At 47.3% G+C, this 53,494-nt stretch overlaps 3 protein-coding genes across 5 annotated transcripts; 1 reads left to right on the plus strand and 2 right to left on the minus strand.

The window, feature by feature from the left end:
* Positions 1-946: 946 nt before the first annotated feature.
* On the minus strand, positions 947-24,699 carry TNFAIP1 (TNF alpha induced protein 1). Of its 2 annotated transcripts, none has more exons than XM_061604879.1 (7): positions 24,466-24,699; positions 15,452-15,810; positions 14,130-14,299; positions 13,119-13,208; positions 11,664-11,716; positions 5,582-5,777; positions 947-4,821 (listed from the first exon to the last, which is right to left on the minus strand). In XM_061604879.1, exons 2-7 carry the CDS (start codon positions 15,663-15,665, stop codon positions 4,600-4,602), a joined length of 945 nt encoding a protein of 314 aa, XP_061460863.1. In that variant the 5' UTR covers positions 15,666-15,810; positions 24,466-24,699; the 3' UTR covers positions 947-4,599. The 2 variants fall into 2 exon arrangements, with proteins under 2 accessions (XP_061460863.1, XP_061460861.1); XM_061604877.1 differs by having other exon boundaries at positions 24,461-24,699.
* An 848-nt stretch (positions 24,700-25,547) lies between these two features.
* On the plus strand, positions 25,548-33,365 carry IFT20 (intraflagellar transport 20). Of its 2 annotated transcripts, none has more exons than XM_061604882.1 (5): positions 25,548-25,637; positions 27,631-27,777; positions 29,085-29,170; positions 30,482-30,585; positions 32,894-33,365. In XM_061604882.1, the coding sequence occupies exons 2-5, from the start codon at positions 27,651-27,653 to the stop codon at positions 32,973-32,975; spliced, it is 399 nt and encodes a 132-aa protein (XP_061460866.1). In that variant the 5' UTR covers positions 25,548-25,637; positions 27,631-27,650; the 3' UTR covers positions 32,976-33,365. The 2 variants fall into 2 exon arrangements, with proteins under 2 accessions (XP_061460866.1, XP_061460865.1); XM_061604881.1 differs by lacking the exon at positions 25,548-25,637 and adding an exon at positions 25,674-25,780.
* A 1,907-nt stretch (positions 33,366-35,272) lies between these two features.
* On the minus strand, positions 35,273-39,505 carry TMEM97 (transmembrane protein 97). Its single transcript, XM_061604880.1, has 3 exons — positions 39,200-39,505; positions 35,892-36,036; positions 35,273-35,613 (listed from the first exon to the last, which is right to left on the minus strand). Exons 1-3 carry the CDS (start codon positions 39,317-39,319, stop codon positions 35,363-35,365), a joined length of 516 nt encoding a protein of 171 aa, XP_061460864.1. The 5' UTR covers positions 39,320-39,505; the 3' UTR covers positions 35,273-35,362.
* Positions 39,506-53,494: the final 13,989 nt, after the last annotated feature.

Genomic DNA, 53,494 nt, shown 5'->3' on the forward strand with positions numbered 1-53,494 from the left:
TTTAAGAAAAAAATTAAGCCACAAGAGAATATATTTCTGTCCTGGTCAGCAGAATTTCACACTCTTCGACAAAGGATATTTTCCCAACCTCTCAAAGTCTGTTGCGAATATACAGGCCAACCTGCAGGAGGCAGGCAGGTCTTTGCCTGGTCTTCCGTTTAAAGGAACTGCTCACACGCCCCAAAAGCACAAAGCAAAGCAATTTCTACTTAAGTCCCACATTATCTTAGTGGGGAGGAAATTTGTGTGAAAGGGCTGCATTCCCTCCTCCCAGGAAATTCTTTTGAAAATAGCTCAAAAATGGGCTGGGGGGAGGGTGGGTAAGGAGAGAAGAGGAGTGGTTGATTGATGAGTAAGCGGAGATTACATTCAGCTAGGACACATTTCAAAGCTCCACTCTGGCACTGGATGTTCTCAAATGATATGACGATGACAACGAAGGGGAGCAACACACACAACAGATGTTGAATTTACCGGAAGCCAACTAATTTTATATGATTCTAAAAAGACGACAAGTGCCTCTTGGAATTTTTTTTTTTTTTAAAATCAAGGCTGAGTTGTATCCAATGATTTGCGTGAGTGCAAGATTTGGTATTCGACACAGCACCATAATAATCCCCACCTTTCTTTTTTAAAAAAGAAAAGCACATTACTAGCCCTTATTGCTGTGAGGTCTCAGGCTCTTCCAAGTAGGGGTGTGTAAATATTTAAAAACTTTTTTACACCAACAGGGTCGCTACACAAGCAGAGAATCTAGCACAAGCTGCAAAATCAACCCTCAGTTTTAAAACAACAGCCCCAGACTCACGTTTCCGGCCCTCTTGGATATGAAAAAAACTTAGACCATCTCCATGGCTACCAGGCAGGGCCTCCAGCTGTAAGGCAATGAAATTTTTGTGCCCCTCTCACCAACTCGTTCCTTCCCACAAAATGTAAAAAAAGATAATTTGCATGATTGTATAATTTATACAGGTTACAGAAAAGTAGTACTGTGTGACACAGAATGCCATTTGATTTGTTCTGCACCAGGTAACAAATCAAGACATCACAACCTTGAGTTACCACAGATATAGAATCTGCTGCACTTTAAACCAAGCATGGATTGTCACAGGCAGCTACTTATTCCGGGCGAAACCTAACAGACCTCTAACCAATGAACGCTGCTGCCGGTAACTCCATAAACACTGGTGCAGTTTGTACTTTGGGGCCAAGAGTCCTCATGTAATGGAGGACCACAATCACCATCATCCTTGCTCCTTGACCATTCTCGCTGAGGGCTGATGGGAACTGTAGTCCAAAACAACTAGACTGACTGCTGCATGGACCAGGGCTTACACCAGGAGCCGGGAACCTTTGGCCCTTCAGATGTTGATGAACGAACTACAACTCCCATCAGCCCCAGCAAGCAAGGCCCATGACAGGTGGTGATGGGAGTTATAGTTCTTCAACACCTAGAGGGCCAAAAGGTTCCCCACAGCTGGCTTGCGCTCTCCCCAGTCTTAATTCTTTTGTCCATCTCTTCCCCAAGGCCAGAGTATGGTAAAAAAACAGATGGTCATTTCAGTCTTACTGCAAGAGCAATTGGACTATCTCAAGAGTCTGCTAGGCAGGGAGGAAAAGGTATGGATGGATGGATGGGGTGGCCCCACCCACTTTGGGGGATGGCACCTCCCCTTACATGTGGCCCCCGACAGATTAGCTCAGAGTGAATGCAGCCCTTGAAAGAAAAACAGGTTTCTCACCCCAAATCCAACTACAACGCCAATTGTCCAACAGCAGGGACAACCAAAGGGCGGCCCTCCAGCTGTTGTGGGCTACAAATCCAATCACCCCTTACCATTGGCTGTGCTGACTGGGGCTGATGGGAGCTGGAGTTCAAAACATCTGGAGGGCATCAGGCTGGCTACCCCAGCCAATAAAAGGGAGAGCATATGGGTTGCAACAGTGGTCCTTGGAAGTCTGTTCCAACCTGATGATTCTGTCTCCGTAAATGGGACTCGCTTGGACCGACGGACACGGATGCGGAAGCAGCAGGCTTTTTTGACCGCCACCCCCTTCTAGTCACCCATTGGTTTCGTTGCAGCTGGTGTGCAGCATGATGGGCTCTCATTGCACCCCTTTAAAAAAAATGGGAGCATTTCATGGAATGCAATTCCATACGGAGGACTGTTTACTCTCCACCACCCCCACAAGAGATTCTTTATGTATCTGCAGCGCTGGGGAGGACTATTTGACTTAGGTCTTCTTCAGGCCTTTCCTAACTTTGGGGTCCCCAGATGTTGCTGAACTACAGTTCCCATAATTCATTGGCCATGCTGGCTGGGGCTGAAGGGAGTTGGGAGACCAGCAACATCTGCGGACCCAAAGGTTTGGAAAGGCCAGTCTAGTTCTCACGGAAGGCAGTCAACCTGGGCCTGGACTATACCACCTCAAACTGCTGAGCGAAGGCACATCTGAATGCTTCTCCACTCACACACACACACAAAAGTCTTGCCCCCACAGAAAGCCAGCATGTCAGTGAGAAGAGGATTTGGAGCACACACTTCTCCCTGAGATGCTGGCTTTCTACTCACTAAGTTTCGGGTGGGGTGGGGGTGGCAGCGGTGTTTGTTTGGAGAAGCATTCAAAATCACAACAGCCCTCCCCACCAACCTCAAATGGCCCAGGCCAGCCACACCACAGAGACTTGTGTCCATGGAGCCACAGAAGAGGGCTGAGGAACCTGTGGCTCTCCAAGGCATGTGCCTGAGATGAAGACATGCCATGGGGAGCAAATCCATCAACTCCTTGCATGCAAAGCTCTCCTCCGTGAGAAAACCATGATTCTGAAGGATTCGTCACGCACCAGACTAAACCTTACCCAGCCCCCCCAATAACCAGAGCTTGGAAAAGTTACTTTTTTGAACTACTACTCCCATCAGCCCCAGCCAGCATGGCCACTGGATTGGGCTGATGGGAGTTGTAGTTCAAAAAAAGTAACTTTTCCAAGCTCTGCCAATAACCCACCACCCTATTAAGAGCACACCCAGCCTCTCCTGGTCACAGGCTCAGAGGATTTCAACCATGCGCCTTTAACCCTTTGCTTCTGGGGCAGACAGCGCAGTGCCGTCCGGATGCAGCCAGACTCCCCAACTCTCATCATCCCCAGTCGGCCCTGCCAGGCCAGGCCAGGCATGATGGGGTTTATAGCCCAACGGCATCTGGAGGCCTCCACAGGGGCTGTACTTGCTCTCCACCCCCCTCCCCACCTTACCCGAATGTGGGGAACAGGAACAGTCTGCAAAGCACTTGAACACAAGCCAGCTTGTCTGATTGGCACCCACACACAACGTGGAAAGGGCCAAGCCCTCAATTGTTTGTGCACCCCAAAAAGGTGCAATTCTGCCCAGGCTCCCTCTCCCCTCTGCCTGAATTCTCAATCCCGCTTTGCTTGACGCATCAATCAGTTCCGGATTAGGATCGTTAGTGGGCTAGTTTTCCCTGGAACAGGGGTAGGGAACCTTTGGCCCCCCAGAGGTTGCTGAACTGCAACTCTCAGAGCCCCTGGCCCCTGGCTGTGCTTGGTGGGGAGTTATAGTTCAGCAAACGTTCTCCACGCCTGTGATGGAGGAGGATCCACCTCAAAAGCTCTTTCACAGGAGAGACACAGAGGCAGCCAGCGTGGAGCCCTCCAGCTGTTCTGAGCCACAACTGCTATCATCTTTGTCCTTTAGCCCCAGCGAGAATGGCCACAGGAAGTTGGAGTCCAAAACATCTGGACTTAGCAGCATACAAACCACGCTTCTGCCAGGCGCGGGGATGCTCTGCCCTCCCCCAGGTGTTGCTGAACTACAACTCCCATCATCCCTGGCCATGCTTTCTGCGGCGAATGGGAGCAGCACTTCAGCAACACCAGAAGACCCACAGGTTCCCCACACCTGCCTTACAAACCAGCCTCGGCTTGATTTCCAGTTGCTTCCCAGCATTATGCAACAAATAATTAGCCAATGGGGGGGGCGGCATGTGAAGTTCTTGCCGCTCTGGGTTAGAGAAACACATTCTGCTTTCGGGGGTGGGGGGGTGCGGTGGGGACAAAAATCAGCAAACGGCATTCTGTAACGGAAGAGGTCACTTGTCTACCAAGCTGTAGTGTTTACTCTACATAAAAAACTGGCGTTCCTCAGGAACAGGATTTTAAAAACGTTGTCTTAAAAAAAGAAGAGGGTTCTCCAAGCAGAGTCTGAGGCAGTCGACTCCAAGACAGTTTCCTCGCTAGAACTACCCTCAAAGTTGAAAAAAGGGAGGGAAGGACATCCGCTCCTTCTTCTCGAGCTCGAAAGTTGTCCGATGCCTCCTGGAAGAGACACTTCAAGCTAACAAGGTCTCAGATGCCGGCACTCTGGATTTCGGGCCTTCGAAGAGTCACCGTTTTGACAAAATCAAACGCTAAGGTGAACTCTGGCCACATGAAGAAACGCCAGTTTGGACACAGGGCAGGAGCCGTTCTGAGTACAGTATCATTTGCAGGGGACGGTGTCAGGCAGTCCACCCGCTTCAAAGCCAGCCAAACTCTTACTGAAAGGATGTCCCTTGTGAGCTGCTCCACGTGGGGGGGGGGGGCTAGTGGCCCATCTGCCGGTCGTCGTAAGTGCTGTAGCGCTTGACGTGGATGCGCCGGACGCGGTCCCGCAGCTCAAAGCTGCCATCATCATCTTCGCTCTGACAGGCCTGGCTCCGGGTCCGGCTCGTTGCCTCAAGGAGGGAGTTGTCGGGCACCCGGGGGGTCTCGTAGAGCAAGACGTTCAGGGTTTCCTCATAGATGCGGGCCTCAGGGAATTCGACCTGGAGAAGAGACAGGAGAGGTGGGAAAAGCAAAAGGTCCCTAGAATAGCCCTTGTTTGTTGGCACAGAAGCCCGAGGGTATCATTCTTCTCAGCCAGTCCCCCTGCTGCTTCCGCCGCTGAAGCGCAAGAGGAATTATTTGGCACATTCTCCAAAGAGGACTGTTTAGAAAACCTTTCTCAAGGATCAAGGACTAATTGGGACTTATTTGAAAAAGACTTCATGGTCAAAATGCATCTACAACCGGTCATTCCGTAGCACTATCGTTCTTTGTCTTTTTTTTTAATATGTTCATTCATTGGAGTATGGTCATGTATTCAGTATAGTGGGCCCAAGCCTGCGGAACGGAGATTAGAAGGGAGCATGTCTAAGACTTTGGCCCCATCTGCGCTATACATTTAAAGCAGTAGTATACTACTTTAATTAGTCATGGCTTCCCCCTCCCAAAGAATCCTGGGAACTGTAGTTTGTTAAGGATGATGAGAATTGTTAGGAAAGCCCCTATTCCTCTCACAGAACTACAGTTCCCAGAGTTTCTTGGGAAGAGGGGTTGACTGTTAATCCACACAGAGAACTGTAGCCGTGTGAAGGGAATAGGGGTCTCCTAATAACTCTCAGCACCCTTAACAAACTAAAGTCCCCAGGATTCTTTGGGGGAAGCAATGACTGCTTAAAGTGGTATGAAACTGCTTTAAATGTATAGTGCGGATGTCACCCTGATTTCTCCCCACCAGAACCCAAAAAGTCAGAGTCCCAATACCTTGGTTTGCTTCTTTTCTGTAGCATAAACTATGGACGTGCAACAGACTTCAGCCAGTTTCCGTCCCTGCCCATAAAAGGACCAGCAGCAAATCTCATCCCCAATCACATCTTTGATGAAAAGGACTCTTCCGTTGAAGCGGAGGGACAGCTTATCAAACAATTCTATGTTCTTCAACAAATTGTCATCGGAGTTGCTGAAACATGGTTGGAAAAAAAGAATGAGGAAGGGAATATGTATGTGCGTGTCTGCGTGTTTGGATTGTTTTCATTTTTCTTGTCTGGATCTTGCCCTCTGTGCAAAAGAAAAGTTCAAGGGTTTCTCCACCACTATCTCATTTTAACCTGGTGAGGACCTTCCAAGGTAGGGTTGGCTGAGAAGATGGTGACTAGCACAAGGCTGTCCAGCGAGATTCAGAGCTGAGCAAATACCTGAACCTGGAACCTCCTAGGCTAACACTTCAGTTTATGTCCAGAGGTGGGAAATCTCTGGCCCACAGGCCAATTTTGGCCTGCAAGGTCATGTTCCGCAAACTATGCCCACCTGTCCATCAGCTGATGTCACTTGTGATGTCTGCCGACGGGCAGGGGGTTGGGGTTAAATTCTGCGTTGGCTACACATGCCTGTTCCTACCAGGGATTTACCAGCAGGATTCAATCCTTGCTCATCAGCTGTTGAGCGGGGGTTAAATCCTGCTCAGTTCAGCAGGACTCCATGCAAAATCAGGAAGCGGGTTGCATGGAAGGCCCCTGCTACGAGGAAGGTTTTTCCTTTCATTTTAGCAGGAGATTCCAATACAAACCCCCTTTCTGATTAAGGGAGGGAGGGTTGCATCTGAATCTTGCTAAAAGGAAGGGTTTTCAAACAGCCCAGTGCTGTACTTTAACGTCCCAACAGTTGGGGCTTCAAAGAGCAGCATCACCTGACATCACAGCGCTGTCAGGTGATTGACAGATGGGCAGGCCCAACCAACTGTTAAGCTTGTCTCGCCACTGGCCAGAAAAGGTTCCTCACCCCTTCTTTAGTCCATTATACCATGCTAGTCCTCACATGTGTACCAGCCCAACCACAACAGCCCTGTCCTCATTTTCTGTACCTGAAGGCGAGCAAAGGAGGAGTCTGCTGCTGATCCCACCTGCCCCAGGTGCTCAACAAGACAGAACAGGCTCTCATGCTGGCCCAAGTAGAGTCTGTACATATTTAGCAATCTCCTTCTTAGCAATGTCCAAGCTCAGTGTTAAGAGGCAGAAGATCCCAGGTTCAATCCTTGGCATTTCCAGTTTGCAAAAGGATCAGCAAACAGTAATAGGAAAGACCTATTTCTGCCCCAGACCCTGGATAGCTGCTGCTAGTAAGAGCAGGCAGTACTAGGAGAGCTAGACGAAGAGCCTGATCTGCTATAAACAGCTTCCTATTAACTCAAAAGAACTTTAAACAGTAGAGACCTTATCCCAGTCTGTGTTGGAATTGCTTTTGAAGATGTTTTTAAAGCTTTTTTAAAAATATGTTTTGCTTTAATATGTTTTTAAAGAGAATTAATATCTGTTTTTAAGATGTTCTAGAGTTTTTTGCATTTTTGCTTGCTGCCTGGGCTCCTACTGGGAGGAAGGGTAGGATATAACTTTATATTTATTTATTACATTTATATACTGCCCCACAGCCGAAGCTCTCTGGGCGGTTTACATCATTATCATCATAATATTAATAATCTGTTGTAACCTGCCCTGTGATGATGAGGATAAATAATATTAAATTGGTAGAGCTGTAGCATTTAAGAGAGTGATTAAATCAAACGATCTGAGATATTAAAAGAAAGAGGCCCTCTCCAATGACAACAAACATGGGACAAAACAAGGTGAAGGCCAGGTTCATTATCCTTCACACTGACAATGCAAAACAATAAATTTCACACTGGAGAGCGTGCCCAGCATTTCCACAGCTGGAGCACATACGAACTGGAACTATTTGGCACGACAGTAAGTTATCGGACCAACACGGTCAAGACAGGATGCAGGGTAGGCACAGGAGGAGGATGCTAACTATCAACAAATAAGGAATTTTTAAATAAGCAGAAGGGGCTATTCCTACATACTAACAAAATTAAGAGGAGGTGAGTTGGGTGAATCTGTCAGTTTTGGTTTCTCTCACTTTCTCATTTTTCCAGCCTTAAATTTCCACATCAGTCTGTGATTTTTTAAAAATCCTTATAAAAATTCAATTGTGTTTTAGTGCAACTGTCTCCTAATCCACACGTTTATACATAATTTGCTTGATATACCCATATTATATAACATATTTTGCAAAGCAGTGTTTGTTAATATAATGCATCCTTGCATGTTATTTTCACTTATATGCTGATTTAGGTCTCCGTACGTGCATTTCTGTACATTACTCATTTAGAGAACGGCACTGCAAAATTAGAAGTGTGACTTTCAAAGGGTGGCTGCGCTTCACAAAAAAAAGTTTCGGAAAGTGTGAAGTAGATAGATTCACCCTCAAAATGCAAACTGAATCAAATTTCTTCCCCCTTCCTGATCACCAAGCCAGGAGTCTCAAAGGGCTCTTTGCAAAGTTTTAAACATTATTATATAACGAGAAGCACAAACTGGCCTATCTGGTTGTATTGTCTACCCAAGTTTTCACCAACCTAGCGCCCTCCAAATGTTTTGCACTATAACTCGCATCAGCCCCAGCCAGCCAACATGCCAGGCTGGCCTACTCCAATCGGCCTTGCCTTTCCAAGGCTCTGCAACCCACAAGTTCCTCTTTATTTCTTGAAACTGGAGATCCCACCCTCTGTGTGCAAAGCAGGCACAAGCTGAGACTTTTACTATTACTGCAATGCGCTCTACGTGGGGATGCCTTTGAAGACAGTTCTGAAGCTGCAGCTTGTGGAAAATGCAGGGGCCAGATTGGTAACAGGGACCAGACAGTTCGAACATATAGAACCAATTCTGGCCCGCTTGCATTGGCTGCCTTTGTGTTTCCGAGCTCGATTCAAGGTGCTGGTTTTAACCTATAAAGCCTTACACGGCTTGGGACCACAATACCTGATGGACTGCCTCTCCCCACACGAACCCACCCGTACACTACGGTCAACATCCAAGAATAGCCAAATGATACAACATCTGGGTGCCTCCTCTGAGGGAAGCTGGAGGCTGGCAACAAGGGAGAGGGCTTCTCAGTGGTGGCCCCCAAATTATGGAATTATATTTTTGACAAGGTGCGCCTGGTGCCAACACTGTTGTCTTTTTGGCGCCAGGTCAAGACTCTTCTCTTCTTTTACGTCAAGAGAGATATCTGAAGCTATAAACAAAATTAAATTAGGAAAGGCACCAGGACCAGATGGGTTATCTGCAATGTATTATAAATGTTTGGAGGAAGAACTCTTACTACCTTTACAGTCTACAATGAATCTTATTCTGCAAGAGGGAAAGATACCGGATAGTTGGAAAAATGCTAATATAACATTAATACCTAAAGAGGAGCAAGATTTAACTAAAACAAAAAATTATCGACCAATATCTCTATTGAATAATGACTATAAAATTTTTACAATGATCTTGGCAGAAAGATTGAAAATAATATTGCAACAATTTATTCAGGAAGATCAATCAGGGTTTTTACCTAAAAGACAATTACGTGACAACGTCAGGAATGTCTTGAATGTCTTGGAATATTTAGAACAACGAAATGATAAACAAGCAGCTTTGATTTTTTTAGATGCTGAAAAAGCATTTGATAATTTGAATTGGAAATTTATGTTTCAGGTTTTGGAGCAAATGGATTTTGGAGACAATTTTATAAAATGGATTAGATCGATTTATACATCTCAGAAGGCTCAGATAATTGTTAACGGAGATTTAACGGATTCATGTGAAATACAAAAGGGTACAAGACAGGGATGTCCTTTATCTCCCCTTTTATTTATTCTGGTCTTAGAAGTGCTGCTTAGAGATATAAGGCAAGATAAAAGAATTTCGGGATTAAAGATAAAAAAAGAAGAATATAAATTGAGAGCATTTGCTGATGATTTGATAATTGTACTAGAAAATCCTTTGGAAGGAATTAATGTATTGATGGACAAATTAAAAGAATTTGGACCGTTAGCAGGATTTAAGATTAACAATCAAAAAACAAAGATGTTGGTGAAAAATTTAACTTTAAGGGAACAGAAAGTGTTAATGGACAAGACAGATTTTACAATAGAGAAAAAGTTGAAATATTTAGGTATCATTATGACAAATAAAAATTCAAAGTTGTTTCATAATAATTATGAAAAATTATGGACAGAGATTAAGAAAGACTTGCTAAAATGGGATAAATTACAACTGTCATTAATGGGTAGAATATCTGTGATAAAAATGAATGTATTACCGAGAATGATGTTTTTGTTTCAAACAATACCTGTAATATCCTCTGATTTACCTTTTAAACAATGGCAAAAAGATATCTCTAAATTTGTATGGCAAGGAAAAAAACCAAGAGTTAAATTTAAACTACTACAAGATGCCAAAGAAAGAGGAGGACTGGGATTACCAAATCTGAGACTTTATTTTGCTGCCTGCTGTCTAGTCTGGATAAAGGAATGGATCTTATTGAGGAATAAAAGACTATTGGATTTGGAGGGTCATAATTTGAAGTGGGGATGGCATGGATATCTATGGTATGACAAAGTAAAAGTAAATGTAGACTTTAACAATCATTTTATAAGACGTCCTCTGTTGAAAATATGGAATAGATATAAACCAAGGTTTTATTCGAAAATACCATTATGTGTCTCAAGCTAAGAAGCGTTTTATAGAAGAGAAATGGCTGGAAAAGAGAAATGGTTAACTTATCAAGAACTATTAGAAAATGTACATGGAGAATATATAATGAAATAGAGAGAACAACTGACAAAGGAAGGATATAGTTTTCAATGGTTCGCCTATTTACAATTGTTAGAAAGATATAAAATGGACAAGAAAATGTATGGGTTTGAAATAAGTAAATCTGATTTTGAAATAGGATTGTGTACAAATGATGAAAATATAATTGCGAAAATGTATAAACTCTTATTGAAAATGGATATGGAGGAAGAACAAGTAAAAGAGTGTATGGTAAAGTGGGCAAAAAATTTTGGTTATAACATACAAATGGATCAATGGGAAAATATGTGGAAAAAAGGTTTGAAATTTACACTATGTTATAATCTTAAAGAAAATTTTTATAAAATGATGTACCGTTGGTACATGACTCCAGAAAAGTTGTCAAAAATGTATAGTAATGTTTCTAATGTTTGTTGGAAATGTAAACAACAAGAAGGATCATTTTATCATATGTGGTGGTTGTGTAAAAAGGCAAAATCATTTTGGGCACAGATAGGTAGGAAGATGCAAAAAATTCTAAAGATAAATATTCAGTCAAAACCAGAATTTTTTTTATTGGGTTTTATGGATAAACAAATAGAAAAGAAATATGGAAGAATAATATTGTATATGATTACGGCAGCAAGATTATTATATGCACAAAAGTGGAAAATGGAATCAACACCAACAATGGAAGAATGGCTATTGAAATTAATGGACTTAGTAGAAATGGATAAATTGACATGTTTACTTAGAGAAAAATCGACAGATACATTTCTTAAGGAATGGAAGCCTCTCTTAGACTTTTTGTTGAAAGATCAAAATAAAATGATGATACTGGGATTTGACGATTAATTAAGACAGCCTATGGAGAAAAGGGATTCTGTATGTATACATTAAGGGACAGGTTTGATGTATATTATATACTTATAGCTGATCTGCGACAAATCGGAAGTCAACTATTTTATTTTTATTTTTTGTTGTTGTATTGTTATGTCTTTTTGACTTTGTTTTGTTTGTTTTTGGAAAAATTTGAATAAAAATTATTTAAAAAAAAACAAAACTCTTCTCCCAGGCATTTTAGCATGTGTTTTTAAATTGCTTTTTAAAAATGAGTTTTTAAATGTGTATATTTGTTTTAAATGTTTTTGATTGTTGTAAACCACCTAGAGAGCTTCAGCTAAGGGGCAGTATATAAATGCAATAAATAATAAGAAATAATAATAATTTACCTTGTGTAGGAGTATTTGTTGTTGCTCCGGTTATAAAGCAGCTTCACCACCGGCTGGAAGGAGGAAAGAGGAGGAAAAAGAGGAAGGGTCAATTCAGAGGAAGGGGAATGGCGTGTTAAGCCACTAAATCAGGGCCGGCTTGAGAAGGCCCCGGGCAAGGTGCCCTGCGGGGGTCTCCCTCGAGCTTGCGAACAGCAGCAGGGGCAGCTAGGAGGAACCGCTGGGTACCAAGGTTGGGTGTCTCCAGGGCAGAGGTGGGGAACCTTTTCTAGCCGGAGGGCCACATTCCCTTCTGGGCAACCTTCCAGGGGCCACATGCCAGTGGCGGGCAGAGCCAGAGGCACAAGCGGGCAGAGAAACTAACGTAGTTGTTACCTTTGTATGGTGCACCAGTGTCTGCACACACCCCCCTCTCTATCCAGCCAAGCAAGAGGCAGTTCTGCAGTTCAAGGCAACCAGGGAAAAACACTTGGGGTGCGGCTGCTGAGGGGTGTGCAGCCCAGGGAGGGTTCTGAAGGCCCGAAAGAGAGGCCTGGGGGGCCGCACTTGGCCCCCGTGCCTGAGGTTCCCCCACCCCTGCACCAGGGCATTGTGGGAAATTTAAACGGCTGTTTGCAGACCAGCTGGCCGGCATTGGAGAAGAGAGAGAAAGAAGATGCGGACAAGGGTCAACACTGGTGGGCTCTGCCACTATTCCACGTGCCGACGTCAGGCCTGCCTCCAATTCAGAAGCAATATGCTTCCGACTGCCAAATGCCACCCTGGCCTCCTTCTGCCCTTTGTAGCTGCATCTCGCTGGCCACTGTACAGTCGAAGGATGGGAGACTTGTGGCCCTCCAGATGTTGTTGGACTGCTGCTCCCGTCAGCCTCAGCCAGCATAGCCAACGGTCAGGGACGATGGGAGCTGTAGTCCAGCAACATCTGGAGGGCGTCATGCTGGCTATCCCTGTTTTGCAGGGCCGGCAGTGGACACAGGCAAGGAGGTTCTCTCGGCGGGGCCAAAAGTCCCATGCTGTAGAATGACAGCAGGCTTAGCACGGAGCAGCTTGAAAGAAGCATTACTATAAGATTTGACGGTGTCCCTGGAAAGCGGAATTGCCCTCTTTGATGCAGCCAGGTTGCCTAACCACCCTCACCTATGACATGAGCCTAACAACACAGAGAAAGGCCAGCTCTTAAAGCAGACGTGGGGAACCTTTGGCCCTTTAGATGTTGCCGAACTACAACTCCTGTCATCCCTGGCCACCAGTCACGCTTGCTGGGGCTGATGGGAGTTGTGGTTCAGCAACATCGGGAGGGCCAAAGGTTCTCCACACCTTTCTTAAAGGGAGCGGTGCCCCCTACCTCCCCTTTCACGCCCTTCAGAGGGGCACCCCAGTCCACGAATCCCCAGTCACTGAGAAGACAATGAAAGTGGAAATTCACAAGCAAGATTCTGAGGGAAAAGCACCCACTTTCATTGCGGATTCTATGAGCCTCTCCTCCTCTCTGGGTGATGTGATGACCGGGATGTTGCAGACGGGCTTGTAGGAATCTTTCTTGTCCTATGGAAGAGAAGCACATGCAAACATGGAAAGATGAACATAAAGTCTCCCTTCGTTTGACAGCTCGAGATGCCTCCACAAGCCAGAGAAGCCAAGATCCAGTCTGGAAACCATGCTAGCCTCCTTGTTGAACTTCAGGTGCACAGCAAAGACTTTCTTAGTCCAGCAGGCATGATTAAGCTATATATAAATGCCTTAAATAAATCGATACACTTATGGGAGGATCAAGGGTCAAAGGTTGGGACTCTTCACCACCCAGTTTAGGAGGTCGATTTAATGATGACTTTCGAGGGCTGTTCTTTTGCTCGCCATGCAGTTCCTGAATGCCTAAAGCAGGTGTGAGCAACCGGTGGAACTCCAGATGTTGATGAACTATAATTCCCATCATCCCTAGCCATTGCCTAAGTTGGCTGGGGCCGAGGGGGGTTGCTGTCGAGCAACATCTGGAGGGCCAAGGGTTCCCTACACCTGGCGTAAAGGGAAGGGGGAGTGGGATTGCACCCACAGGTCTCGTGCAGTGTCACCAGCAGTCAGAATTCGGGCGAAAAGAGAAGCTTCCTGGTGGCAAGAGATGTTCAACAGACTGCTTCAAGGAGATACTTCAGATATTTGCTGGAGGTTTTTAGGAACATAGAAAGCTACCTGATGCTGAGTCGACCACTGGTACATCTAAGATTATCTGCACTGACCGGCAGCGGCTCTCCAGGATTTCCCACAGGAAGCCTTTTCCAGCCCTACCTGGAGGTGCCAGGGACTGAAACTTGGACCTTCTACATGCAAAGGAGATGCTCTGCCGCTGAGCTATGCCCCTTCCTCATGACGGAGGGTGGACATCCATCTGTCAGGGCTGCCAGATTCCTGCACTGACTAGATCCCCTCCAAGAGTCATTGTAATGCCAGCCATCTGCTTCCAGCTCTTACCTGCAAGGCAGCCTGGCAGAGGTCTACTAAGCCCTGGATGAGGTAATATTTGGCTTCCGCCATCAGCTCTTTGATCTCCTGCCGGCTCTTCGGCAGGGCAACCATGTTGTCTCGGAGGTAATTCAAAATGGTCCCAAAATGCTTTCCGCAGCGATCGATGAGGATCCAGCCTGGCAGAGCAGGAGAAAGCAGAGAGAGACTCAGTGTGGGTCGGTGTCACGTCAGCGTTATCGTATGTTAGATTGTTGTGACCCGCCCTGGGGAATTCTGGTGAATGGCAGCCAATAAATCTAACAATATTCAATCCTTCTCCGTTGGCCATGCTGGCTGGGACGGATGGGATCTGGAAGGCCAGAGATGTTTTCCCTCCCCGCTCCAAGCGGCGTTCTGCCCTCTCTCATGGGGGAAGCCCTCTTCTAAAACAGAGGCACCTTCCATCTCTCACATGCAGGAGGGAACGTTGTGCGTGAGCATTTCCACCCTCCCGCTACGGATTCCAAGGATCCCCAGAGCCCAGCAGTTCTTTTCCTTTCAGAAAATAAAGAAATTCCCAGTGAGCACTCAGATGAGTTTAGAGCCCTTCTCGCCCTCGGAGCCTTTTTGGGAGCTGTTTATGGAAGTAGTCTGGTTTCACCACTAAATCCCTCGATCACCATGTGTGCAAGCAGCCTCTCCCTTTTGTCAGCTAAGCCTTCTCCTCCTTGACTCGCCGCTGGGTTGGCTGGCCCCAGAACGGGCATCTCCCCCACACCCATGCTGGCTCCTCTCTGCTGTGGCCCCACCGCTTAGCTCTTTCTGCGACGTCTTCCTTGTCCTTGCTCCTTCCCTGCATGGAACCCCCTCTAAAAGTGCCACCTGCCATGCCTTTTATCCTGCTGCGGGCCGAGCTTCTCTCCTTCTCCGGAGGGGGCCGTCTCGCCTGGCCTCTCGGGGTCTGTTTGTCTCACCTCCGCAGCTGACCACTGCAGTGATGGCATGAGCAGCGAACTGCTGCACCAGCCACTCTTAAACAGTACTTCTTAGGCCAGGGCGGGGGATCCTCTGGCCCTCCGGGTGTCGCTGAACTACAACTCCCATCAGCCCCATCAGGCATAGCCAGTGGCCAGCATCTCTCTCAAGCCATAGAGTGTTGTGAACTTTAGGCTGGGAATGAAGAAGCTGCAGCCCTCCAGACGTTGGTGGAAGACGACTCTCACTGCCCTGACCATTGGCCGTGCTGGCTGGGGCTGATGGGAGTTGGGAGTCCTACCCTATCTGAAGGGCCGAGGTTCCCCATCCCCGCCATAAGCGTTTGCCATGGGCACCCGCAGCCCTGGAGTTACCTTCCTTGTCCGACAGCACCTCCATCCTGCCGCTGAACATGGCCTTCAGCATGGTGTCGTGCCGTGTCAGCACCTGCACCGTGGTGTAGTACAGGGAGCCGCCGACGTTGAGCCGCACATACTTGTTGCCGAGGGTGCCGGCTTTGAAACCGCAGCCCTTGGGCTTGACGCCCGGGGTAGGGCAGAGAGTGGTCAGGCAGGTGTCCCCAGACATCTCCTTCTGCAAGTAGATGATGACTCGGCAGAGGGTGGGCTTGACCGACTCCGCCGTGGTTGGGGGGGGTGAAGTCACACAGTTGCCGGCCAGACAAGGGTAATGATGGGATTCTTGGGAGGTGCAGACCCCTGAAGGCAAGACACTACAAACAAACAGAGCCACAGTCAACAGAAGAACTGTGAATTCTTTTTTGCACTGGCAATGCAAGGAGGACCTTAATAATTCAGATATGAGCCCACTCAGGAGCTGAGGTCTAGCCAGGAGGTCTTGCTTTGGGTCCCACCTTCAGGGCAGGAAACTAACCTCTAGAAGCAAGACCTTCACAGCTGCGGCCTCAGAAACCAACCAGCAGCCCACCCACATTCCACACAGCACTTGCAAAAAGCAAGTGACTGACCCTTATCGACTGCAAAAAAAGATTAGGCTTGAAAGACTGTGACCAAGAGTTTTTCAAAGGCAAAGTGGGAGTAGCAAGGGCATCAGTCTCTAACATTAACCAAGAGCCATCTGTGGCATTTCTTCAAGCAGAGTCCCACCCGGAGCTTGCAAAACCAAGTTGCTAGCCCTTATGATCACAAACAGCTCAACAAGCACCCTAGCCAGAGTAAGAGAGAGTCATGTGGTAACAGGCACGAGAGATTGCTGGGGAAGCACAATGTCAGAGTGCTACTTTATTTATTTATTATTTTATTTATACCCCTTCCTTTCTTCCAGCAGGAGTCCAGGGCGGCAAACAGAAACACTAAAAACACTTTAAAACATCTTAAAAAATACATTAAAACAAAACAATGTTAAAAACATTAAAAAAAAACTTTAAAAACATCTTTTAAAAAAGGGTTAAAGATATTAAAAGACATATTAAAAGCAATTCTAACACAGATGCAGACTGGGATAGGTCTCAACTTAAAAGGCTTGTTGAAAGAGGAAGGTCATCAATAGATGCTGAAAAGATAGCAGAGACAGTGTCTGCCTAATATTTAAGGGGAGGGAGTTCCACAGGGTAGGTGCCGCCACACTAAAGGTCCATTTCCTATATTGTAGAGAACGAACATCCTGATAAGATGGTATCTGCAGGAGGCCCTCACCTGCAGAGCGCAGTGGTTGGCTGGGTATATAAGGGGTAAGACGGTCTTTCGGGTATCCTGGTGCCAAGCTATATAGGGCTTTGTATACCAAAACTAGAACCTTGAACTTGGCCCGGTAGCAAATGGGCAGCCAGTGTAGTTTTTTCAGCAGCGGGGTGACATGGTGAATAACTATGTTGTAACTAACAGTTTATTAAAGTTTGAGGGAAAACAACTGGATCCTGCCCTACAAGGTAGGAACAATTGCGTGTTTATTGCGCTAACTTTTAAAAAGCCTTACGATCCAAGAATAGAACAGAGTGCACTCCCCTCACAGAGCTACAGTTCCCAGAGTGGTTTCACAATCAATCCTCCTTCCCAGAAATTATGGGAATTGTAGTTCTGGGGGGGATATGGGCCTCCTCTCAGCACCCTTAACAAACTACACTTTCCAGGATTCTTTGGGGAAAACCATGACTGTTCAAAGTGGTAAAAGAGTGTTTTAAATGTACGATGCAGACGGGGCCTAAAACACCACAGCCCTAATATTAGGGATGCCTCCAGTCAATATTTTGTAGGAGGGATTTGACTGCATACCAGAACTTTAAGTTTGCACAATTAAAGTGGATATGGAAAATGGCAGCCTATGTCCTACTAGGCCATGTTTTACACTCTTGAGTTGAGATACAGACCCTGAAACAACTTGGGTCCAGGATCAGAGAACAGCAATGAGGATGATCAGGGGACTGGAAACAAAGCCCTATGAAGAGAGACTGAAAGAACTGGGCATGTTTAGCCTGGAGAAGAGAAGACTGAGGGGAGATATGATAGCATTACCTCGAGAGATAGTGGGCTCTCCGGCACTGGAGGCATTCAAGAGGCAGCTGGACAAATGCTTTGATTTGGATTCCTGCATTGAACAGGGGGTTGGACTTGATGGCCTTATAGGCCCCTTCCAACTCTACTATTCTATGAGAGACTGAAATAACGGGGCATGTTTAGCCTTGAGAAGAGAAGACTGAGGGCAAATATGATAGCACTCTTCAAGTACATAAAAGGTTGCCACACGGAGGAGGGCCGGGATCTCTTCTCGATCATCCCAGAGTGCAGGACACGGAATACTGGGCTCAAGTTGCAGGAAGCCAGATATCAGATGAACATCTGGAAATACTTCCTAGCTGTTAAGAGCGGTGCAACAATGGAACCAATGACCTAGGGAGGTGCTGGGCTCTCCAACACTGGAGGCCTTCAAGAGGCAGCTGGACAGCCACCTGTCGGGGATGCTTTAACTTGGATTCCTGCATTGAGCAGGGGGGTTGGACTCAATGCCTTAGAGGCCCCTTCCAACTCTACGATTCTATGATTCTATGACTCTACCTTAAGGGCCACCTGAACCCTTATGTCCCTGCCGCATCAATGAGATCATGCAGAGGAGTGCTGCTAGTTGTCTCCGTGTTCCAGAGGCTCAGTCAGGAGTTGGGCATTTAGTATTGCCAGTCCTATTCTGTGGAACACTCTTCCATCAGATATTCGGCAGGCACGCTTGCTTTGACTTGAATCTCTTGAAGTGGTGTTTTTTTAATGCTGACAGGCCTATGCGGTTGCTTAAAGTGCCTCTTGAGTAGCCAGTCATTTCTAATTATTGCTTTGTATTGCTTTTAAAGGTTTTCATGTCACTGCACATAGCCCCAATGTTTTGCGAGAGGGCGGTGTATGCATTAATTAATTAATTGGTTCATTAACGCACTCTGTCGCCCTAGTACAACAAATCCACTTAAAAAAAAATGAATCCGACTTTTTGCAGTTTGGAAAGCGACAGGGAAATGCATTGAAAAGTGTGGGATGAATGAATGGCTAACAGGGAGACGTGTAAACCCCTTGCCAGCAAATCAGGATGAATGCCCGTAGCTAGATAACTGCTCCGTAAACCAATCAAACCGAATGCTCAATATAGAACGGACATTGTCTAACCTCCATGTAAGCTTCGTGCAAGCAAAGTTGGATGAATGGGGAATAACCAGGTTGTCTGGAGGAACCTAGAGGCCAACCGAGGAAGGAAAGAGATACCTGCCCTTTTCCAAGTTTCATTTCTGCAGAACTCCAATTGTCAGACAGGAACAAAGTTTACAACTCAATCATCGCATCTCCAAGCCACAGCAGGAACTTGCAGGCCCCTTCCTAGCCCTCTAGGATGACGTGAAGAGCCTGACACAGACTGTCCCACACAATAGAAGCATTTCCTACGCTTCCCCTGGAGCTGCAGTCAGGTTTTGGATTTCCTATATATATATATATATATATATATATATATATACACACACACACACACTGGAAATACCCAAAGGCTTAACGAGCGTCTATTTCCAACAGCGCCACTTTGATACCCTAAGCTGGCATGCAGATGGCATGCGTGTGATCAGCTGGCCACACCAAGAACAGCCACGGAAATATCCGACTGCATGGGAATGCAGAGATAAGTGACCTTCGGGGAGGCAGGACAGCTGGTGCTGTCTTCAGGAAATCCAGCCAGTGGTGGCTTATAGCCAAAGCTAGTCCGACTCAGAGTAGACCCATCAAAGTCAACAGGCACGACTAACTTCCTGGGAGGAGGCATGGCTGGAACTCCAGACTCCACACGGCAACCCTTTGGTCCCACTTACTCTGCCCAAGAGACTGACAATTTGAAGGTGTTTCACTGCACTGACTGCTGCCTAGTCATCCTGCCAAGCAGCAGAAAAAAGGGGACTATGTACATCATGAAGAAGGATGCATCATTCTCCTTATCTACTATAGATAATGGGGGGGAACAGATTCACATTGTTCACATTCTCCCCCCCCCCATTTCCTCACTGTCTATTTTTTATTGTAAGCTCCAAGGTTGCGTATACCCCATACATTAAAAGCATACGGCCTCCCCCAAAGAATCCTAGAAACTGTGGCTTGTTAAGGGTGACGGGAATTGTCACTCAAAGAATCATAGAGTTGGAAGGGGCCTTGTAGGCCATCGAGTCCAACCCCCTGCTCACAGCAGGAAATCCACAGCTAGAGCATCTCCCGCAGATAGCTGTCCAGCCTCTGCTTGAAGACATCCAGCGAAGGGGATCCCACCACCTCCCTAGGCAGTCGGTTCCATTGCTGAACTGCCCTTACTGTCAAGAAGTTCCTTCTAATGTCCAATCTGAATCTACGCTCCTGCAACTTAAAACCATTAGACCTAGTCCTACCCTCTGGGGCAGCAGAGAACAAATCTGTACCCTCCTCTATGTGACAGCCCTTCAGGTACTTAAAGAGTGCAATCATGTCACCCCTCAGCCTTCTCTTCACCAGACTGAACATGCCAAGTTCCTTCAACCTTTCCTCATAAGACTTGTTCTCCATACCGGCTATCATCCTTGTCGCCCTCTTCTGGACCCGCTCTAACTTGTCTATATCTTTCTTAAAATGAGGCGCCCAAAACTGAACGCAGTATTCCAGATGAGGCCTGACTAATGCAGAATATAGTGGGACTATTACTTCCCTCGAACTGGAAACTATAGCTCTGTTTATGCGGCCCAAAACCGCGTTTGCCTTTTTTGCCGCAGCATCACACTGCAGGGTCATGTTCAACTTGCGATCCACTACAATTCCAAGGTCCTTCTCACACGCACTACTGCTAAGCCGGGTATTTCCCATCCTGTACCCATGCATTTTGTTTTTGTGGCCTAAATGCAGAATCCTGCATTTGTCTTTATTGAATATCATTTTATTAATTTCAGCCCAATTTTCTAGTCTATCCAGGTCCCTTTGGATTTTATTCCTGTCTTCCATTGTGTTAGCTATCCCTCCCAGTTTCGTATCATCTGCAAACTTCATAAGGCTTCCCTCCACCCCATCATCTAAGTCATTGATAAATCATTGATAAGTCATTGCCCACTCTGCGATGGGCAAACTACAGTTCCCAGGATTCTTTGCTGGAACTCATGTGCCTTAAATATGCTTTGTGTACGCAGACACAGTTGCCTAAATAGGCAACAGCTACAAAATAACAGCCTGTCAATTAGCAGTGTGGTGTAGCGGTTAGCATGTGGGACTAGTTCAAATCCCCACTCAGCCATGAAGCTCACTGGGTGCCCTTGGGGCACAGTTATAATCTCTCAGGTGACCCGACTTCACAAGGTAGCAGTGAGGATGAAACAGGGAGGGGGAGAATTAAGCACACTGGCTTGAGTCCCTGGAGGCAAGGTGGGATATAAATGGGATATAAAGAAGAAATACGAGTAGGAGGAACCTAGAACAGCTTGCCTGAGGCGCATGGAGGCATCTCCACAACAGGAGGGCAAATTAGACATGCCCTGAAGTGGATTATGACAACAGAAGATTTGTGTAACTTTAAAGTTGACAATGAGGACATAGAACTTGTCAAGGATTATCAATACCTTGGCACAGTCATTAACCAAAAGGGAGACAATAGTCAAGAAATCAGAAGAAGGCTAGGACTGGGGAGAGCAGCTATGAGAGAACTAGAAAAGGTCCTCAAATGCAAAGATGTATCACTGAACACTAAAGTCAGGATCATTCAGACCATGGTATTCCCGATCTCTATGTATGGATGTGAAAGTTGGACAGTGAAAAAGGCGGATAAGAGAAAAATCAACTCATACCATGGACTGTGAAAAAGACAAATAACTGGGTGTTAGAACAAATTAAACCAGAACTGTCACTAGAAGCTAAAATGATGAAACTGAGGTTATCATACTTTGGACACATCATGAGATGCTGGGGAAAACAGAAGGGAGTAGAAAAAGAGGAAGGCCAAACAAGAGATGGGTTGATTCCATAAAGGAAGCCACAGAGCTGAACTTACAAGATCTGAACAGGGTGGTTCATGACAGATGCTACCGGAGGTCGCTGATTCATAGGGTCGCCATAAGGCATAATAGACTTGAAGGCACATAACAACAATGAAGTGGATTAAGAGAGAGCAACCCTGGGTCTACTTAACCCAGTCTGCATTGCACAGTTTGTCACATGACAAGTGCCTTTGACATGGGCTCAGTGCTACATTTTGAGCTCAACACATCAGCTTGATCCCTGGAACACAGAAAGCTGCCTTATACTGAGGCACACCATTGGTCCATGCAGCTCAGTACTGTCTACCCAGGTTGGCAGTGGCTCTCCATGATTTCAGGCAGGATTCTCTCCCAACCCTACCCGGAGATGCCGGAGTTTGATCTCGGGACCTTCTGCATACAAAAGCAGGTGCTCTGCTGCTGATCTATGGCCTTTCCCCAGTTCCCTTGCACCCGTTTCAAAACAGGGAGGAGGAACATGCAAAAATGCAACACAGAGAGCAGCCTTGAAGCCAAAGGGATCAGCGAGAAAGCTGCACATTTCAATTACGAACCCCAGCTTGACCCCACGCCCATTTTGAAAAGGGTAACTGGAACCTTTCAAACTTCCCTTCCAGTCACTGGACTTTGTAATTCTTTACTGTTACCTATTTACTTGACTAACTATCATTCACCTATGCATTCACACAATGTAATATATGACTGAAGAGGCGGGCAGACACAAGGCTAATGCCAGTGGGTTGGAGAGCAAGAACAACTAGGGGGGGCGATTGCAGGGGGATTGTTATATAAAATAGATAAAAAGAACCTGTGAAAACTTTAAAAAAACTGCTAGTTACAACATGGGGTGGAAAACCTTTCAACTTGAGGGCTGCATTCCCTTCAGGGCAACCACTTGAGGGCCACACGCCCATGTGAAATGAGAGAAGTGGAAACTGTGGGTCATGTTTTCTTGCACTGTTGTTTTCATGGGGACTTTCGTTACTTTATTCCAATTTTACAGTGCCTTCTGGGTTAATCCGATGATTTTTTACTTAGTGCGTTTATTGGCCGATATGAATCCACAGGTGACAGCCAAAGTAGCTAGTTTCTATGCTGCTGCCATTGTATGCCGGAAATCGATGACAAAGGATATTATATTGGAATCCTGTACACTGCTTATAATCTCCTATTCAGTCTTGATTTTATGTATTTTATGTGGGTTTGATATATTTATGATGTGCGGCCGAAATAAAATTTTACTCACGTACCAGGGAGGCCAGGGGCAAAGAATGCAAATATAACTTTTTGTACAGAAGGATCGTTTCTGCACGCACTCGCCTCTCTCTTTCCACTATCCAGGAGAGCAACGGGCACAATCAGAACTCAAGGGTGCATTCCAGCCTGGCCCAAACACTCAAGGACGGTTCAAAGCAGGGCCAGCAAGGGGTGTGGCCCAGGGAGAGGGGGTGTGGCCCCAAAGGCCAAATAGAGCGGCCTGGAGGTGCCCATACGGCCTCTGGTCCAGAGGTTCCTCAACCCTGAATTATTATTTTTTTGTATTTATCACTTTTTTTTTAGAGGTTTACTAAGTTTCAAAGATGCCTTTAATGTTTTGTCGTTTGTTTGCCGCCCTGGGCTCCTTCTGGGAGAAAGGGCGGGATATACATCTAAATAATCATAGTCATAATGGAAGTTAGGGAGTGAAAAACGGATTGCAAAAGACCTCTTCATCATTATGATTTACTATATTTAATATATTTTTGCCAGTACAGGGGACAAGGGTGTAAGGGCTGTTTGACTGGCCACCTGAAAGTACCAAAATGTTTGGGTGCACCAGTTTCAGGATATTGACAAAGTGAATGTGACAAAGACGGTGAGGTCACATCCACACTGTACATTCAAAAGCGCTTGGCTTCCCCTCAAAGAGTCCTGGGTACTGTAGTTTGTTAAGGGCACTGGGAAGTGTCACTCCATGAGGGGTAAACTACAGCTCCCAGGATTCTTTGGGGGCAGCCATGTGCTTGAAATGCACCATGTGGATGTGATCCAAGCCGCAGGTGGAAAGGGTACGCTGCTCAGTCTGGACAAGAGGCAATTACGAGGCGGTAAGAGAAGCTAGCCAGCCACGAATATCTATAGTTACAGGGCTGTCCGTAGCACAGATGGAGCAAACTTATTTTCTGGTGCTCTGGCCAGGGTAGGCCCTGAACCATGGACCCCATGTTCAAATGACATGCAACAGAATTTAAGCGAAACGTGCGGAAGAATTTCCCGATGGCATAAACTGTTCGGGGACGGAACAAGAATTCCAGTCAAAAGGGAAGAAGGACTAGCAAGTCTTCTTCGCCTCTCCCCCCCCATTTTACCTGGCCCTCTTACAGGTTTTAACAGCCAGACATTCAACAGGTGGAGCTTCCCCCAATCATACTACTCAAGCTTTCACCTGTGGGATTTCAATCTACCACGGCCCTATAGTCATCTTGTCCTAGTACTGGCTTTAAGAGTTTAGCAGGGATTAAATCGGCACAGCCTTTCCCTATTATCGCACCACCTGTGGAACTTCCTGTTCCACCTGCGGGACTTCAACTGATCACTGCTGCTGTAAAAAAGAGCAACTTCGCAGGAAGAAGGGGAAGGGAGCGGCACCAGCACCTCCGCCCCCCCAATATTTACGGACTCCCCCTTTCCTCCATTGCTGACCCACTTCTGACCCCCCCGCTTTCAACAGCCCATCAGCTCTCAGCCAGCTGTTCCCCCTCCACAGCTCAGCCAGATTTCCTCCCACCCACCACGTTTCCCCTCCCCGAGTCTCGCCCCCGAAACAGGGAACCCCGAACCCCCTTTTTTTCAAGCGGGCCCGCCCGCCTCTTAATTTGTCGCCCGCAATTGCCCGCCCACCCCTCGGCCCTTTAGTTACCCAACTCCGAGTCAATCGGCGCTGCTGCACCTCCTGCCTGGGCCTCCACCTCGTACCGGGCGACGGCAGGCTGACAAGGCCAAGCTGAACCGAACCGGCTCCGAGCGGGCGAGTCGGCACGCCCCAAGCTTCCTAAACCCAGCCGAAAGGCGGCGCTCAAGACTGAGCACCAGCAACGCACCGCCCTTTCCAGTCAGGTGCTTCATGCCTACAAATCCCAGCAGGCAGCGCGCACCAGCGGCCACCCCATATTTGCGACCGTTATGAGCGGGACTACATTTCCCGGCATGCAACGCCAATTTTACCCCCTCCCGTCTCCTCGCCTCTCTCACGCCAGGCCAAAATGTTGAGGCTAGAGCTGTCGAGCTCTTTTTAAGAATGGGCGCGTCACCTGTTGTATCTGATGGTTTGGCCCGGTTGTGAGGAATCTTTGGCCCGCCAGATGCTGCTGAACTGCAACTCCCATCAGTCTCAGCAAGCATAGCCAATGGCCAGGGTTGGTGGGAGCTGTATTTCATCAACATCGGGCGAGCCAAAGATTCCCCACACCTGAAGTGGACTGACGAACTTATGCCAGGGGCAGGGACTCTGTGGCTCATAGCATCATAGAATTGGAAGGGGCCTGTAATGTCATCAAGTCCAACCCCTTGATGGATGCAGGAATCCAACTTAAAGCTCCAACACCCATCAGCCCCAGCTGGCATGCTCGGCGTCCAGGGACGTTGGGAGTTGCAATCCAAAAACCTCTGGAGGGCTGCAGATGTTTCCCATCCTTGATTAATAATAATAATAATAATAATAATCACTACTTTGTTGTTATTATATGTCTTCAAGTCGATTAAGGCGACCCTATGAATTTTTTTAATATATTCATAGGGTTTTCTTGGTAAGAGGTATTCAGAGTTGGTATTATTAGAGGTATTATTAGTAATAATTATTAATACTACTAATACCACAGCAATCACCCGTCTGGGGTTGATGGGAGCTGGAGTCTATCAACATCTGGAGGGCCACACGTCCCCCACCCCTGCAAAATAAATTTTGTGCCGTCCTTCTAAGTGATTTGCTGCTCTTGGCTCTGCAGACGCCTCCCACCCGTCTTTGGATTCTTCCCAGATGAACCACAATTCCCATGATGCAACGAGAAGCCTTCCTTTCTCTCCTTCCCCAGTGAATGGTACATTCCTTGTGGGCCGGGCCGGGCCGGGCGGGAGGAGGAGGAGGAGGAGGAGGCGGCTGAGGTTGCTGTCGCCGTGGCAGCGGAAGGCCGCTCTGGAGGCGGGAGGGGTAGTTTGGAGCGACCCGTCAGCAGCGGGGCAGGTAACCCGGGCAAAGGCTTATATAGGCTCATGGGATGGAACTGAGGGAGCCATTAGCCATTGCCTGCCGCTGGGGAAGACCATCAAGGGAGGGCTACTGCCTCTGTGGGCTACCCAGAGGCATCTGGTTGGCCACTGTGGCAAGCGGGATGAAGGCTGGAGGGATCTTGGTTCTGAGTCCACGGGGCTCCTCTTGTGAGCTACAGTAGCTGAAAGGAGCCTCCTGTTCAGAGGCAGTCTACCTCGCAGTAGCAGACTGCTTTGGGGACGTGCAACTGCAAGGGCGGCTTGTGGGCTTTCCAAGTGATCCGCCACTGTTGGGAACAGGATGCTGGACCAGATGAAGCGCCAGCATCAGGTGTCCCAGCAAGCATGGCCTGGGGCCAGGGATGATGGGAGCTGTAGTTCAGCAGCATTGGCAGGGCTAGAGGTCATATCGACAGGTGTCATGACTGTTTAGAATAGAACCTCCATATTCAGGGACAGTTGACCCCTAAATATGATGTTAGGCATCAATCAACCCATCATCAGGGACACCCGGTGCAATTGCATTAGATCCAGGACAGAGCTGAGCTATCTGTTTGCAGCTGGTGGTGTTTTTTCAAGAGTTGTTTGGATTTGATTCTACCTATTCTTATGATGGTTTTGCATGTTACAGACTGTAACCTTGAAATATGCCCTAAAAACACTTTAATAAAATCAAGACACCCGCTCTCCCATTCTTCTTCACATGTGTAACGTTTGGAACTCAATGGCCGCAAGACCAATTTCTGTTTATTTACTGTACGTATCTATATCCTGCTTTTTAAGGCAGACCTCTGCAAAGTGGCTTACCGTAACTTAACTCAAATGCCATCTAAAGCATCAACCATCACTAAACAACAGTTCTGTCAAAGCAGGGGTTCCCCAACTTTGGTCTGTGGCCCACTGGCTTCATTCAGGCGGTCTATGGCATGTCCACACTAAATATTTGCATTGATATTAACCATACCGTATTGCTTCTATAATTTCTTATAGTGTATTCTATTTCAATTAGAATAAATATGGAATGCAAATTGTAATTCAGTATAAGAAATAAAAGGCCAGTCCAGAACGTAAGGTAGCCTGACCCCAATTTCTTAAGGGCTTTATATGACAATGGCAAGATCTAAACGTGTCCCGGTAGCATACTGGCAGCCAGTGCAGCTCTTTCAACAGAGTGGTGATTTATTGTCTGCGGGTTTCAATCTGAGAGTAAATACTCTAAATATTAAATATTATTATTATTAATAATAATAATAGTAATATAAAATATCTGCAGGTCACATATACTGTGGCAAGATTTGGTGCATCAGCTGTTACCTGTCAGAGAGTGATGATGGAATAATAATAATAACAATAATAATAACAACAACAACAATAATAATAGCTAACCTTTGGGGGGCTTTTTGCCTACTTGGATATTTATTCAACACAGTTAGAGTCATATTATGTTGCAGCTGTTTGTTTCTTTCTCTGTATAATGTCGATATGTTTCTATAGTTTTAATATTTTATAGTGCTGGTCTTTGACCATGATAAATGATTGATTGATTGATTGATTGACTGATGTTGTCTGTAGGGCACACCCTTCTCAACACCTGAGCTGCTACATTCTGTGCTAGCTGCAGTTTCTGGACTGGTCTTAAGGGAAGTTTCACACATAGTGCATAAGGAACCCAGTGGCACACCTATTAGGGACCCAAGCACCAAGCCTATCAGGAAGCACCCCAATACACAGGGATCTGATCTCTCTTTTCTCCCTTCCCTCCCTCTTTTGAATTAGGGTGGGTTTGTTTTTTTAATGTGTCTTGTGCCTGATTATTTTGCACAGGAGGCTGAAAAGAATCCGTAATGGCCAAAGACATCCTAGGCGAAGCAGGCCTTCACTTCGATGAGCTGAACAAACTGAGGGTTTTGGACCCGGAGGTGTCTCAGCAAACAGTTGAGCTGAAAGAGGAGTGCAAAGTATTTGTAGACAGTAAGTTACAGTAAGTTCGCTCTGTCATGAACAGGCCTGCCTCTCTCATCCCTTCAGCAACGTGAATGCCAGGTCAAAGGGCTGGTTTGCACACGGACAGACGTCAGCTGACTGTCCACCACTTGAACTGACTCCACTTCCTGGCAAATCCTCGCTGAGAATTGTAATTGGTGGCAACACCATTTTCCTAGCTTTGCTCTGCTCGTTTAATAACTGGACAGAGGACATGGGCCTTCACTGAGCCCAAATGAGCGTGATCAAACTTACTGAGCCCCAAAGCGCTGATCTGTTCCAGAGGTTAATAGTATTTTATTGCATCGCCATTTGAATTATTACAAAATACAGATTGTAATACAATTAATGAAGCAATCAAGTACAATTAAAAATCATGCAGCATCTAGCACAGTGCATTACAAAATGACAGCAGGCAGAAAAAATAATTAAATCCAAGGACATTAGCAATTTTCAAGTGGACTATGGGGGGGGAGTTTGAGAACGACTGATCTGTTTGATATGACCTGGTGGTTTGATTGATTGATTACTGCATTTATATTCCATTTTTTCCTCCAAGGAGCTCAAAGTGGCATACATGGTTTTCTCCCTCCTAATTTAATCCCCACAACAACCCTGTGAGGTAGGTTAGGCTAAGAGGCAGTGACTGGCCCAAAGTTACCCAGTCTGCTTCATGGCTAAATGGAGATTTGAACCCTGGTCTCCCAGGTCCTAGTCCAGTACTCTAACCACTACATCACCCTCGCAGGAAGATGGTAGCTTGGATGCTCAGGTTTAGGCTCACTACACCCCTCTGTAGGGCTTTTGGACCTGTTAGAATGCCCCACCTCTGGATGTCGATGGAATCTAATGCAGGGTAAGAGTTGGAAGAAGGCGGATTGGGATCTACTGGAATATCTGGGTGATTTGCAATAGATCAACAAGGTCTTCTGACTCCATTGTTTCACAATAGCAACAATTTTAACAAAAACTTTCCCTCTCTTGATAAGGTTACCCAAACAGAATCAGGAGTGGGGAGTTTTGTGCGAAAGTGCTTTTGAGCGTTGTTCTGGTACCGTTCACCGGTTCCAGGGCCAAGCATGTGGTCCAAGGCACTTTATTCCGTAATTTTTAGCCTTATGTGTGCCTTCTGCATACGGCTCTTTTGTTTGATGGTTCTAATTAAAAAACCAAGTAGATTCAACAAGCCCTGACCTAATGGATTCCCACATCACCCCCCTCAAGAGATGTCTGTTTCCTCATTGTGTTGGGCATATACACATTTTTTTTGCTTGCTTTTTGTTTCTCTTTTACAGAAATTGCAGAATTTAAAAAAATAGTGGGGAACCTCATTGAGCTTGTCGATCAACTTGGAAAAACAACTGAAAATGAGAAGATTAAGGTAACCTGACGTGACACAATAACACCCCCATTTCAAATGGTCCCCCCCCCCGCAGTCTTCAAAATACGCTCCCAGTCCTCCCTTTTATTAATTCCCCTTTTCTCCCAGGTTTTTCTCCCCCAAAAGACGCTCAGCATTTGTTGGCCACTCAGCATGCTCAGTCCTAACTGGGCTGTTTTTTGGGTTACCCCCAGATGAAACGTGACCCTCTAGGCCTCTCTGTGCAGCCCCTGGGATTCTCTCGGGCCACGCCCCCTTGGGAGCTGCCAATCAGAGCTCCTAAGCGGATCCGACGTCTACCAAAAGCAGCAAGCCTCACTTTTGGCACAAAGAAGCCTGGGGCTAGATCGGTTTGTTGTCGTGTGACTTCAGGTGATTGACAAGTAGGTAGCCCAGCCCACCTGCCAAATGTGGGCCTTGGAGGCTTGATCATAACTGGATCCAGCCAGTTGACTGAAAAGGTTCTCCACCTTGAGTTAGACCCACTCAAAAAGGTACCCTCCCCTTGATCCATTGGTCAATACATTATTTTTAATACCAGTGCTTATAAAAACGGCAGATGGTAAGTGCCATCTTAGAAGACCAGGAATGCCTCTTCTGAGGTGATATCACATAATGCCTCTTTGTAATGTGTTGTGGGGAAGAGCCAGAGCTCAGTGGTTAGAGCGTCTGCTTTGCATGCAGAAGGTCCCAGCTTCAATCCCCAGCATCTCCAGGAAGGGTGGGGGAAGGACTGTTTGCCTGAAACCTTGGAGCACCACTGCCGGCCTGTGTAGACAATACTAGCTTCCCATGTTCCTAGCCCTATGCCTGCTAGGAAACATGAATCCATCACAAAAGAAGAGGCTTTCCCTCATGACCGAGTGAGGATAGGAACACCTCTTCTATGACACTGCCCTGTGGGATACGTGTACTGTCTAAAAGAATTTATTTCAAGCGTTATTTTTTCCCCGCATATGCACATTTGTGCAAATTTGATTGATGAACTGATAAACTTGCACTTACGCAAATACAGTTTCTTGAAATTGGGTGATGGACATTATTTTCAAGGGCAATACTTAGGAGTCCCGTGGCTCCGAAAGGGTGCTTGGCTGCGATCCGTCGGACAGAAAGCAAGAAAAGCAAGGACACTTTTTTAAATAGAATGACTTTTTTCTCCTTCTGCAATATCTCTGCAGATTGTTTGCTTGTTTAATCCATTCAAACTCCATTAATTGTCCATAGGATTTCTTTTGTTCCGTATCGGCCCTAATAATCAATCGCTGGTAACACGTGGCAAAACTGCTGGAAACAAAACTCTTCTTTTCGCAGGCGATAGGTGCCCGCAACTTGCTGAAGTCAATAGCAAAGCAAAGGGAAGCTCAACAGCAGCAGCTTCAGGCGCTGATAGCCGAGAAAACGACCCAGCTTGAAAGGTGAGGGAATGCATTTTTCTAAGATTGTCTTCCAAGATAAGGTCTTTGCTTGAAAGACGCCTGTGCGTGTGGGGAGATCGGCACAGGACAATCAACGCACAATCTTGACAGAAAAAGGCTTTGATCCAATGGCAGGCATACCATGACGACTGGAAGTCTTTTATCGATTGTGTGGCTGGCAAAAAAAAAAAGTCCTGTGGTACACCTTCGGGACTCAGGTGCAATCTGTGCGATAAATTTAGACCAGTATTATGCCACTTTAAACAGGCATGGCTCCCCTCCCCAAGAATACTGGGAGCTGTAGTTTGTTAAAGGCAGTGAGAGTTGTTAGGAGACGTTTATTTCCCCTCATAGAGCTAAATTCTCAGAGTGGTTTAACAATCCACCCCTCTTCCCAGGGAACATTGGGAACTGTACCTCCCTGAAGGGAATAGGGGGTCTCCTCTCAGAACCTTTAACAAACTACAGTTCCCAGGACTTTTTGGGAGAAGCCATGACTGTTTAAAGTGGCATAACACTGCTTTAAATGTATAGTGCAGATAGGGCCTGAGATGCCCCTTGTAGGAACCTCAGCACAATCTGCATAACAAGTAAGAGACACAAATGTATACAAGTAGAATCAGTAGTATATGGATACAAAAAATCAACATGAACATTGCCAAACAGCAAGGACTACTTATCAGCCACCTGCTGCAGATCACTGTCAAAAAGTCTCTTTTGACAGATGGGTTTTTTCTCATGTTCTTGCAGCTGATTCCAATTTCTTAGGATTTTTTTTTTCAGACTAGCTGGAATTCACTAATAGGCAAAAAACCTTGCTGTTTAAGAACGTACCTATGGCCAACAGATATTTCTACCAAACTTTAAAAAGCAGGGAAATTGGGCCGCTATAGTGAATGCACCAGGGGAGCAGGAGACCTGACCTCCTCTCTGAGATATTGTACTGCCCTACAAATTGGTCAAAATGCAACCACAATTTGAGTTGGTCTTTCACAGTCCAATCCATTTACTGTGGAGCTTGGAAGAATTTGGTAACGTGCCTCTGGGAGTTGTTAGGAGACCGTTATTCCCCTCACAGAGCTCTAATTCCCAGAATTCTCTGGGAAGAGGGGCTGATTGTTAAACCCCTCTGGGAATTTCAACTCAAACGTCCATGTTGTTGATATTTTGTATTCATTATCAGATAGATTCTGTTGACAAATATATATTTGAGTCTTTTATTTATTGTACACCTTCAGGGATGGGCTGTAGCTCAGTAGCGGAGCATATGATTTGCCTGCAGAAGGCCCCGGGTGCAGTTCTTAGCATCTCCAGGTACAGCTGGCAGAGACTCCCAGTCTGAACCCCTGGGGAGCAGCTGCTGGTCAGTGTAGTTAATACTGAGATGCCCCTATACTCAGTAGAAGGTAATTTCCTATGTTCCTGTGGCTACCAGATCGTTCACGGTAAAAGCTTCCATGTGCTAGAAGCAGGGTTGGCTAACCTGTGAACCTCCAGATGTTGCTGAAGTGCAACTCCCACCATGTTATTGTTAGGCTGGTTAGTTGCTTGTTACACAAAGGCCTCCAAGCAACTTGCTTTTAAAAACAAACGTAATAGTAATACTGACTCATTCATACAAAAGTGCATGCAATTCACTTAAAAATACATATATAAAGGTACCCTCCACAGCAGCCGCAAGCCTCTTTGGCAGCCCACTCTCAGCAAAAACATCACCATCCCAGTCCGTCAAAAGTGTGGGGGTGAGGAGGCGAGTTTTGAACTGGCACCGAGATGTCAGCAAAGGTGCCAGGTGGACCTCACTGGACAGAGCGTTCCACTGATGGAGCCACAGCTGAAAAGGCCCTCTCCCCTTTGCCATCCTCCTTCAAGCCTCACTCCAAGGACCTTAGGCAACCATCCCTAGCCATTGATCATGTCGCTTGGGGCTGATGAGGAAGCAATCAGGACTGTGCATTCTGTGCCCACCACCATCTGGAAATCCACAGGTTAGCCATCCAACTGAAGCAGGTGCAGGAAACCTTTGGGCCCTCCCGACATTGCTGAACTACAGCTCCCATCATCCCTGCCCATTGGCCATGCTTGCCTGGGCTGATGGGAGTTGTAGTTCAGCAACGTCTGGCAGGCCAACAGTTCCCCACGCCCGGACTAGAGCCTGCTTTGTCAGCCACATAAAGTGGACCATTCCCGTCATCTCTGACCCGTTGGCCATATTGGCTGGGGCTGATGGGAGTTGGAGTCTGGCAACTTCTGAAGGGCACCAGGTTGGGAAAAGCTGAGCTAACCATCTGCTCTCTTCTTTCTCCAGGTATCGAGTTGAATATCAAACGCTATGTAAAATAGAAGCGGACCAGAATGAATTCATCGACCAATTCATTTTCCAGAAATAGAGAGAGAATTTAAGACCAGGGAAATTTTGAACCATTCCAGCTGCCTCATGTTTTGTTTGGGTTTGTTTGTTTGTTTTAAAAAAAAGGGGCGGGGCAATTTTCACATTTTTTTTTAAAGTTGACTGAGATCACACCTCAAGAAGAAGAAAAAAGCTCAGAGCTTCATTTTAAATATTCTTTGGATCTACTTTTCAGGTTGGCAATAAAACATTTCTGAAAGCTATAGGGACAGCAACAACTATTGTATTTTTAAAGTTTTTTTTTCATGTCCAGGCATTTCTAGTCAAAGTTTAAAACTAATTCTTACAATGTTTTTACACAGCTTTTCCCACTGTTGTTGTTTTTTAAAAACTGTAAAATACTTTCAAGGAAATCAGGTAATAAATTATTGTTTTTCAAAATGCCTCTTTTCAAGTTGCACAGAGTACTTGCTGGTGTGGGCTGGAAACATGATAAGGGCATATGAAATCAGGCATGCCATGGAGAAAGTAGATTAGTACATATGGGTCCTGCTTGTGGGCTTCCCATAGGCATCTGGCTGGCCCAATGTGCATGCATCAAATACCAACATGGTATGTGGCACATTTGCATTTACTCAGCATAGCCCATAGGAAAATGAGTGGTTCCTATTGTAGCAGGGGTAAGGAACATATGGCCCACAGACCAATCTTGGACCACCAAGGGATCCCATTTGGGCCACAAAGCCCTTTTCCTCAAACCACACCCACCATCAGCTGATGTCACTTATGGTTAAATCCTGAATTGACTGCGCACACCTGTTCAGCTGATGTGCTGGGGTTAAATCCTGCTCAGTTTGGCAAAACAAACCCCTTCCTTATTCAGGAAGGGGGTTGCATCAGAATCTTTTAAAATGGAGGGCTTTCAAAACAGCCCAGCGCTGTTCTTTCAACCTCAAAAAACTGGAGGTTCAAGTAGCCAAGTACTGCACTTTGAAGTGTCAACCATTGGGGCTTCAAAGCACAGCATCAACTGCCATCACAGTGATGTCAGGTGAGTGACAGGAGGGTGGCGCCACCCAAATGTCAGAGTTGGCCTGCTAGGGGTGGCGTTGATGGACCAATTTTTCCTCCACTCCTGTATGATAGGATTACAATCTTGTTCTAATAATCTACATTTCCTTATCCGTTTCCTGCATTTCTTTACTCTTCTGTCATTTTTTATAGTTTGGAAGCTCCTTGGGGCAGAGACTTGTTTTCTCCTATTTTGTAAAACATCATGTACATGGATGGCCCAATAAGGCCCAAGCTTTTACACATGCAACTCTGCTGAGTCAGGCACCTTGGCCTGCAAGCTGGATAGTGCAGACAATGGCTAAATGCTTCAGAAAACAAAGCTACTCTTAACACAAATCTTCCACTCAGATCTTTACAGCGTGTGGGTAAGCAGCGGTAACCTTCCTTCCGGAATTTTTTCCTTGTGTAAAAGGTGCTGGAAACTCCCCGAGAGGAGATGTACCTTCTCGGTACTGATGTTTTTTTAACACAGATAAGGTGAAGTTACCCGTTCTACTAGATCAACCGGCTGCTTTTGACTCTTGAACACGTTTTTCCACTCCCCTTTTAATAGGGCCAAACCCAACCTCCTTCTCATTAAATAGATAGGCTTCAGCAGATGCGTTTGCTTTAATTTATTTTTTTAAATTTAATTAAGCTTATATACCGCCCGACTAGCAACAGCTCTCTGGGCGGTGAACATTAAAAATACAATAAAAATAACACAAAACTGTACACAAAACTGTACAGTCTAAAATCAAAATATAATAATTTACAATTAACAGGAATTAAAATGCCTCAGAGAAGAGAAACGTTTTAACCAGGCGCCGAAAAGATGATAGTGTCGGCGCCAGGCGCACCTCCTCGGGGAGACCATTCCATATTTCGGGGGCCACCACTGAGAAGGCCCTAAATCTTGTCACCACTCTCCGGGCTTCCCTATGAGTCGGAACCCGGAGGAGGGCCTTCGTAGTAGACCGTAGTGTATGGGCCGGTTCATATCGGGAGAGGCGTTCCGACAGATATCGTGGTCCTGCGCCGTATAAGGCTTTATAGGTAAGTACCAACACTTTGAATCTGGCCCGGAAGCATATTGGAAGCCAGTGCAAACGGGCTAGCACAGGTGTTATATGCTCAGACCGCTTAGTTCTTGTTAGCAGTCTGGCTGCCGCATTTTGCACTAGCTGTAGCTTCCGAATCGTCTTCAAAGGTAGCCCTACGTAAAGCGCATTGCAGTAGTCCAGACGCGAGGTTACCATAGCATGTACCACTGATGACACAGTCCCCCACACAAAAGTATTTTATTGACCAAGTTTGCAAGCTCCGCAGGCCAAGGCTTGTTCCTTCTTCCCTATGGAGGAACTCCCAACCAGGTCAGTTCTTTTTCTTCTTCTCCACCTGGTGATACTGGTGGCTGAAGAGCATCACACAGAGAATGAGGCAAGGGATCACAAGATACGGGCTGTATACGGCGAAGAGGGTCACGCGTTCCTGCACCGTCTGAGGGCTAGGGTACTTGCAGCTCAAGAAATCATTGAGCAGGATGTAAGCCAGGATGGGAAGCAGCGTCGTAATTACATGTGTTGCGTAAATGATGGCCGGGATCCGGATCCATTTGCAGTTCCCTGGGTGAAAAAAAAGGACACAAACAAAAAATGGAAATGCTCTTCAAATCTCTGCACTCCATGTTTCCTAATGTGTACGGTCACGCCAGTCAACCAGATTTGAGAGGGCTGGGAATGCCTGAAACCTCTGGAAACCACTGCCAGGGTAGACCGAACAGAGCTAGATGACTGGCTGCCTCAGTGGAAGGCTGAGTAAATTCCGATGTTCCTAACCTGAGCGCAACAGCACTGCCCCAACGCAAGGTCTCCCCCATGCCTCCCCATCGGCACACACCAACCTTTCCAGAACGCATAAGCTGCAACAGGGAAGAAGGGCAGCTGTAAGAAGGCTTCACAGAACATGAATGGCGTGAACCAGGAAGGTGGTTCCAACATTATGGGGTCCTTAAACTTAGTCACATACCAGGTTCGGAATTCTGTCAACTTGAGAGAGAGAGAGAGAGAGAGAGAGAGAGAGAGAGAGAAGGATTAACTGCAGCTACAGATAAAACCTTTGTCACTTATTATGACCATTATTAGTATGTCATCCATGCACATGGCTCTTTAAAGAGGAACATAAGCAGCAGTGTAGTGGCAAATTTGGGCGTGCAGGTTCCCTTCAGCCACACACACACACTTTTTTGGCTGATAGGTTGAGAATGAGATCCTTGTTAATGCCTTCTCCCACAACAACAGACATCCCTAGGAGCTAATAAGCATGAAATGAGAGACTGTTAGCTACGGAAAAGAGTCTTCTCAGTGGCTGACTCGCCTCCTTTCACTTTCATTGGCTCCAATCAACAGGAAAAGACAAGGAAGCATGTTAGAAGACTCTTCTCAGTGGCCAACAATCCCCTTTCATGCTTATTAGCTCCTCCAGCTTGTAGGATGCTGAAGACATAGGGACCTGCTGGGACCCTGACCCCAAAAATGTAAGGGGTCTAAGACCTCCTGGGACCCTGGATGACTACACCCCGGACATAAGCAAAAATCACAGGAAAAAAGCTATATAACAGCAGTTAAACATGAAATCCAGGTGATACAGGACTGGTCCAGCCATAACAATCTTGACCTAATAAACCACAGTTTCTTAGACTGGGCATGGTGCTTGCGTGCTCCTTTTGTTGTTAAACCACAGTTTCCTGTTATATTTCAACCAGAAGACTGTTAACTTAACATTGGGTTACAACTTGGGATATGAAACCAGGATTCGATTGGCCTCAGCCCCACTGCCCAACTTGCAACAGGGAAACATTACCCACCCTAGTGCAGATTGGGAAACTGTGGTTTAATCTTGAGGCTACAATCCAATGGTGCAAGGATTAAATTAACTGTCTTGTATACAAGAGTGGGAAGCACTTTGGGCCGTGCCTTCCTTGAAGAGGATTTAACCCTTTCCAGAATGTTGCACTCCTCTGCTGACCGAGAACACCCCCTTCTTTCTCCCAGCTGACCCCCATTTCAGAAAAGGCACATTATGGGTCACCTAAGCAGACATAAGAATGTACAAAGAGCCCTGCTGAATCAGGCCAGGGCCCATCTAGTCCAACCTGTACTCACAGTGGCCAACCAGAGCCCAAAGGGAGCAACACCCTTGTGATTCCCAACAACAATGGCGCTTGACCACTACTGCAGGGGTGACAGAGAGAGGTCGCCACTTTGGGGACCCTCCTTCCTGTGAGCCTCGCAGAAGAGTCCCCTCAATAGTCATATTCACAGCAAGCTATTAGTTGCTGCACAATCTCAGAGATCTTTTTTTTTGTTGTAAACACTTTATTTGTTTTCTCTGCAGGTATCAATTTTTCATGTCACAACAAGATTTCTTGTACGTTACATGCTGATACCAAGTCAAACAAACATGAACCAAATATAACAAAAAATAACCAAGGAAACTGAAAATTCCAAGATATATGTCTGAGACCAGGTTTGGTGTGATGCCCATCTGGCGAGGAAGTGATTCAACATGACTCATCCTACAATAATTTCCAAATCTACACACATCTCCAAATCTGCCAGGCCTCCACTGATGGATGATGGGCAAATGAGTTCACAAAGGTGTATTCAATAAATGCATGCCAAACAATATAGGAGGAGTCCGGTGTTTGTTGTCCTAGTCTTAGCTTATGACAATATTCCACAAGGAGTTATACCAATGTTCAATTTAAAGATTTGTTGTTGATTGCCATTGAGATGCAATTGTCAGCTTTGCTGCCAAGGCCATATAGGTGATGAGTTCTTTAGACAGCAATTTAGTATGTACATCATCAAAAATGTTTAGTAGCAATAATTTTGGAGAGAATGAAAAATGCTCCCAGGAAATTGTTAACATTTCATTATAAATCAACACCCAAAAGTTTCGTACCTGATCACATTCCCGCCATAAGTGACAGTAGGTTCCGGTTTTCTTATATCCCCTCCAGCAAAGCGGAGAGGCAGTTGAAAACATACGAGAAATTTGGACCGGTGTGCAATACCAACGATATACCAGTTTTAATGAATGTTCTCTTACATAACTACAAACGGATTTAAATGGGCTTTTCTCCCACAACTTGTTCCAGTCACTAGGTTGTATTTCGGACCCCAAATCTGATTCCCATTGATTTTTCAAAAAAGAGGGTAGATTTTAGAGATGTATCAAGTAATATTGAGTCTATTTTAGCAACTAAGCCTTTATCACCCTTGCACATACCGTGAAGTAATTGTTCAAATTGTGTAATTTGTCTTGTTGCCTGTTGCGTAATATAATTTAAAATCTCAGAAATCTTTCAGCAGTCAAGCCCCAAGCAGCCAGAGCAAGGAGTTCTGGCACATTGACCTGACGGTCAAATCTACAGGCTTGCTGTAAATATTCCACGTGGCTCTATTATCCACCAGAACTGGGGGGAGGAAACACAGACAAAGGAAGTTTTCTCCATGTTTTAAAAATATGCTGCCATATACAGAGTCAGACGGTCCATCTAACTGAGTACTGTCTACTCTGACTGGTAGCAGCTCCCCTGGATTCCTCTCCAAGCTCTAACTGGAGACACCAGGGACTGAACCTTCTGAATTCAAAGCAGATGTCCTGTAGCTCTGTGCTAGAATCTGAGACACATTTAAAGCCCATTCTCCCCTGCCCCCCCCAAAAGAATCCTGGGAGTTGTAGCTACCCCCTCACAGAGCTACATTTCCCAGCACCCCTTCACAAACTACAGCTCCTAGGATTTTTGTGTGCGTGTGTACAAGGGAGCGCACGCAAATGTGCTTTAAATGTATGGTGCGTGCGCAGATCTCTGAAATCTTAAAAACCACGCAGGAAAATAGCACCATCTAGACAGACAAGGAAGGGTGCTGGCTTGTGCAGCTGCGGCAAGCTGAGCCAGCCCTAGCCAGCTGGGGAGGACTAGCCTCAGAGGGAGGCAATGGGAACCGTTTACCATGAAATCCCTATTCATAGGGTCGCCCTAAGTCGGGATCGACTTGAAGGCAGTCCATGTCCATTTTCAGACCAGATCCTAAGCATGTCTCTCCCGGGAGTTGAGTCCTCTCACCCCGGGTTCAACAGAGCTCGTTTCCCCTCAGGTGAGAGAGCGTCCACAGCCCCCCACGTTAGCATCGGGTTACTTACACTGGGGGGGTAAAACAGCGGCCCCAGGAGCAGTTGCATGTCTAGCAAGACAGTGACCGGAATGTGCGTGAGAAAATAGAAAGCAAAGATCCATTCCAGCAGGCGAGTCACGTTGGCCATCGCCAGCTCTTCCTCTCTCTCGCCCTCTCTGCCAATCGATTCGCTTTCCTGCAGCTTTTTTTATCTAGGAAGAGGCCCCATTTCGGCAGCACCATCTATTGGCTCTTTCCCAGTTTGACCCCACCCTCGCCGAGGTGTTGCCAAATGTCGTTGAACAATGCCCCAACGACCAAGAGAAAAATGCCGTCCCGGGCTCCTGCTGGGAGGAAGGGCGGGAAATGAAATCATCAAAAAATAAATAAATAAAATGGCTGGGGATCTTTGTGGACTCAGTGATGTTTCTGCCCCTTGTAGCACTGGTAAGGCACTGTGCGCTCCATGCTGCATGGCTTTTAGTGGCATTACTCTTCCTTTGTTTCTGATCTATTGTATTTTATTAATTTGAACGCCATCAAATTCAAATGGTGATACAACAACATGCGATATAAAAGAATAAAAACACAATCAACATATCGAGCAGATTTTATCCATATATTCTGGGAATGCCCTTGGATCCGGGGTTTTTTTCTTTTAAAGAAATCCATAATATTATCACGAAAAAGTAGGAATACTGTATGAGCCTAAGACTTGGGGTTCGTAAAAAAACACAATCCCGGGAAAAAGTGTTAGAGGTGGCTATCAATTTATTAACAGTCGCAAAAATCACTAACAAAAAAAAAAGAGGAATGCATCATTTTAATAGGTTGAATTGAGAAACTATAGGGTATTGTAACAATTATAAAACTAACTTACTTTAAAAGAGCAAGTATAAATCAGCCACATAGATTTATGGAAAAACAGGAGATGTTCCTTATATTTTGAAATGACAGGTATCAAGCCAATGTACCACCATATGTAATAATAATAATATTAAATGTGATGGATGTGTCATCTCCCATCCTCAACCACAAATCCACAGAGATGAAACACCGGAATGACGCTTGCGGTCCACAGTTTGGGAACTCCTGAACTATGCATTTGCCAAGGAGGGACTCAGGAAATAGCAGAGAGCTGTGAGTTTTGCTCTTGCCCAAAAGGAGCATTTCAAAAGAGTGGGTAGCCAAACTGAAAATGATTCATGTGGATCTGGATGCAGATAATGGTTTCCTGTCCCACTTCAGGTGTTTACTTAGCAATGCTCTGAACAGTCACTGTGCTTCCTTTGTACACCTTTAAGCTTTAATTGAATTTCCACAGAAGTGTGTTGTGATGTTCTTGCTTGTAGGGTAAATATGGTAAGTGCTGTTTATATAGAAGACATATGGTAAGTGGAGTGAAAAAGGAGGGGGGAGTACACGAGCAGTAGAATGCTGGGTGATTGGCTGAGCGTTTGAGTGGCTGGGAGTATAAATGGAAGAATGACAGTTGAATCTGGGTGGATGTTGGGAGTGTGGAGAAAGAGATGTTTGAGGGTGGAGATCAGGAGCGTGGAGAAAGAGGGAGTTGGAGTTCTGATTAATAATAAGTCAAGTACAAAACAGGAATTTATTTATTTATTTATTTCATTAAACTTATAGACTGCCCCATAGCCGAAGCTCTCTGGGCGGTTCACAAGACAAGAAACATCAAAAATACAATAAACAAGTGACAATATAAAACACATTAAAAGTTTAAAATGTTAAAAATTAAACAATGTCAGCGCATACTAAACATATTAAAAAGCCTGGGTGAAGAGAAAAGTTTTAACCTGGCGCCGAAAAGATAGCAGCGTTGGCGCCAGGTGTATCTCCTCTGGGAGATCGTTCCACAGTTCGGGGGCCACCATAGAAAAAGCCCTTTTCCGCGTTGCCGCCCTCCGAGCTTCCCTATGAGTAGGAACTCGGAGGAGGGTCTTTGATGATAAGCGTAGTGTACAGGCAGGTTCGTAGCGGGGGAGGCGTTCCAACAGGTATTGTGGTCCTGTGCCGTATAGGGCTTTGTAGGTCAAAACCAGCACTTTGAACCAGGCCCGGAAACAAATAGGCAGCCAGTGCAGGCGGGCCAGAATCAGTGTTACATGGTCGAACCGTCTGGTCCCCGTTAGCAGTCTGGCCGCTGCATTCTGCACAAGCTGCAATTTCCGAACCGTCTTCATAGGCAGCCCCACGTAGGAATAGATGCAACCATACGCTTGTGAAACATTCTAAAACTAATCTTGTTATTTCTGATATTTATTATTTATTATTATTTATTATTATTATTATTTAGTTGCATTTCTAAACCGCCCTATAGCTAGCAGCTCCCAGGGCGGTGTACAACATGATAAAACCACAATATTTAAAATATAGCAAGTGTGTATTGCGCAGACAATATAAACATTATATAAACAAAGTGAAAGAAAACTAAAAAAAATAAGATTAAAAGCTTAAATACTTTAAAATGCCTGGGTGAAGAGGTGGGTTTTTACCTGGCGCCGAAAAGATGACAGAGAAGGCGCCAGGCGTATCTCATCTGGGAGGGCATTCCATAATTCGGGGGCCACCACCGAAAAGGCCCTAGATCTTGTTACTGTTCTCCGGGCCTCTGTATGGGTTGGGACCCGGAGAAGGGCCTTAGACGTCGAGCGGAGTGAACGGGTAGGAACATAGCGGGAGAGGCGTTCCATCAGATATTGCGGTCCAGTGCCGTTAAGGGCTTTATAGGTAAGGACCAACACTTTGAATCTGGCCCGGAAACATATTGGAAGCCAGTGCAGTTGGGCCAGAATAGGTGTTATGTGGTCGAATTTCTTCGTCCCAGTAAGAACTCTGGCCGCAGCATTCTGCACTAGCTGAAGTTTCCGAATCGTTTTCAAAGGTAACCCTACGTAGAGAGCATTACAGTAATCCAATCTAGAGGTTACCAGAGCGTGAATAACTGAGGCTAGGTTCTCCCTGTCCAGATAGGGTCGTAGTTGGGCTACCTGCCGAAGCTGGTAGAACGCATTTCGTGCCACCGAGGCTACCTGGGCCTCAAGTGACAGAAGCGGATCTAATAAGATCCCCAATCTACGGACCTGTTCCTTTAGGGGGAGTGTAACCCCATCTAGGACAGGTCTGACATCAACCATCTGAGCAGAGGGCCCCCCAGCTAGCAGCATCTCAGTCTTGTCAGGATTGAGCTTCAGTTTGTTTGCTCTCATCCAGTCCATTATCGCGGCCAGGCAGCGGTTCAGTACAGCAACAGCCTCACCTGAAGAAGATGAAAAGGAGAAATAGAGCTGCGTATCATCAGCATATTGCTGGAAACGCACTCCATAACTCCTGATGACCTCACCCAGCAGCTTCATATAGATATTAAAAAGCATGGGGGACAGAACTGAGCCCTGCGGGACCCCATACTGGAGCACCCAGGGACTCGAGTAGTGTTCCCCAAGCATCACCTTCTGGAGACGATTCTCAAGATAAGAGCACAGCTACCGCCAAGCAGTGCCTCCAACTCCTAACTCCGCGAGTCGCCCCAGAAGGATACCATGGTCGATGGTATCAAAAGCCGCCGAGAGATCAAGGAGAACCAACAGAGTTACACTCCCTTTGTCTTTCTCCCGACAGAGGTCATCATACAGGGCGACCAAGGCTGTTTCTGTACCAAACCCCGGCCGAAAGCCGGATTGAAATGGATCCAGATAATCAGTTTCATCCAAGAGGGCCTGGAGTTGGCGAGCGACCACGCGCTCTAGAACCTTGCCCAGAAATAGAACATTTGCTACCGGCCTATAGTTGTTAAAGTTATCAGGGTCCAAGGAGGACTTTTTTAGGAGTGGTCGCACTACCACCTGTTTCAGGCAAGGTGGGACCACTCCCTCTCGTAACGAGGCATTAATTACCTCCTTGGCTCAGCCGGCCGTTCCATTTCTGCTAGCTTTTATTAGCCACGAGGGGCAAGGGTCCAGAGCGGAAGTAGTCGCCCGTATCTGTCCAAGCACCTTGTCCACATCCTCGAGCTGTACCAACTGAAACTCATCCAATAAAACAGGACAAGACTGTGTTCTGGACACCTCATTAGATTCAACTGTTACAATATTGGAGTCAAGGTCCCGACGGATGTTTATGATCTTGTCTTGGAAGTGCCTCGCAAACTCATTACAGCGGGCTATTGATGGTAATATTGCGTCCGGAGAACCAGAGTGTAAAAGTCTCCGGACAACCTTATAAAGTTCCGCTGGGCGGTTACAAGATGACTGAATGGAGGTAGCAAAGTATTGCTTCTTCGCCATCCTCACCGCCTTCACATAGCATTTCGTGGAGGCCTTCACAAGTGCATAATTACAGCCGTCGGGAGTTCATCTCCATTTACCCTCCAACCGTCTCCTTTCTTGCTTCATCACTCTTAGCTCCTCGGTAAACCAAGGGGCCAATTGAGCTCTGCAATGGAGAGGGCGCACCGGGGCGATTGTGTCAACTGCCCGGGTCATTTCCGTATTCCACAGAGTGACCAGGGTTTCGACAGGATCGTCAGTTTTATCAGCCGGAAAATCCCCCAGAGCCCTCTGAAATCCTTCAGGATTCATTAGTCTCCGGGGACGGACCATCTTAATTGGTCCTCCACCCTTGCAGAGGGGAGAAGACGATGTGAGTCTAAATCTCAAGAGGCGATGATCTGTCCATGACAAAGGAATAGATGTAAGATTCCTCACTCCCAGATCACCTTCCCCCATTCCAGTGGCAAAAATCAAGTCTAGAGTATGTCCTGACACATGCGTCGGGCCAGCAACAAATTGAGACAGCCCCATGGCTGTCATGGAGGTCATGAAGTCCTGAGCCGCTCCAGAGGCGGCCTCGGCATGAATGTTGAGATCCCCCAATACCAAAAGTTTGGGAGATCGCAACACCAAGTCCGAGACCACCTCTGTCAGCTCAGTTAGGGAAGCTGTTGGGCAGCAGGGTGGACGGTACAACAACAGTATTCCCAGTCTGTCTCGCTGGCCCAACGTAATGTGCAGACACTCCAGGCCATTAGCCACTTGGATGGGGTGCCTAACAAGAGAGATGGAACTTCTATAGACCACAGCAATTCCCCCTCCCCGACTCTCGGATCTACCCAGATGCTGAACCGAATACCCAGGTGGGCACAACTGGGAGAGATTAATACCTCCCAGATCGCTCACCCAGGTTTCGGTAATGCATGCCAGATCAGCCACCTCATCCATGATTAAATTAATAAATACTTATTTGGCAGGACTTCCGGTGAGACTTCTCTTCCGGTAAGACACGCTTTTGTGTACGCTCAACGCTTGGTTCTTAATGTCCTGCAATTAGCCTTTGCTCTCAGGAATTTAACACTTCTGAGTATGTGATTACAAGCCTCTACAGCACTAAAACACATACACTCGGAATTTTGTTAATTAAAAGTTTATTAAAGTCAGCAACAATCCGAAGGAGTGGAAAGACTATTAACCTCTGGCTGCAGCCACAGCCATTAATTATCTCACCAGACAAACTGTAACGCCAGGCACAAAGGTCTTGCCTCAGCACTATAATAAATCTACCAATTACAGTCTCACTCGGGCCAACTTTTCTATAAACCTTACAAACTCTCCAAGCTCTGTATGTAAATGGCCTTATCAAGGAGACACCACCAGGAGTGGGGAACAGATATGGAGGAGGATATTTTGACTAACAAATCTCAAGTCAAAATTACGAAATATTTCCCATATAGTCATAGCACGTCGCACTCTTTATCACACCCTCGAACTGTGCAAGAAACAAATCCTATATCGTCGGTGTTACATGAATGGACTTTAGAGCAACCCTTCTCAGTAAAAGCATATGCTGCCAATACAGCTGCTAAAACCTTGGCTGAGGAGTTGCTAGACGCTGGCTTCAATTGCACTGCAAATTCAGTGAATGATGGACCTCCCTCCGAGGTGATCACTATTGACTCATATCATGAATCTCAGAGACAACCTCCATGTTCACCTGAGAGGAATATAGAGGCACTCCACTTAACGTCTACATCGTTCTCCCCGTACAAGACTTCTGGCTCTGGCTGGCAAGCCCTCCTGTATGAAGAACTGAGCCTAGTCAAAGTGTACATCGCAGAAACAAATAATTTACTCACCACACTGGTGAAAACACTCGGGCCTTACCTCTCCCAGAGTACGTCGGAACATGGAACTTTAGCAACCTCGCCACTTACCAGTGTACAACAGGAACGGAAAGCTGGAGGAGCTGGTAAAAACAACAATAAGCCCTCGAAGAAATTTTCATCAGGAGCTGGAAGGCAGAAACAAACAAGCAAATCCAAGAAATCAAAGAATATTAAAAACACCAAACCTACCCCTGAAAGAAAAATGAACTTTAAGCTGCTATTTAAGCTCCTCGATACTCAGACCCCGAACTACATCCCCAGGGAACAATCCCAGATTAAATCTAACAACATCTGCTCACAAAAGAATGGCACCTCTTCAAAACAAGGGGGCAAATCTTTCAGAGACAACTTCCAAAATAAGGCTGGAGAACCAAACGTTTTGCCACCGACGCCACAATTGAATACAAGGACAACTTTTAGCAATACCCAACTGTGGAATCCTGTACTCCAACTGGATAAATTGGTAGTGTCATACAATCGGAGGGCTCCGGGACACGGACCCTCTTTTCCAAGCATCCCATTTCTGGATAACTGCTTTGCTCAATTATTGCACCCTCTATATCGCATGAACTATATCAAGTCCATGGTTAATGTGTCCTTTAAATCCGACCATTGGTGCTTGATTCTCACCCTGCACTCTTCAGATATCGCTAACCAGATTTACTGCATAAGGGAAAACCTCCAGACCAGGGGCTTAATAATACAGAGTTACTATGTAAACTCTGCTCCTCCTACAACATTAGTGACCTATAATTCTCAATCACCCGACGTGACCCTCTCCGAGACAGGGATGACATCAACTTATGATAGCACAGGGTCCTCCTTACAGCCAAGTCCTTTAATGCCAACTCGCTCTTCTGATCTTCCTAGCCGGATCCAAACTCTGTCAACCCTAATGTATGAATTGGAGCCGGAGGAGCTCCAATTTACGGAATTATATTCCCAATTATCGGATACAGAGCGAGCGATGATCATCAACAAGCTACACCACCTAACTCAACGATTAGTGGATTTGAACCCTAATATGAGCCCACTGGAAAAAAACTCCTATTCTTCCCCACTGGATACCGACATTCCTCCAGCCAAGCCAAGCCATACGATAAATAATTACACATTTCCCGTTAAGACTTCGGGCGCAATATTTGTGGATTTCACAGGTTCCTTAAACCGAATAGAGGAATTACACTGACATCCTCCCCCTATAACAACCACTGAACACGAATCTATAACAGCCCCTTCTTTAACAGCCTCCTGTTCCAGCCGAAAAGCACTGTCGTCCAACTCTCCCTTACAGTTACTATCATGGAATATAGCAGGATGGAGTGCCAAACAAAACAATTTAGAATTGATTACCTACCTGAATCAATATGACATAATTTTCCTCCAGGAGACTTGGAACACCCACAATCTATTCCTGAATGGCTATACCTCTATCGACCTACCAGCAGTGTCATCTTCGGGCAAAAGCAAAGGTACAGCCAAAGGAGGTATGGCAATTCTAATCTCCACTTCATTGACTGCGCATCTTAGAAACATCCACCCATGTAATAATGTTGCCATGGCTGTCTTGTTGTCGTTTCATACTCTATCCCTTCTCTTAATTAATGTTTATATCCCCCCTTCCCTGACAAGAGTACACACTGATCAAATATGGGATGATTTAGATTCTTATATAACAGAGTTGGAGGCCTGGTACCCCAAAGCCTTATTAATTATTATGGGAGACTTTAATGCCAGGATTGGTCCCAATAATGATACTCTCATGGCATCGAATCACTGGGGGGGTGAGGATAACGAACATTATGTCTATCCATTCAACAGGGCCTCGAAGGATCCCAAGGTTAACTACCCGGGAATTTGCCTAACCCGCCTAACTGGAAGTCTGAACCTCATTATCCTCAATGGACTAAAACCTTTGGATATATGTGCTGAATACACCTATATTTCCAACAGAGGAAGCAGTGTAATAGATTACGCAATAATTTCCCACCAGTTACTGAACGCAATAGTCAATTTCTCTGTGGGTATGAGACAAGACAGTGACCACCTACCCTTAATCCTCTTAGTCCAACTAACAGAGAAGAGCCAATTAGATGTGGAGTACAACCTGGTAGCCAACTTAGCGCACCACACATACAGGAGATCTATCTGGTCTCCTCAAATAGCTTCTAGGATAGAAACTTTTATCTCCTCCTCTTCAGCCCTGGCTATCCAAGAACATCTAGGGAATTGCCCCATTCTTTCAACGGCCCTAAACCTCTATGACTCCCTGACAGCGATTTTAAACTCTTTCCTAGTTTCCAACATTCATACCACTAGGTCAAATTCAAGAGTAGGTCTCCCAAGATGGTTTGACAAAGAATGTACAACCGCCAAGAGGAAATTAAGACAGTCATATTTACAATACCGACAGCATAATGTCAGCATTCTCCCTTCTGAGTATTACATCATTAAAAGAGAATATAAGTCCTTAATAGCCACCAAAAAGAGGCAAGCACAGCACGAGGGCTGGAAGTCCCTAATACATGCAGCCAAGACCAAAAACACCAAAAGATTCTGGTCTCTTGTTTCTGGGACCTTGAGGTCCACCAACTACGCTCCATGTAATATCCCCTTTTACATATGGGAACAATATTTCACAGATACGCAAGTAGGTACGTCCCACAATCCCCCTAAGTATCCCTTCTCCTTTGACTTTGAAAATCTTCCAGCATGGCCACCTGTTACCCAGAAAGAAATAACAGATTTAATCGGGGGCTTAAAATCTACGAAGGCCCCGGGCCCTGACAATATACCCCCGGAACTCTTGAAGCGTCACCAAGACTGGTGGGCCCCCATACTGGCTAACTTATTTACTCTTATAAATAATACGGGCCATTTTCCTGAGGCCTGGCGTGAAGCTATAGTTATTCCTATCTACAAAAAAGGCCCGAGAGATGATCCCACTAACTATAGACCAATTAGCCTTCTCTCGGTAATAGGGAAACTTTATGCCAGCTACCTGAAAGAAAAACTAGTCACATGGATAGAGGAGGATAATATCTTGGGATGGGAACAGGCAGGATTTAGGAGGGGAAGATCTGTCCTAGATCACTGTATACTTTTAAATCACCTGGCAGAAAAGTACAGGAACCGAGCGGGGAATGGCCTATACTGTCATGGCCCCGTCAGAGGACTCCGCAGATGAGGACGACTCGGGAGTAACAGCAGCAGACCCAGGAGCAGCAGGAGACACGGAGGAGCCTCCTGAGAATCCAGCTCCTTCTGCCCCTCAGCTGCAGAGCACCCCAGGGACAGCAGAGGCCCTGCAGCCAGACACAGACAGTGAACAGGATACTCCCCCCTCACCTGCAGAACGTAGACAGCAGAAGGTCAGGCAGAAGAGAGGCAGGCCTGTCTCCTTAAGGCCCAAACGCTGAGGGCTCACACCTGCTGTCCATCCTGCTCTTTATAAGGCACACCTTGGCTGCAGCTTGTTGCTGACTGCAACGTCAGGCGTGGCTTTGTGTAGACCTAGTTTCCCTGCAGCATCTCTTTGACTGACCTCCTTGGCAATTGATCCCAGACCTCCACTGACCTCGCTTCTGGACTTCTGACTCGGCAAGTACGCTTCGGATAGGCCTGGCAGATTTACAACCCGACTGCTGGCTAAGGACTTTCCTTCCCTGCCAAAGACCCAGGAATTTCCAGCCCCCCCTGACATTGCTGATGCAGTGTAGAGCTGACAGTTTGCAGTCAGCCCAAACAAAGCAGGCAACAAAGGAGTGGGGGAAGTGCTGACCATGGAGCAACTCCAGCAGGAAAACTTGCTCCTGCACTCACAAGTAGACCAGCTGCTGTTGGCCGTCCAAGGCTTGCAAACCCAGCTAGCAGCAGCCTCACCCGCTCTCCCTACAGGGAGAGCCAAGTGCCCTGTGACTCTCCCAGAGAAATTTACTGGGGCTTCCGACCAGCTCTCAGCCTTCTTGGCCCAGGCCCAGCTCTTCATGGAGTTACGCCCAGAGGCCTTCCCAGATGATAAGACCCGGGTGGGATTCTTGATTAACCTCTGCACCGGGGCGGCAGCTAGATGGGCCACGCCCCTGCTCCTCGAGCGGAGCCCCGTGCTCAATGACCTAGCCACCTTCACCAGAGAACTGAAGGCTATGTTCGAGGACCCGGTCCAATCTGCCACAGCCAACCGCTGGATACGCAGGCTGCAGCAAGGCCGACGCCCCTTGGGGGAATATGTAACAGACTTTTGTCTATTGCAACAAACCCTGGGCTGGAACGAAGCCGCTCTCATGGACCAGTTTCAGGAGGGGCTGTCGGATGAGCTCCTGGATGAGCTAGCTAGGGTGGAGCGCCCTGGAACCCTGCAAGCCCTCATACGCCTGTGTCTCCAGATTGACGGGAGGCTGGAAGCAGGCGTGCTGCCAACCGACCCCGGCCAGTCTACAGAGCATCAGCCCCAGTGGCTGGGCCCTTGGAGCCTGTCGGCAAGGACCCTACACCCCCGGCAGAACCGATGCAGCTGGGAGGGGCTCGGCCACGTCTCTCTGCGGCCGAAAAGCTGCGACGCCGGCAACAGGGCCTCTGCCTGTATTGCGGGGCCCCGGGACATTTTGCAGCCCAGTGTTCCGCGAAACGACCCACAGCCCCTGCCTCGGGAAACGCCCATGCCCCAGCCTTCACAGGCCCCTGAGCCGGGGCACCCTCATGGTTCAAGGGGCCTGCCACCTCAGTTCCTCACCGCCCAAGCATCTGACCGTGTTGATCGCACTGACAGTCCCCGGAAGGGGGACCCTACAAGTACCCACCATACTGGACTCAGGATCCACCAGCAATTTTATGGACGTGTCCTTTGCCAAGCTCCACCGGGTTCCTAGTCAACCCATTCACCGCCCCCTCCTGGTGGAGACTATTGATGGCCGGCTTCTCGCCTCGGGCCCTGTAGTACAGGAGACAGTGCCGCTCGACATGGCCCTGGGGGAGCACGAGGAAAGCCTCCAGTTCTACCTGGCTGCAGCAGCCCACTTCCCGGTCGTGCTGGGCCTGGCATGGCTCCAGCGGCATGACCCCATCATCCAGTGGTCCACGGGCTGACTGACCCTCGGATCCCCCTATTGCCAAGCCAACTGCTGGAGGTCAAAGGAGCGCATCCTGATGACCCAGGAGGCAAGCTCCGTGCCCGAGGCCTTACCGGAACAGTACCGGGAGTTCGCGGATGTGTTTGGGAAGCAAGAGGCAGACCAGTTGCCGCCCCATCGTCCTTACGACTGTCCCATTGACCTGCTCCCCGGAGCCAAGATTCCCGTGGGCCGGCTTTATTCCCTGTCAGAACCCGAACTGGCAGCCCTCAGAGAGTTCCTCGACAAGAACCTGCGCCGAGGGTTCATTCGCCCTTCCACGTCCCCTGCAGCCGCCCCTGTCCTCTTTGTCAAAAAGAAATGTGGGGAACTCCGGCTGTGCAATGACTACCGCGCCCTCAACCAGATTACAGTTCGGGATCGCTACCCTCTGCCCCTGATCCCAGAACTGTTAGAGCGGCTGTGGGGCGCTCGCATTTTCACCAAACTAGACCTGAGAGGGGCCTACAACCTGGTGCGTATGCGGGAGGGCGATGAGTGGAAGACGGCCTTCCGCACCCGTTATGGGCACTTTGAGTACACCGTGATGCCGTTTGGCTTGTGCAACGTCCCTGCCGTCTTCCAGCACTTCATGAACGACATCTTCCGGGACCTCCTAGACCGCTTCCTGGTGATCTACTTGGATGACATCCTGATCTACTCGCGGAACCCCTCGGAACATAAGGAGCACGTTCGAGCGGTGCTGCAGTGCCTGCGGGAGCACCGCCTCTTCGCCAAGCTCGAAAAATGCACCTTTGACCTCACGACCGTGGATTTCCTAGGCCATCGGATCTCGCCCTCGGGTATCCAGATGGACCCCGCCAAAATTGAGACCATCCTCCACTGGGCAGCTCCGTGAAGCCCCAAAGATGTGCAGCGCTTCTTGGGCTTCGCCAACTATTACCGCCGGTTCATCTCCCACTTCTCCGAACTCACCACGCCCATATCAGACCTGCTTCGAGGCAAAGAGAAGTTTGTTTGGACCAAGGCCGCTCAACAGGCCTTCCAGCGCCTCCAACACGCCTTTACATCTGAACCCATCCTCCAGCAACCCGACCCTACCCGACCTTACATAGTGGAGGCCGATGCATCGGATAAGGCAGTGGCAGCGGTCCTACTTCAGCCGGTGGGGAGCAAGCAGTCCCTGCTCCCCTGTGCGTTCCACTCCCGGAAACTCAATGCTTCGGAACAGAAATACACCATTTGGGAGAAGGAGTTACTGGCCATCAAAATAGCCTTCGAGACCTGGCGTCATCTCCTGGAAGGGGCACGCCATCCGGTCCAGGTATGAACGGACCACCGAAACCTGGAGCACCTGCAAAGCGCCCGACGGCTGAACCAATGCCAGATCCGGTGGTCCCTGTTTTTCTCCCGGTTCCAGTTCACGGTCACCTACCTCCCTGGCCGCCAAAACACCCTAGCAGACGTGCTCTCTCGCAAGCCAGAATACCGAGCCGAGCAGGTCGATCGCCCCCTTCGCCCAATTCTTCGCCCAGAGAACTTCGCCGCTACCCACCAGCCACAACCCCTCCTGGACCGGGTGCAGGAACAGCAGCGAAAGGACCCCTACGCCCTGGCCCAGCAGCGAGAGCTCCAGTCAGGGATGCCCGCCCGGGACAGCCCCTTTTCCTTGCAGCAGGGCCTCTTGTATCACCGGAACCGGTTGTACGTTCTCCCAGGAGCTCTGCGGGGAGAGGTGCTCCACCTCTGCCATGACAGCCAGCCGGCAGGGCATTTTGGAACGTATAAAACCCTCCACCTGGTCCTACGGGATTTCTGGTGGCCCCGGGTCCAAGGGGACATCAAGGACTATGTAGTGGCCTGTGATACCTGCCAGCGAGCCAAGAGCCACCCCGGCAAGCCCCCGGGGCTCCTGCTCCCACTGCCTACCCCCCCAGGCCCTGGCGCTCGGTCTCCCTGGATTTTATCACGGACTTACCGGCCTCCCAGGGAATGACCACCATCCTCGTAGTCGTAGACCTGTTCACCAAGATGGCCCATTTCCTCCCCTGTGCCGGCCTACCCTCTGCCCCAGAAACTGCACAACTGTTCTTGAGCCAGGTTTTCCGGTTACACGGCCTCCCCGACCACCTGATCTCTGACCGAGGAGCCCAGTTCACCGCCCGGTTCTGGCAGGCCCTGTTTCGGGCCCTGAACGTCCAGATCCACTTGTCCTCCGCCCACCACCCTCAATCAGATGGACAAACAGAACGTACCAACGCCACCGTCGAACAATACCTGCGGTGTTACACCTGCTTCCAACAGGACAATTGGGTGGATCTGTTACCGCTGGCGGAGTTCGCGTATAATAACTCCGTGCATGCCTCCATGCGCCAGACCCCGTTCTTTGCCTCCTACGGCTACCACCCCCGATTCTTCCCCTCAGTGCGACCCCCGTCGCCGGTCCCCGCTGCGGATGTCATGCTGCAGGAGTTGCAAGCCCTGCAGGCAGTCCTGAAGGAGCAGCTGGAGCAGGCCAAGGACACGTATAAGCGCTTTGCTGATCGCCACCGCCAACCAGGCCCGCCGCTGAAGGTAGGCGACCGGGTATGGCTCTCGACCAAATTCCTGCAGTCTCAACGGCCGTCTCACAAGCTGGAGGCTCGGAACGTAGGTCCCTTCCGGATCACCTAGCAACTTAACCCGGTGGCGTTCCGGCTCCAACTCCCTGCCTCCTTCCGCATTCACCCTGTCTTCCATAGATCACTGCTGACTCCCGCTCTCCCGCCTCACCCCTTGAGTAGTCAACCACGGCCCCCACCACCGATACAAGTCAACGGGGAAGAGGAATTCGAAGTGGCACAGATCCTGGACTCCCGGAGGCATCGGGGCCGCCTCCAGTACCTCATAGACTGGCAGGGGTACGGCCCTGAGGAACGCTCGTGGGAAGAGGCGACGCAGGAGCATAGCCCTTGGCTGGTCCGGCGCTTCCACCAGCGCTACCCGGATAAGCCGGGCCCCGGCGGGAGGCGGAGGGTTGGTCGTGGGGCGGGGGATAGTGTCATGGCCCCGTCAGAGGACTCCTCAGATGAGGATGACT

Source organism: Rhineura floridana, chromosome 21, assembly GCF_030035675.1.
Source record: "Rhineura floridana isolate rRhiFlo1 chromosome 21, rRhiFlo1.hap2, whole genome shotgun sequence".
Classification (NCBI taxonomy): domain Eukaryota; kingdom Metazoa; phylum Chordata; class Lepidosauria; order Squamata; family Rhineuridae; genus Rhineura; species Rhineura floridana.

Bases quoted from the DNA above. Each gene is read 5' to 3' on its own strand.
- IFT20 (XM_061604882.1), top strand. From the start codon at position 27,651: ATGGCCAAAGACATCCTAGGCGAAGCAGGCCTTCACTTCGATGAGCTG. The intron at 29,171-30,481 runs GTAACCTGACGT...TTCTTTTCGCAG, and splicing joins CTGAAAATGAGAAGATTAAG to GCGATAGGTGCCCGCAACTT. The intron at 30,586-32,893 runs GTGAGGGAATGC...TTCTTTCTCCAG, and splicing joins AAAACGACCCAGCTTGAAAG to GTATCGAGTTGAATATCAAA.
- TNFAIP1 (XM_061604879.1), bottom strand. From the start codon at position 15,665: ATGTCTGGGGACACCTGCCTGACCACTCTCTGCCCTACCCCGGGCGTC. The intron at 14,300-15,451 runs GTAACTCCAGGG...CTGCTCTGCCAG, and splicing joins GGTGCTGTCGGACAAGGAAG to GCTGGATCCTCATCGATCGC. The intron at 13,209-14,129 runs GTAAGAGCTGGA...TCTCTTCCATAG, and splicing joins TCTGCCAGGCTGCCTTGCAG to GACAAGAAAGATTCCTACAA.
- TMEM97 (XM_061604880.1), bottom strand. From the start codon at position 39,319: ATGGCCAACGTGACTCGCCTGCTGGAATGGATCTTTGCTTTCTATTTT. The intron at 36,037-39,199 runs GTAAGTAACCCG...CTCTCTCTCAAG, and splicing joins CGCTGTTTTACCCCCCCAGT to TTGACAGAATTCCGAACCTG. The intron at 35,614-35,891 runs GTTGGTGTGTGC...TTTTTCACCCAG, and splicing joins AGCTTATGCGTTCTGGAAAG to GGAACTGCAAATGGATCCGG.